At 41.9% G+C, this 68,726-nt stretch overlaps 2 protein-coding genes across 2 annotated transcripts in view; both read right to left on the reverse strand.

Moving 5' to 3' along the window:
- LOC138947750 (HCS2 neuropeptides-like) overlaps positions 1-1,427 on the reverse strand; it is a 61,569-nt gene extending 60,142 nt beyond the window's left edge. The window contains exon 1 of the mRNA XM_070319304.1: positions 887-1,427. The gene's annotated coding sequence lies outside the window, so the exon portion shown is untranslated. The remainder of the gene's footprint in view (positions 1-886) is intronic.
- A 17,966-nt stretch (positions 1,428-19,393) lies between these two features.
- LOC138947751 (protein adenylyltransferase SelO, mitochondrial-like) lies at positions 19,394-50,526 on the reverse strand. Its single transcript, XM_070319305.1, has 14 exons — positions 50,162-50,526; positions 48,872-49,086; positions 46,687-46,825; positions 43,236-43,381; positions 41,688-41,811; positions 40,000-40,118; positions 37,959-38,062; positions 37,456-37,625; positions 34,726-34,760; positions 31,125-31,325; positions 28,126-28,246; positions 27,138-27,307; positions 24,722-24,897; positions 19,394-23,538 (listed from the first exon to the last, which is right to left on the reverse strand). Exons 1-14 carry the CDS (start codon positions 50,408-50,410, stop codon positions 23,426-23,428), a joined length of 2,082 nt encoding a protein of 693 aa, XP_070175406.1. The 5' UTR covers positions 50,411-50,526; the 3' UTR covers positions 19,394-23,425.
- Positions 50,527-68,726: the final 18,200 nt, after the last annotated feature.

Genomic DNA, 68,726 nt, shown 5'->3' on the forward strand with positions numbered 1-68,726 from the left:
ACGCACAGGGCGAACATAAATTCTTTTTATTCACAAAAAAACATCAAGATATAGATAATGGGACGATAGACAGCTAGAATAGGAAAGGGGGAAAAAAATACAAAAGAAAAAGCGAAAGAGAAAACATAGTTGCTAGTCATATATTGGTTACCAGATGATTACCCGCTTCGCTGGGTACCGGCTTCGCCGGGACACCCGGCTTCGCCGGGAAGAAGTAGAGCCGAATACGGGTGAGTGGCGCACCGTACGCCGGCTTCGCCGGTGAGTGGCGCACCGTACGCGATTGACGCCACACGAAGGAAGGGAGATAAACGCGCAAAACACTGGAGAAGATAAGGAAGAGTTACTGGAATGGATGTACAGAAAAACCATAAAAACCAAAATCGGTTCAGCGCTGCGCGCTGAGAGCACGTGTTGGAAATTTTCATCGACCAGATTGTGTCCGGGGTCTACCTGAATATGGCCACCAAATTTGAAGCAGATCCATCGAGAACTTTGGCCGTGCATAGCGAACACACACAGACAGACAGACAGACAGACACACACACACACACAAGTCGTATATAGATATAGATAGATGTAGCACTTGACATGAAGAAAACAATACCCCGGCCATGCAGATTAAGATATGGATTCGTGTTCCTGTGTGTGTGTGTGTGTGTGTGTGTGTGTGTGTGTGTGTGTGTGTGTGTGTGTGTGTGTGTGAGAGTGTGTTTGTGCGCGTGTGTGTGTGTGTGTGTGTGTGTGTGTGTGTGTGTTTGTGCGCGTGGGTGTGCGTGTGTGTGTTTGTGTGTCTGCGTGCTTGCGTATCATTGTGTGTGTGTATGATCTGTCTGTCTGTCTGTTTGTACGCGTGTGTACGCACTACAGAGATTCTTCTCCTTACCTTTTACTGTTTTTCTCACAGTGATGAGAATATTGCCGAATAGTGAAGAATATTCCGTCAAAGTTCTCACAAAACCGCCTTTTCTTGTGAATCAGCACGAAGACGAAACACAATGGTAACCGTTTATTACCCGCAGGTGTCTTCAGCGTCTCCAGTAATGCACACGTGGAAGTCAATCTTCTTGCGCAAGTTGTAGATCCAAGTTTGGTGGAAGCTTTTTTTCTCTCACAAGAACGTCCGTCAAAACTTTGTTCAGAACCTTGTTTTGAAATCTCATTAACTCTTCACTAAATGAGGAAATCTTCTCTTTTTTCTTATCCCTTTCAAGATCACTTCGCAGTTGTACGCAGCATCTGATGATATATGTCAGGCACGTTTTCAAAATTATGAGGTTGAACTATCACTTTTTGTGTTGGTATATAAGGCATAAACATCAAGTCCCAGCTCCAAATAACGTCCACGCCTCGTTGACACCCCGCCACGATTCCCGGCTTCTCTTTCCGGTCGTCTGCTGCAGAACTAACCCTGTTCTCAGTCTTGGAAGCTGTGCGAAAAGAGTTCACCACGCGTTTCAAACAAGTTATATATCGGAAAGTTTTTAAGCCTTTTCTTTTTAACAACCCTCATCTCCCCCCCCCCCCCCCCCCCCCCCCCTATAGCTTCTCTTCCATACTCCTTGCACACACGCATTTATCGAATTAGAATTGTGGGTAGAAATCTCCCAGTCACGCATGCCGGGAAACACAATACGAACTTGCGTAGGCCAATCAGATTTAAGGAAGGACGAACGCCTGCAAAGGATCAGGGAAGAGATAGAGCCGCTGACGGAAGCTGAACAATCTTCCAAAGACAAGGAATAAGCCAAATAGAAATGAACAAGTGTGTGTAGTGGAGGGGGGTGGTGGTGGTGGTAAATGACGTGTGCAGGACAACGGTATAGAGAGGAGGGGGGGGGGGGGGTGGAAGTGACGATGGAAGTGAAAGTGGTCAAACATGTAGAGTGCGCCGGAGATTGTCCGATAACAATACAAATAGCAATTAGCGGATTATTGGCGTGTAAGCTTCTATCTCTCAGACCACGCTTTTAAAAGATCAAGATTCTGTAAAGGCCATAAAGCTTGTCACGTTCTTCTTTTCTTTCTTTATTTGGTGTTTAACGTCGTTTTCAACCACTCAAGGTTATATCGCGACGGGGAAAGGGGGGAGATGGAATAGAGCCACTTGTCAATTGTTTCTTGTTGTCACGATCGGGTGACAGAGACCAGGAAAGTGTCACTCGGTGGAGTGCCTGTTCTTGGTCGATTATGATAGAAAGCGCCTGTACGTGATATTGGGCTACAGCAGAGTTTGCTGACAGTGCTCAATGAGCACGGATGTTTTGTAGCGCACGAGTTTCACAGTGGGTTTTTTTTTTGCTGTCATAGGGCTGACGGTTTTTCGCTGACAGCGCGCACGGGATTTTCAGGGATTGAGTTTCTCGTGTCTTTTTTCTGCTTGGGGAGGCAGAATTGTGTATAGCTGGACTGGTTTTGTGACAAGGTCAGTCACGTGTTATTGGCTAGGTTGTCTGAGAGAGACACAGGGACGGCACACTTGACACCCAGCGGCAGAAGGGGAAGGATCTAATACACAGTTTCTAGAGTATGATGGTTTTTCACCGAATATTGTATTCGGCACTCTAGGGGAGCTTCCACCGGTTATTTTCTTCTCACTGCCACATATTTTGCTGAGGACAAGTCGTCAATATTCCTTCGTCGGCGATGGCTTTCGCATAAGGATTCGACAAGGGGTTCTGGAGGTTTTTGGTCACTGTTGACGAACAGAGGCTGTTCCAGGGAGGAGGCGGACTTTGCTTCCATTGAGAGTACAATCATAGGCTTTTGAGGTAATAAATCATTATTTAACGCTGTTGATGAGTCTGTGTTGTGGAATGAAATACTCTCTGTTGTTCTTTCCAGGTTAGCGCATAATTTACTCTCTGTGACGCTAAAATACTAATCTGTATATGGTTTTTGCAGATAGGGAGAGAAGGACGGAAAATGACTGTTTTGTTGTTGTAAAAAGTCCGTTTTGTGCAGGCCCACGTGCTCGATGAGGTATTTAAAGATGACATGTTTAAAGGTGGTGGGTGAGGGGTAGCTGACATGTTTAGTGCACCGATGCTTTCTGTTTGCAGCCTTCGTTTCGTTTCGTTTCGTTACGTTCCTGTAACATCTGCACGGCTGACTTTGGCGGGACCTGTTGAAGCTACGCTAACCAGGAGACCGGCTAACCAGGAGACCGGCTAACCAGCGGACCGGCTAACCGGCGAACCGGCTAACCAGCGGACACGCTAACCAGCGAACCGGCTAACCAGCATACCGGCTAACCAGCATACAGAAAGAAAGCTAAGTGCACCGTGTCTTACGCACCCCGTTGACCACCGTTGTCTTTTCTTATCTGTGATTTCATTGGAGTAGTGACAACGTGGGGTGTGTGACCCCTGCATGAACTAGAGCTTTTGAACAGAACATTCTCATTTGACTGTATTTACACGGGATCAGCGTGTTACTATAATTTTCTTTATACTACTGGCATTTTGTCAGTGATCACGGGTTTTTTACGTGTTGAGAACGTAAAAGGAACATATTTTGAGTGAAGGCTCGAGGGAGGTGGCGAGTTTATACATAAACAGGCGTCTGAAACTTATACTTTTGTTGACTCTATTTAATTGTATGCCTGCGAGAGTGGATCGTGGTGTGGTTAGTTAATTAGTAGTAATTAACCGGTTCATAATCACCTTAAGTGATATATTGAAACGTGACACTCACTAATCAAAAATTTGCTCCAGGTGCTTGCAACGTAGTACAATATATTACCTTACTGGGAGAATGCAAGTTTCCAGTACAAAGGACTTAACATTTCTTACATACTGCTTGACTAAAATCTGTACAATAATTGACTATATTCTATACAAGAAACACTTAAACAAGGGTAAAAGGAGAAAGAGAATCCGTTAGTCGCCTCTTACGACATGCTGGGGAGCATCAGGTAAATTCTTCCCCCTAACCCACGGGGCGTATTGTCACGTTGAGCAAATGCTCGGCCGTATTGTCTGGACCTGGCATAAAGTTAACAACGAAAATAGCAACGAACGTCTACTTTGGAGTAACAGTTACTCAGGGAGCAAACTGAAAATGTCGTTGGATGGGTTGTTAGTATAGGTTTTGCGGGTGGTCACTGATTGGTTCTTCATGTAGCCAGCAGATTTAACAATTCACACACCTACAGAAAGATCAGGAGCAACAATAACATTAATAAACAGTCAAAAATTGATTTAAAATGTAGTAAATTTGGTCACACCCCCCCGGCCCCCCACCCGCCCTCCTCCCCCCCCTCCCCCTCCTTTCATCTCTTCAAATTCTATCGTAGCTGAATCAGATGCTGTCCTATCATGTTTTATCATGACAGATTTAATTATCCATGCAAGTTAATTCATTCATCTGGGAAGCCTCAAAACCAACATATAACAACAGGCCGATATCTAACACTACGTAATGGTTGTCCAGCTTCGGTCCGGAAAAAGACATTTGCGATCTGCAGCTTATCGAAGACTGAACTCGGACTGAGTAGGCTCTGCAAGCCTATTCTGGAGGCGCAGAGTCTGGAACAAAGAGGCACTGAAAGTCTGTTGTGGTCACTGCCGGTGTAACGATATCCAGACCTGGGAACCCTTGTTTTGCACTTGGGGTATTCTCAAAGAGGCCTGGTGTATTTTTAGAACAATGAGCGTTCTCAGTCCACACAGCATTTGGACATCCATGCTTCACACGCGTCCGCGCCGCTGATACATTTAAAACAAATGCTTCTTTCCATGTTTACTGACAAAAACAGAATGTATGTGTCAAAATACTGGATTGGCTTCGGGATGCGCTTCTCAAGAAAAGTAGTCTAGGAATTTGTCTGGTCGTATCTTTTCTCCATTAACCGTAATGATCGTATTCTAGACAATCATGCGTACACAATACGGCGAAATCGTATGGGTTCCCAGTTCTGGATATCAGTTTTCGCCTGAAACCAGCTTTCGCATTCGAGACTGAAATGTTGTTTCCCTGTAACAGTTAAATTCAAAGGTACACCAATTTGAGGGAGAAAAGCATGTCAGTTTCTTGAAAGTGAAATTGAATAGACTTCACCCCAAAATTCGATTCCTTCTAAAGCGTACCCCGAGCGGTGACGTCCCTTGAATGAGAAGGGAGGGAGTTTGCGATGAATCACATGTCTAAGTTAAAATGCCTTTTTTTGTTTAACGAAAGTACCTAAGGTCAATCATCAGTACTTTAAAAGGAGGGGGAGGGGAATGGTTGGGGGGGGGGTGGGGTGGGGGGGAGTCAGTGTGGAGTTTATACGAGATCAACAAGGCAGAATGGGAAAGCTGGGCTGAGATGCACGAACCGGAAGTGGGCGCCTCCCAAACGGGAGAGAACAAACCGGCGCGGATTCTGATTCGTTGAAATCACTACACATTTCAGTTTCAACCAATCCAACACAGCGGCTGGCTCCCCTTTGGGTGGTAACTTTCTCGTGCACCACAACCCTGGTTTCAGGCGAAAACGTGTACAATCATGTATCGTTACAGCCCATTCTGATCATCGTCGCTCCACGGCTATCGCCAGTTGTCTCTCTGACCGGACGCTAAAGTCCTACGCGAATCCATCAAAACAAGAATACAGAGTTATCTCCCATATGTTGTTCGCGAGCAGTGTTCGCCCAGCCAGTTGTCTCTCTGACCGGACGCTAAAGTCCTACGCGAATCCATCAAAACAAGAATACAGAGTTATCTCCCATATGTTGTTCGCGAGCAGTGTTCGCCCAGACGAAAATGATTGCAGATTGGCCGACTTCGACAGTGATCTCCGTTCTGTTCTTCACAGTTATGATAAAGACATCGTTCTAAGGTCAAAACAAGTCGAAATTTTGGGACTGCTGCCGGAAGGAGACCGTAATATATGGTTGCATCACTGTCAGAAAAAATCGTCTGCTCCAGCGAGCGCCGAAACCAAACGGTTGATTATCACGTGACACTTTTGCCATATTTAGAGTTGTTTGCACAGTAAATACAGCCGCGAAAAATAGCTCGCTTGAAACTGTCTTACATATCAATTCCTTTGTAATTTAAAAATTACACAACACCATGAAAAATCATTATCGACGATCGCGAATCTGCTTATATCCATAACACATTACGAAAAGATCTAAATAAGTAAAAAATCGATTTCCTCGCCAGACAAGGAAAACCAGGGCATCCTGTCAGGGATAGATTGAGCCGAACTCATTTTGACCTGAGGTCAGGATGTGTTACACCCGTGTTGCGCGGTGTGTCAACTTTGTGGGTGGGACTGAAAAATGTCATGAATCCTGAAGAACCAATTCAACCTCAACCGAAAAAAAAAAAAAAAAAAAAGAGAGAGAAAAAAAGAGGCCTTACTCGAATCCGGATTTCCGGCATATACCGGAAGAATCCCACCCATGTAACTTTCTTGCAGCGACAGTTAAGTGTCTTCTTCTTCTTCTTGTTGTCGTTCGCTGTTAGATCGTCAGTCCGGACTGCAGGGCGAAACGTGCTGTCCTCTCCAAGTCCTCTTTGGGGCCGTACGTATTGCCGCGTTCTTTTGTAGCGCTGTCTCCTCTGGCCAGGTGGTGTCCCTCAGAGCACTGTGGGATGGACAAGCCTGCAGGATGTGCTCAGCTGTCTGATTCTTGCCACACGGACATAGGGGGGAGGGAACTAGCTTCAGCTTTGTGGCCATAAAATGAAATTAAGTGTCTGACAGCGGGCCTCCTCAAAGTTGGCAGAGGCTTGACGGACCATGGCTCAGCAGCGCGATCGACCTTTGGCAGCCCCCTTCCGCTCCTTTGGTTTGATGTCGACTGTTGCAGGTTAACAATATTATGGGTAATGATTAATGAAAATTCATCATTATTTCAATTTTTTTTTTTAATTGAAAATGGCAAGGATTGTTCAAGACGTGAAATAAACTTTTCTTTTCTTTCTTTATTTGGTGTTTAACGTCGTTTTCAACCACGAAGGTTATAGCCACTTGTCAATTGTTTCTTGTTCACAAAAGCACCAAACAAAAATTTGCTCCAGGGGCTTGCAACGTAGTACAATGTATTACCTTACTGGGAGAATGCAAGTTTCCAGTACAAAGGACTTAACATTTCTTACATACGTGAAATAAACACTTTCTTTAAATTAAAAAAAAGTAGCTTTTTGTGTTGACACGTGTGTTCAATTATGCCTGTGATTACAAACTTCATCACTTTGGAAAGCGTGCGAATGCTGCATGGTTATCAAAAGCCATTTCCCGCTTTAAATAGACGAGCACTCAAAGTCAATCCGCTGTCGAATACTATAATACCTTAGTTTTCTACCTTTGCAAAAGTTGCCGTGCAGTTAAGCAGTAACAATCAATGCATGACATTATCAACAGAAGACCACGTCAAGTTTTTGTATTCTTACATTTTAGGGGAAGGGCTCCTAATATGGACCGGCTCCTAATATGGACCACCTCCTGTTCTGACAAACTAACGGCGCTAGAGCGCTCAAATTTTTTTTATTGGCTGTATTCACCCTCTCTGGACAACTTGCACATGTCAAAAGAGTTGCAGAAACACAAACCTCAAAACCGTTAGGCTTTTTCTCTTTTTTTCACTTATATTTGAATTAGTCTGACTTGCACACTAAGTTGTATCATGTTATTTTGAAGTATAGGGGGCTTTTTACAGTGATTCGTGAAGGCCGCTTCACTGGTCCATATTAGGCGCCCAGGCTCCTAATATGGACCCTTTGTGATTTTTTCTGTATTTAATTTTTGCTGAATATCTATCAAAGCTATTTCACTCTAATGTTAATTAGGCCTAACGGTTAACCTAAGAGAGAAGGACCACCAAACACAAAATGAAACTTCTTCGCAAGACTGAAACAAGCAAGTTATCAGCATGAAACAAAAAGTGGTCCATATTAGTCAGGCCCGGCTTCGCCCGGATGTTTCTGATCTCCCCTCTCTCAGAAACCTCTTGAATCTATATTGTAACGTGGATAAGAAAAATGAAAGTGTGAGCTCATACATTTGGATTTGTAGGCAAGGCAAGTTTCTATTTCGTTCAACGTGTTCTTCGTGCTTTTTGGACCCCTCCTCACACGCACTTTAGTTACGGTCTGATCAAAGCCCGCATACGTCAGAGTGAGCGCGTCATACTTTATCAAAACAGGGGAGAGAAGTCTGTAAATCCGAGATCTCTGTGTAAATTCACGTGATCTCTCACTGAGGCGATCATTTCTGTCGTGTTTTTCCTTTCGTCACTCTCAGTCGCAAAGGAGACACAACGATTTGTGTAGGTTCTGTAGATTTATTAACAGCTGGAACAACGGTGACAATATCTCTCAGCACAGTGTAAGAAAGAACAAGTGCAAGACTGGTAAAGAACAACAATACGTGTGCGCAGCCCTACTTATATAGTTAATGGACATACGAGAATATTCGGGAAACATCGACACTAATCTGGTTAGATCTACACAGTTCCATCTGTCCGATGAGCGTCTACGCTTACGTCATGAGTGACTGCGCACTTAATCAAAGTAAGTTCTATAATGTTCTATATCCTTCCATTCGATTCCAGTGGTATCTAGCGATCTCCACAACACCTCCCCACCTAAACTGATGCTACTCCTCAAGCATCAACAGCAAAGTCTCTCTGTGGGTTTGCGTGTTCTCTTTGACCGTCTTAGATTGTCTGGTCCATACTCTGGAACGGATGGAGTACCTTTGGGTTTGGTCTGTCTCCGAGTTTGTGGCACAGTTTCCAAGATCTCCATGGGGTGATCAGTTACAAGTTCAGAAACAGTGTCCACTTCCTCACCAGGTTCATTGTCTTCCTCAGTGGTGTAGCGTGGCTGTAGCTGTTCCCAGTGTCGTCTCCATACTGGACCATGAGGAATGACCATGACGTTGAAGTAGCGAGTACCCAGAGACTTCTTGATGACTGCTGGTACCCATCGGGGTTGTTTGTCTCGGCGAGGTCCATGGTACAGAGCATACACAGGATCTCCGGCCTTGTACTGTCTGGTTACCTTGACGAGAGCTTTCAAGTCTGGAGTCATCTGAGACTTGGATGCCTCCTTGGATTGCTTGCCCTGAGCGATGTGGGCTGGCGAGGGCAGCAGAGTGTCGATCCTTGTCCGTAACTGCCTGGAATTCAAGAGTTCACTCGGAGAGAAACCACAGGATGTCGGCGTTCTCCGGTACTGCATCAAGAACTCTTGAAGAGCACGCTTCGGTGGCAAAGAAGATTTTCTCAGTGCTTGTTTGAATGTCTGCACCAAACGTTCGGCGGCTCCATTGGTAGCAGGATGATATGGTGCCCCTGTCAGGTGCGTGATCCCCCGTTCCTTGCACCAGCTCTGAAATTCTTCAGAAGTGAAGGTCGGCGCGTTGTCAGTGACAAGTGTGTGAGGCAATCCAAAATGAGCAAAATCTTCTTCCAGCAGGTCTAGAGTGGCTCTAGAGGACGTGGATGACGTAGGATGAATGCATGGATACTTGGAGTAAGCATCCGTGATCACCAGCCAGTCTCTACCCATGAAGTTGATTGCATGGTCCAGGTGTAAGCGGCTCCACGGCTTTTCTGGTAGCATCCATGGGTGAACTGGAGGCTTGGATGGCTTGTTCTGATGTTCACCACACGAGTCACATCGTCGAGTAGCCATCTCAATAGCAGTATCGATACCGGGCCAGTAAACAGCAGTTCTTGCCAACTGTTTCATGCGTTCCATGCCGAAGTGTCCGAGATGCAGCAGATCAAGGATCTTGGACTGCAGGCTCTGTGGAATCACCACTCTCGATCCATGGACGAGGCATCCGTGGCAGATACTGAGAGAGTCCGACAACTTCCGGAACTTGTTGACATCTTCATTGATCTCAGCGTTCTTTGGTGGCCAGCCTTCACGGACGTAGCGCATCACAGTAGATATCACTGGATCTTTTCCTGACTCTTGACGGAGGATATTGGCATCCACAGGCTGGACTTGAAGACTGAGAACCTTGATGGCACACACCATGTCCATGTCTTCACCACTTTCCTCCCTGTCGAAGTCGATGTCATCTCCGTATGGCAAGCGACTAAGGGCATCTGCATTGCCATGATCCGCTGTTTTCCGGTACTCGATGGTGTAGTTAAACTGGTTCAGCCACAGGGCCCACCGAGCTAGTCTGTTAGCTGCGAGCAGTGGGGTCCCTTTCTTCGGTCCGAACAGTGATGTCAGCGGCTTATGATCTGTCACCAGTATGAACTGACGTCCGTAGAGATACTGGTAGAACTTCCGCAAGCCAAAGATGATGGCCAGGGCTTCCTTGTGGATTTGGCTGTAGTTCCTTTCTGCAGCCGTGAGAGTCTTGGACACGTTGGCGATTGGGCGCTCGCTTCCATCTGGATAGCGATGAAATAGGACTGCTCCAATTCCAACGTTGGACGCGTCACAAGCTAGTCCCAAAGTCTTGTTTGGATCGAAGTGTACCAGAACTTGATCCGAGGAAAGCACATTTTTCAACTGTTCAAATGCTGCCTGTTCCTCATCTCCCCACTTCCAGGGGTTCGCCTTCTTCGTCAGGCGGTAGAGCGGCTCTGCCATGCTGGCCAGGTTAGGGATGAACTTCCCGTAAAACTGAACTGAGCCCAAGAAAGACTTCAAGCTTGAGACGTCCGTAGGGGCTGGCATTTTCAAAACTGCCTCGACCTTCGATCCTTTGGAGATCCCTTCGGCCGATAAGGTATGTCCAAGGTATTCCACACTGGCTTGTGCGAACTCGCACTTTTCACGACGACATCTGAGTCCTTTGTCGTTCAGACGAGTGAGCAAACGTTCCAGATTGCTCAGGTGGTCGTTGGCGTCCTTCCCGCTGACGAGTATATCATCTTGGAAGACGGCAACACCAGGTAGATCACAGGTCAGGTTTTCCATGATCTCTTGAAAGTAACCAGGTGCTGACTTTATCCCGAAAGGAAGTCGTTGCTGCAGGAGTACCCCACGGTGAGTGCTGAGGGCTAGCCTGCGTTGACTCTCTGGTGCCAGCTTGATCTGGTTGTAGGCATCAGCAAGATCGATCTTGGTGTATCCGAATCCACCTCCTAGCTTCTGCATCAGTTCCTCTGGGAGTGGCATTGGATGACGGTGATCTTCAAGCTGATCATTGATGCCCACTGAGTAGTCACCACAGATCCGTAGCTTGGGCTTCAGGGTGCCCGAGGTTTGTGCCTTACGAATTGGTACCACTGGCGTTCCGTATTCATTGAACTGGACTGGCTTCCAGACTCCTTTGGCGATGCCTTCTTCGTAGCCTTTGGCGAGGTCATCACGAAGAGCGAAAGGTACCGGACGTGCCTTGTGAAAAACCGGCTTCGCATCAGACTTGAACTTCACGTCCAGTTCGAAGTCCTTGAGACATCCCAATTCTTGTTTGAAGAGATTTGGGAATTTATCAGACAGTCTGTGACAATCTCGTTGCAGGGCAGCATAAGGCGCGTTGAAGGTCGCTGGATGCGTAGGTTTTGCACCCTCACTCTTAGCGTGACTCTCTATGCTCCTCAGTCCTAGAGCATTGTCCACAGAAATTCCCAGAGTCTGGATTGCGTTGCGTCCTAGCAGATTCAGATGAGGGATCTTGGTGACGATGTACGGAATTGAGCTTTGCTTACCAGTCACTGGATCCTTGGTTTGGCCCATGAAAGTTCCCAGCACGGGCAGGTCGTGCTTGCTGGCAGACTCGTAACGATGTGTGACGTCATCCAGCTTCGGTTTTCCTAGTTGTCTCCAGACCGGAAGAGAAACAAAATTTCCTGTAGTTGCGGTGTCCAGTTCCATGGTGAACTGTCGGTCCTGGATTGTTATGGGTACATCCAACCTAGGAGTATCTTGGGGAACTTCACCGAGGATCGCGTTGACAAGCTCTGCTTTCGTGACTCTCTTCACGGAAGCCTGGGAATGTCGTTCCCGATTCTGATGTTGCTTTTTTCTACAGACAGCTTCCAAATGTCCTGTGACGTCACAGTATCGGCATTTGGCTTCTTTGTAGGGGCAGTCTGTTGCTTTGTGGGCCTTTCCACATCGGTAGCACTTCCTGTCTGTGGAATTAGACTGCTTGTGGTTCTTTCGTGGACCCGTAGTCTTGTTCTGGTGGACCTTGTTGACTGGCATGGTCTTGGAACCGTAGACAGTTTCCTTGGCAACCTTCGCTGCGTCTTCAGTCTCAATCGCGACTTGGACAGCACGTGCGAAATCCAGCTCTGTGTCCTTGATCTTGAATAGAGCCTTTAAGACAGCCTCATTGTTGACAGAACATATGAATCTCTGTCTCAGAGCTTCGTCTTGTGGGTTTTTGATCGAAGGAAAGTCACAGGTAGCGGCGTCTTGGCGTATGCGCGCTGCTAACTCCTGGAGAGTTTCGCCTGGCTTCCGTTTCATGTCACTCCAGAACTTGAAACGTTCACGCACTAAGAAGAGTTTCGGGTCGAACTGTTCTTTCATGAATTTGACAATTTCGTCCATTGTCAAACTGTTGATGTCCTTGGGCGGATTTTGCTGAGTAGCCAGATTTGCCAGTTGTTTGTAGACCGTAGCAGTCTGATTCGTCAAGAAAACTTGAGCCTTGCGCTGCTCCGGCACGGAGTTGGCGACCACAAACGTGCAAAATCTTGACCAGTAGTCAGGCCACAGTTCCGATGTTGCATCAAACGCAACAAAAGATGGGATTGCAGCTGCCTGTGTAGTAATGGGAAAACGTAGATTCGAAGCACTCGGATCGTCGTAGCTTTCCTCCCTGGCAGAAGCTGCGGCACCACTGAACACTTTCATCATCAACTCCATCTGGTGCATGTGTTGCTCCATATCTTCCTTGTGCTGGCGTTGCTGTTGCTCCAACTGCTCCCTTAGAAGCGTTATCAGCTGCTCTGTTTCCGTCATTTTGCAGTAATAAGTCACTCCGAATAGACAAGGGAAGTAACTGTCGGCGACGCCAGTTGTCGTGTTTTTCCTTTCGTCACTCTCAGTCGCAAAGGAGACACAACGATTTGTGTAGGTTCTGTAGATTTATTAACAGCTGGAACAACGGTGACAATATCTCTCAGCACAGTGTAAGAAAGAACAAGTGCAAGACTGGTAAAGAACAACAATACGTGTGCGCAGCCCTACTTATATAGTTAATGGACATACGAGAATATTCGGGAAACATCGACACTAATCTGGTTAGATCTACACAGTTCCATCTGTCCGATGAGCGTCTACGCTTACGTCATGAGTGACTGCGCACTTAATCAAAGTAAGTTCTATAATGTTCTATATCCTTCCATTCGATTCCAGTGGTATCTAGCGATCTCCACAACAATTTCGTAAACAGTGTCTGGAAAATTCTAGAGACAGACGGTATTATGTGCGATGATTGGGAAAGGGGGGGGGGGGGGGGGGGGGGCGTGGGACCATTGGGGATGATAGCGGGTGGCTGGTTTGATAAGTGTTACGTCCCTTCCATGTGTGAGAAAGCATGACTTACCTCCCTTGCACTATTATAGACTGTGCCAATCCCTCTCTCTCTCTCTCTCTCACACACACACACACACAGATTTAAACAGATTAAAACAAATACTTGTAATGCACAGCCAAGTCTGAGGTTCATATTTTTCCTTTTACTTCTTGAACTTTTTACATTTAGTCAAGTTTTGACTAAATGTTTTAACATAGAGGGGGAATCGAGACGAGGGTCGTGGTGTATGTGTGTGTGTGTGTCTGTGCGTAGAGCGATTCAGACTAAACTACTGGACCGATCTTTATGAAATTTGACATGAGAGTTCCTGGGAATGATATCCCCGGACGTTTTTTTTTCATTTTTTCCATAAATACCTTTGATGACGTCATATCCGGCTTTTTGTAAAAGTTGAGGCGGCACTGTCACACCCTCATTTTTCAATCAAATTGATTGAAATTTTGGCAAAGCAATCTTCGACGAAGGCCGGACTTTGGTATTGCATTTCAGCTTGGTGGCTTAAAAACTAATGAATGTGTTTGGTTATTAAAAAGCGGAAACTTGTAATTAAGATTATTTTTATTTTTTTATTAAACGATCCAAAAATAATTTCATCTTATTCGTCGTCATTTTCTGATTCCAAAAACATATACATATGACCGGCACGGTTGGCCTAGTGGTAAGGCGTCCGCCCCGTGATCGGGAGGTCGTGGGTTCAAACCCCGGCCGGGTCATACCTAAGACTTTAAAATTGGCAATCTAGTGGCTGCTCCGCCTGGCGTCTGGCATTATGGGGTTAGTGCTAGGACTGGTTGGTCCGGTGTCAGAATAATGTGACAGGGTGAGACATGAAGCCTGTGCTGCGACTTCTGGCTTGTGTGTGGCGCACGTTATATGTCAAAGCAGCACCGCCCTGATATGGCTCTTCGTGGTCGGCTGGGCGTTAAGCAAACAAACAAACAAACAAACAAAAATATACATATGTTATATTTGGATTACAAACAAGCTCTGAAAATTAAAAATATGAAAATTATGATTAAAATTATTTTTCCGAAATCGATTTAAAAACAATTTCATCTTATTCCTTGTCGGTCCCTAATTCCAAAAACATATAGATATGATATGTTTGGATGGGGAGGGGATGTAGCTCAGTCGGTAGCGCGCTGGATTTGTATCCAGTTGGCCGCTATCAGCGTGAGTTCGTCCCCACGTTCGGAAAGAGATTTATTTCTCCGAGTCAACTTTGTGTGCAGACTCTCCTCGGTGTCCGAACACCCCCGTGTGTACACGCAAGCACAAGACCAAGTGCGCACGAAAAGATCCTGTAATCCATGTCAGAGTTCGGTGGGTTATAGAAACACGAAAATACCCAGCATGCTTCCTACGAAAGCGGCGTATGGTTGCCTGAATGGCGGGGTAAAAACGGTCATACACGTAAAGTTCCACTCGTGCAAAAAACACAAGTGTACGTGGGAGTTTCAGCCCACGAACGCAGAAGAAGAAGAATATGTTTGGATTAAAAACAAACTCAGTAAGCTAAAAAGAATAGACATACAGAAAAGCGTGTTATCCTGCTCAGCGCGACCACTACTGCACTATTCTGCATGGCTTGTCGATTTCACTGCCTTTGTCACGAGCGGTGGACTGACGGAAACAACGAATATGTGGTCTTGGTGAAAAAAGCAGTGCGTTCAGTTTCATTCTGTGAGTTCGACAGCTTGACTAAATGTTATTTCGCCTTACGCGACTTGTTTTTGTGTATCCCAACACAGGAATTGGGAAAACATAAATATTCACAATTTTATGCCAGAAAAACTGCTTCCATCCAAGCTGAATCTACCTGCAGTTTCCATACTTTACTTTGCAATGTAATGAGTACAAAGAAGGGAGGGGGGAGGGGGGAGGGGGGAGGGGGGAGGGGGGGGAGATGGGGGGGGGGGGCGCTAGCTCAGTGGGTAGAGCACTGCAGCGCTTGTACTTGACAAAACCATTTTTTCTGATATTGGAAATTGGAAGCTGTTTTGAACAGGTGGGAGGTTCTATGAACAAACATGAATGCAGCACGATATAAGTTTAATGAATTCTTCATTAGCAGCTCATGAAAATACACCTCCAAAAACATAAACATCAATTTTCAGCAAGAGAGCAGTGTAACTTTGATGCCTCTGGATATGAGTTCATTGAGATATTAAGTGATCAACAGTCATGATCAAGATGTTTTTACAACAAAATCCGAGGTAATATCCACTGGACTACATAATAATATATATTGGGGGGGGGGGGGGGGGGGGGGAACACACACACGAATAGAAACAGTTTAAAACACTCATAACAATGATCAATTTTAAAAATATTTTGAAAAAAGTCAGAGAAGTGTGCACAACCAGGTACATGTATTGCTATCACACACACACACACACACACACACACACACACCCTCTCTGTCTTTCTCTCATGCAATATGCGCATTAACAAGCCTTATACTTTACACACAACAAATTAACTCACATGTTTTCCCTGTGCGGTGCATTTTATGTACATTTATAATATGGGTTCATACTTCCTTCAATTTATCTGAAAACACTTAGTTGTTTCCTTTGTCTGTTTATTATTTAGCCATTGTAGATTAGTCCTTTTTAAGGGCGAGAAACAGATGTAAAATATCAAATCACTGCATGCTTATTCTATATTTACACTCGTTAAATAAAGATTTGTCATTGTCAATATAACTAGAGTGCAAGTAAAATGGCAGGACAGCAAGAATTGTATGAGCATCCTGTCTCTCTGGCTACAGTAGTATATATAGGTCTTCAGTTGACCAAACACAAACAATACTTTGACATATAACACATACAATTCTTTTTTTACAGAGTTTGATTTCAAATATCTTAGCTATTAACTACATAGGCTGTAGTGGGGCTCGTATGTTGCAGACGCACTCATAAATTATTCACATCTTGCAACAAACATCATACTTTGTGGTATTGTTCCTTATAATTATTTAAGGGATTTCAGATACAGAGCCACTTCAGAAATCGTTTTTTTTGTCTTTGATAGGGAATAAAAGGCTGCATTTACAGCAGACGAAATTCGTACCAAAAGCGCTCAGCAGTAAATATTCCCAACTCAGCAAATGTAAAATTCAATGGTTTACCATGCACCAGAAGTTGTCTGCTGATAACACATGCATGACATAAATACTCTTATGGGTATTTTTGTGTTCTGGTATTTAATTTGATCGTTTTTAGAATTTTATATATCCGCAGCATGAAAATTCAAGATGGCGGCCTCCGCAACATTGCGTGTTTTGATTTGAGCGAAAACAACGTTTCTGAAGGTAAGTTTTCAAGAATACGCATCCATTCACCAATGTCACATCATTTTACTGTTTAATTCTCCCCTGGGGTCTGTTATTCATCGGGTGAAGCGCTGAAATGCAGAGTAATCTTGCAATAGCTCATCAAGCTGGATTGTGATGCTGATAGATCTAGATCTATCTGTTGATTACAAGTAAGGAAATCATGATCGCCACGCTGGTGATTTTAAACAGATTAAACGAACTTTGAATAAAAGGCGAGGAGAAAGAGATTGTTCATGGTATGATAAATGATTAGTCCTGCCTACGTTAAGGACTTAATTCTCTTAATTAAGTGGTTTTGAAAAATGAAGAGGTACCGCTCTTTGAGCGCCACTAATAGTCAGAACGTTGACCGTGGGCGTTAAATGGAAGAAGAAGAAGAAGACTTCCATAAGGTGGGGAGGGGTAGAGTCAAAAACTGAGTGAGGGTAGGCCAGATAGTAGGATGACCAGCTGGAGATAAAAACACTCCACTCCCCATGTCTTTACAGTGTTGTGATCAAACTTTCAAAGACGGTAGGTAACAGACAAAAGCATACAGTGTATGCTAATCAAATGAGATAAGTGGTTTTGAAAAATGAAGAGGTACCGCTCTTTGAGTTTTACAATTTTGGTTTGTTGCTTGTTTCTCATCCTTTTGCTTATTTTAAGTTGACCGTGCATTGGTGTGAATTTTATTTTTACAGGATATATATACAAGAGTTACACCACATGCCGGTTCCTGGGAACAAGCGTTCTGCATTTATTCCGGTGCCACAGAAGGGAGCCGATTTCACTAGTACTACTGTATCAAGGTTTGTTACCTAATACATCTTAACAGTAAGATTTTTTTATTTGTATTAATTGGAACATGTTTGCACATCATTTGTAAGCGACCTCTGTGAATTTGATGGGTTTAACGTACGAACCCTCACTATGGTCAACATTCTGTTAGCGACTGTTTGAAGCGAATAAATGTAGCGGTCAGAAAGATTCCAGAATCAGTTGGGTCACTGGAAACTGTGTTTGTTTGTTTTTTAACATGAAACAGTAAGAATTATACGAATTCATGAAATACAATTTTCTTTCATTTTGGTCTGTTGTGTGAAGACTTGCTAACCCGGCTTTGACCGACTCTCTGAGATAGTAAACATTATTCAAATACATTCAAATAAAAATGTCACTTTTCATCTTTTGTGTGAAGGGTACCACAGGCTGATTTCCTGCACCATGGATGTAGAGGAGGCCAGACAGTCTGTTTCTCATTCCAGCTGTGTTGCGTTTTTTTCTGCTCGTGAAGTGTATCGCCACATTGCCAAAGCCATTGGCCAAGAGAAGTCACCCTGTCTGCCCATTTTGCATAGCCTTACAGGCTGTGACACTATGTCGTTCTTCAATGGTATTGGGGAATCAGAAGGCTTGGGAAGTATGGCAAGCATTTGAAGACGTCACTCAAACTTTCTTCAGGTTGTCTGCTCCTCTTTGTAAGCTGAGTACCACTGACAGGGCAGCACAAGAGCTTTTTGGTGTACATTTGTAGGACAAAACCAGCAACGTACTGGGTGTAAACAGTGCTAGACGGTACCTCTTCAGTAAAAAGAGCTGCCAAATTGACCATAATCCCCTTACAAGTGAGGTGCTGCTGCAGGACATGAGATTGAGAAGAGCCATCTACCTATTAGACTTCCAAACTCTGTGGGCTGGCAGTTCAAGGCTGGAAAGTGGGAGTCATTCTGGACGAGCTTTCAAGAGGTATCCAGCGTGTGCCGAGAACTCATGAGGTGTGCCTGCAAGAAGAGCTGTACAACAAAACGCTGCTAAGAAGGACTGCAGAGCACAGCTCTCTGCAAATGTGCTTGCATGCCTGTGAAAACTGTCAGCATCTAAACTGTGCAAAAATATTATTGCACCCATTTTCATACCCCAACTCAAACTTTTATTCCTGTGTCATTTTATTCAAACTGTCTATGCCATTAAAGGCTCGCATCTTCGCTATCTGGCACATTTTTTTAACATCATCATTTACGCCGTCAAAATAAGGATACCCTTGACGTGACAAAGAGATGTGACAAAAACTTCGGGTACCTTTTAAAAAGCCGACGACAATTCCTGAGGCACAACTGGGTCACTGTTGTATACGAAGAGAAAGTCAACTTGATTATCCATCCAGAACAGGTTGTTTTATTTCGCCATCTTGCATATTTCTAGTGTTGTGCCATTGTACCTACTGATGTATGTGTCGATCTCACGGATGAGATTTTTATGTGTCAAATTTGAGGGATACCCAAGTCAACTAAAATCCATGTATTTTAGCAATGACCAAGTGGGTTGCGTTGAAACTTTCAGGAATGTGTGTCTACGCACGAGGCGTAGTTCAACCGTTTGAGTACACTTTCAAATCTTCACGAAATAATATTTTAAAAACTGCCACAGGTTTGTTGACTTACATCCCACATATTTTTGACTTCGCATGTATATATGACAGATGGTTGTTTCAAGTACTGCCAAAGTTTCTTTTGAGTATAGACACTTGCCGGAATGTGCTAGTTGTGTAAACACATGAGAACAAACAACGTTTTCGAAATACAGCGATTATGAATTTTAGTCGACTTTTGAGTTGATACATTACATTTTTATCAGTTTTATTTTGGGGGTACCCTTATTTGGGCGGCGGTCAAATAACCCATGTAAAGGCCACCTTTTATCTTAAAAGTGTTCCAGTTAGCCAAGTTGAGTGCCCTCAATAGCATACATTGAATATAACAGCACAGGAATGAATGTTTTTTTGTTTTGGTATGAAAATTGGTGCAATATATTTATTTTTGCACAGTTTAGGTAATCCACAAATTCTTCAACCCTGCCACCCACACCGTCCAATCATTCTCTGCACCAACAATACATGTATTGTTTTGTTTAAAAATGTGTTTGTGTTAGTTTCTATTGCAAGAGAATGTCTTGTAGCATCAAAAATGCCTAAATACCCTTTTATTGGCGGCCATTTTGAAAATTGTAAAAAAACTACTGATTTCTTAATTTTTTCACGGTGGCTCTGTATCAGGTTTTGTTAAGCAAAAGCAAATGTCCATTTACGCCAAATTTGCTGTTAATCACATGAAGTGAAATATGCCTAACATACCCAACCGTTTACACTGGCGGCCATTTTGAAAAATAGTTTAAAAACTACCCATTTTTTATTTTTCGCGATGGCTCTGTATCAGGTTTTGTTAAGCACATAAAACTCTTCATATTTGCTTAATTTGGTGTTTGTTGCATGATTTGAATGATTTTGCAACATAGGAGCCCCACTACTGGGTTAGTTGTCTCAGACTCAAGTGTTGATGCAAATGCATTTACACTGTCACAGCCATAGGACTCGCATGAGCTAATAATAAAATACAAATAAAATAGATCAACATGAAATGAGCCAGAGCGTTGTTTAGAGATCAAATAAGCAAAGGGAAGTAAGCGCTCTAATGTGCATACGACATGTGTAATAGAGTAAGCGAGAGTTATACGGAACGTTTCTCCTGGCACCTGAGAGAATAACGCATTGAAATGAACAAGCGACTTTCATCCTCAAAAAAAGCATTACTTTTTCTTCCAAATGTTTTGACAAAACCAAGTAAGTCCACTTGCTTAGATCTGTCAAATTTTTTTAGATCTGATATAATGGAAAAAAGTCACAAAACCAAGTAAGTCCACAAAATGCCCAACAAAACAAAAACCATCCATCAGATCATTATCAAACTCGGGTTGTAAACGTACATTAATGCTATTTATCTTATTATCTCTGTAGGTTGATCAAGCTAATCGTCACTTTTGAGAAATGTAATAAAACAGAAAAAGTCGTTTATCTCAGAACTTGCTTCAGTGGACTTACTCGGTTTTGTCAGCACACGGTTCTTCACATCAAATCAATCAAGATTACACATTCAAAACAGCAAACCACTGAGAAATTCTAAAACAAAAAAAGTAAAATTCATAAGCTTGGCCAATACTGTGACATTCAACAAAAGTCTGTCTTCTTCTCAAAAAAAAAAAAATCTGTTTTAACTCAGTCTACTCTAATAACAGCTACAGAAAACACTCACCACCTTATCCCTAGAACCTGATATTACTTGGGTGAAGTCGACTGCGTGAAGTCTACTTCAGGAATCTTGCTTCACAAAGCTTTGGCAATGAATTTCGATAAAAAGACTTTGCAAGTCAGCTTCAAGCTCAACTAAGGCAGGCCCGACGGTCTTCTCTCTTTAATTCATTTACATCCACATAATGCCAAACTATTTTTCAACTCACATAAAACAGTTACATTATGAATCAACAAAATAATCATTGTACACCGCTTCAGCATTTTCTCATACACAACAACAAGAGATAACATGCAGCGCTATTTACACAATAAACAGATTCTCTTTTTAATGCGTAACCACATCCGCATCATGCCAAACTATTTTTCAACTCACTGGAAACAGTTACATTATGAATCAACAAAATCATTGTACATCAGTTCAGCTTTTTCTCATACACTACAACAAGAGATAACATGCAGCGCTAATTACACAAATATCTGTACATTGTAGACTAAATTTACACAAGTCTTCTTGCCAATAAAAAAAATGCTGTGGAGCGCATTGCTTGATGAAAGATGCCATGTGGAGAAAAAAGACTTTGAAATGCGAACAATTATGGCCCAAAACTGCGTCATGTTCTTGCGAGAATCACAGTTCCGACTTTTGTGGCTCCTGGAGAGTTTACACAAAGTCTTCATAAAAATGTTAAAGGCTGAATGATGAACAAAATTGTGCATGTACACAAACACACACACACACACACACACACATGCATGAAATATCAACACATGGATACAGTCAACCCGCACACACACATGCACTAATACACAACCCCCCCCCCCACCACACACACACACCAACACACTGTGCCAGTACATGTATCAGTCGATCTTATCACAAAAAAAACATTGCTTGTTGCTCATCATTCGGAATTAAAAGACAAGAATGGTAGATAATTGGAACGATTATTATTGACACAACAAAACGTTACATTTGCTTGTACGTCGACCCACAGGTCTCTGAAGCAGACAGACAGGCAAACACTTATGATTCACAGATAAAGAAAATTCACTCTCTATTGTTTTGTCAATAAATAACGTTCCAATGACCTGCCATTCTTGTTTTTTTTATTCTGAATTTTGGAACATTAGCAGTCCATCTGGGTTTTTTTGGGGTTTTTTTACTCATCATTCAGCCTTTGCACATAAGTGAAACTCACAAGAAACATTGTGCAGTCAACAAACAAAACATTGTCAGTGATTATCAGAATCCAGCCCTTCATCTTACAGTGTGGACATCCACTTGTTCTGTCAAGGTCCTCAGGATGATAAAGATGAGAAATGGAAAGCATGGAAAATAGGTAGAGGACAAAATAGATCCCTGCGCCTTGAGTCCGAGTCTGGAGATACGCGCGCGATATAAGACTTCATATAATAAAAAGAAAGAGCAGGAAAGTTCAAAAAGAGTTCAAAAGTGAGTTTTTGAGAAATGAAAGGGAAGGGGGAGGGAGTATAGTAGTAGGAGAGAGAGAGAGAGAGAGACAGAGACAGAGACAGAGAGACAGACAGAGACAGAGAGAGACAGAGACAGAGAGAGAGACAGAGAGAGAGAGAGAGTGAGACAGAGAGAGAAACAGAGAGAGACAGAGAGAGAGACAGAGAGAGACAGACAGAGAGAGACAGACAGACAGAGACAGAGAGAGGGTGGGGGGGAGAAAGAGAGGGGGGGAGGGGGAGAAAGAGACAGAGAGAGACAGAGAGAGAGAGAGAGACACAGAGAGAGAGTAAAAGGGGCAGACAGACAGAAAGTCAGCCGATAAGAGACCAGACCAGACCAGACCAGACCAGACCAGACCAGACCAGACCAGACCAGAACAGAAGAAAAGAGAAGACAAGAGAAGACAAATAAGATACGGTGAAACTTATTTACGAGAGGTACGACATAAGTATGAGAGGGTCTTGGTTCGCCGTTTCCGATTATCTGTGGTCTCTATCTTTGCAAATGCATTTTTTGGGGCAAAGAAAATGAAGCGAGAGAGAGAGAGAGAGAGAGAGAGAGACAGAGAGAGAGACAGAGATCGATAAATAGACAATGTTCGAAAATAACTATCAGGTTTGTATTGGTTATAAAAACGTTAATACTCTTGCTTTTATTAAGTCAAACTACCCCATGTGATATTATAGGCCAGTCGCTTGCGAGGGGTGTTTCTGAAACACGTGGACAAGAAGCACATGTGAAAAGCTTGCCTCACTTTTTCACAACCCAAAACAAACACAACAGTTATTTCCAGAAACCGTCTATTGAGAGAGTGTTTAAACAAGAGAAGAAAAAAAAACAGAGAGAGAGAGAGACAGAGACAGAGACAGAGACAGAGACAGAGAAAGAGAGAGGTGGAAACAAAGACAGACAGGCAAATAGGTAGCAGGTAAAGTGTCAACCAGAAAGATTATATATATTACGAGGCACTAAAAGTAACCATTTCAGGACTGCTATTAGACAAGAACAGAGGACTAATTCACATCACTGCAGAAATGGTGAGCTGACTGCTGAATGCATACACTGACAATGTTTACGAGGATCAGGTAACTCGTAAATCCATTGACCATTCCGGTGGCTTGCCGTCATAAGACTCAGTTCTGCTGCTGTGAGAAGGCTTGGCGGAGTTGCTTCCCTTGGAACTTGAGGCTGAGGCTGAAACAAGGTTTTAATAATTCACTGGCTTCAAACAGTCCTATACAGTGCCTCTTTAACTTTCCCCCTCTCTCTCTTTTCTAGATCATTCTTTTTTATGCATGTTGTATGTATGTATGTGGCGATGTGAACTGTGATGTAATGTATCATGTGTTGTAAAAAAAATTACAAAAAACCGGAGAAAAAAAATATTAAAAAAAAAAAAAAAAAGAATTCACTGGCTGATTTTGTCATTGATTATTTTTCTTTTTAATAGTTTTTGTCTCTCTCTCTCTCACTTTCTCTCTCTCTCTCTCTCTCTCTCTGTCTGTCTCTTTTTCTCTCTCTCTTTGAGGTATACATTGAGCTTCATTGACAGGTATGCTTCGTGGAGACACAAACTATTAACCTAGAGAGAGAAGGCATGACTCTTGCACTGCTGTAGTTCAATACCATAAAATTCAATCAAAACTTGACTAAATGTAAAAAGCAAAAACATCAGCAAAGATAGCAGAACGTTTTCAGCTGAATTTATTGATCAACTTTGAAATCCTGAAAATGTTATTTGACCCTTCAATGCTATCCTCATTCTGCCCCTCCCTCCTCAAAGTTCACACATATTTCTCTAGCTTCACACACACACACACACACACACACACATGCACACACACATTATCCTTATTCTGCTTCTTCCTCTTCAAAGTTCACAGATCAAAGTTCGCTAATCTAGCTTCAGATACAGAGATAATTAAATTAACACACACACATATAATTACAGATAGACAGACAGATAGACAGACACAGACAGACAGACAGACACAAACACACCATTTCCTCACAGTTCAAAGATAACTACACACAAACACAGAAAAGAAATCTACACTTTTCCGATATTCAGCTATGCAGTGACTGCAACCAGTTTCCACTGATCTGAAAATGATGGATAGCACACAGCCAATGAAACAGCGTAACCAGAGTGCCGCCATCTTACTGCACCGTACCACACTGACAAATAGGTCAAAGGGAAATAATCGTAGTTTCGAGAGTTGACAAATGTCTTCTTTCGCTGTATCGAACGGTGTCCCAAGATGGCGGATCCGGTGGCGTCAATGTTTTGATAGCCAATAAGAAGGGACGCGCTATCCATATATTTTTAGATCAGTGCCAGTTTCAGACAGAAGGGAGATCATCCCACCCGCCTTACCTGCAGCTTCATCATTGACAGCAGCCTTTGTCTCCCCTGAAGACACAATGTCTTTTCCAGGAACGGCCTCATCGAATGGTCGCTCTAGAACTTTCAGCACATGCTGTGCCTCAGAGTAATCTCCCTTCTCAGCCGCTTCTATGGCATTCTGGGCAATGTAGTTTCGTAACACAACCCTGCAAGAAATTGTAAATGCGTTTCAGTTTATTTAAGGGCAGGAGCTACCATAAAATACACTGGTGTGTTTTTTTCAAGTCATTTGACCACAACATTCATGAAGCAGAACTGTTTGTGTTAAAATGTGGTGTGCATTTGCTTTAATGTATATAGAATAATAGTATAATCTCCCCCAAAAATCTGCTTATAGATTGCCTTTAGGAAAAAATATTACATGAAACATAAGCAAAGTATTTAATCGTAACAACAAACTCCTAAAACCTGGTTAATCAAAACTCGTAACTCAAGACGGGTCGATCTGGTCTCGGCGAAGCATACCAACATGACCTAATTTGCATAAACAGATGCGAGTATGCAAATTTGGTACTACATGTGCGTTCGCATGCTTCACCGAGATGAGCGCAATCTGTCGTGTCCTTTTGGTTGGAGTTAGCCATGCCAACTTCTGTGAGTCTCGGCGATGACTGGTTTTCAGTGTTCGTGTCCTATTGGTTGGAGTTAGCCATGCCAACTTCTGTGAATCTCGGCGATGACTGGTTTTCAGTGTTCGTGTCCTATTGGTTGGAGTTAGCCATGCCAACTTCTGTGAATCTCGGTGATGGCTGGTTTTCAGTGTTCGTGTCCTTTTGGTTGGAGTTAGCCATGCCAACTTCTGTGAGTCTCGGTGATGACTGGTTTTCAGTGTTCGTGTCCTTTTGGTTGGAGTTAGCCATGCCAACTTCTGTGAGTCTCGGTGATGACTGGTTTTCAGTGTTCGTGTCCTTTTGGTTGGAGTTAGCCATGCCAACTTCTGTGAGTCTCGGTGATGACTGGTTTTCAGTGTTCGTGTCCTTTTGGTTGGAGTTAGCAGAGATCTGTTAGCCATGCCAACTTCTGTGAGTCTCGGTGATGACTGGTTTTCAGTGTTCGTGTCCTTTTGGTTGGAGTTAGCCATGCCAACTTCTGTGAGTCTCGGTGATGACTGGTTTTCAGTGTTCGTGTCCTTTTGGTTGGAGTTAGCAGAGATCTGTTAGCCATGCCAACTTGTGTGAGTCTCGGTGATGACTGGTTTTCAGTGTTCGTGTCCTTTTGGTTGGAGTTAGCCATGCCAACTTCTGTGAATCTCGGTGATGACTGGTTTTCAGTGTTCGTGTCCTTTTGGTTGGAGTTAGCCATGCCAACTTGTGTGAGTCTCGGTGATGACTGGTTTTCAGTGTTCGTGTCCTTTTGGTTGGAGTTAGCCATGCCAACTTCTGTGAGTCTCGGTGATGACTGGTTTTCAGTGTTCATGTCCTTTTGGTTGGAGTTAGCCATGCCAACTTCTGTGAGTCTTGGTGATGACTGGTTTTCAGTGTTCATGTCCTATTGGTTGGAGTTAGCCATGCCAACTTCTGTGAGTCTCGGTGATGACTGGTTTTCAGTGTTCGTGTCCTTTTGGTTGGAGTTAGCAGAGATCTGTTAGCCATGCCAACTTCTGTGAGTCTCGGTGATGACTGGTTTTCAGTGTTCGTGTCCTTTTGGTTGGAGTTAGCCATGCCAACTTCTGTGAGTCTCGGTGATGACTGGTTTTCAGTGTTCGTGTCCTTTTGGTTGGAGTTAGCAGAGATCTGTTAGCCATGCCAACTTCTGTGAGTCTCGGTGATGACTGGTTTTCAGTGTTCGTGTCCTTTTGGTTGGAGTTAGCCATGCCAACTTCTGTGAGTCTCGGTGATGACTGGTTTTCAGTGTTCGTGTCCTTTTGGTTGGAGTTAGCAGAGATCTGTTAGCCATGCCAACTTGTGTGAGTCTCGGTGATGACTGGTTTTCAGTGTTCGTGTCCTTTTGGTTGGAGTTAGCCATGCCAACTTCTGTGAATCTCGGTGATGACTGGTTTTCAGTGTTCGTGTCCTTTTGGTTGGAGTTAGCCATGCCAACTTGTGTGAGTCTCGGTGATGACTGGTTTTCAGTGTTCGTGTCCTTTTGGTTGGAGTTAGCCATGCCAACTTCTGTGAGTCTCGGTGATGACTGGTTTTCAGTGTTCATGTCCTTTTGGTTGGAGTTAGCCATGCCAACTTCTGTGAGTCTTGGTGATGACTGGTTTTCAGTGTTTATTTATTTAGTTTCCGGCTGTCAGATGGACTAAATGTTTTGATATCGCTTCACACGACCTGTTTTATGCTCTCTTTCTTCTTTCTCTTTTAATTATCTCTGTGGGAGGGAATTCAAAAGGTGAGGGAGCATTGAACCTTCACACACAATTCTACATCAGTTCTAGTTTTACCTGGGGTTGCAAGCGTTCATTGCAGACACTCGTTCCTGATTGGCTGCTTCTATCGATACCGTCTTCTCATTGGCTGCCTCTGCTTCCAGTTTCAGCCGGTCGGTGTATTTCAGGAGCCATTCGTTCCACTTCTCCTTGTCTCGCCCAGCCTTAGCGACTTCCGTCTCACTCTGAAAAATTCCCGAAGTCAAAAAATGTATCTCACTGCAGAGTAGGAAGAAGTTTGGGCTGCTGCCTGCAACAAATTGAGAAGGCTGAAAATCTCGCCTGTAACTATTGCTGTGAAAGTTGATCTTCAAGTGTATTTATGTACGATTATGCTTTTGATTGTTGTCTTATGTGTTAGGAGTAATGCGGTGTGGTGCCAACAAATATATTATATGTCCATGTTTATGTACAATGAAAATGGACATTAAAGTATTCTTATTTTATCTTAATAAAATAAATGTCTAAATTTCCATTCCGTAGAAGTGACCCCTCTATTTTGATCCCTGACAAGAGAAGGTCAGAAAAGACAGGGAGCCTTACAACACAGGTTGATTATATACAGACTGTATCTATTTCTGCTGAGCTTTAAGTTCCAAATAATTATACTATCTGTATAAGCTAGTTCCTGTGAAGAAGTACTTAGAAAACATGGGGAGTTGGAGAATAGAGGAAAATAAACAGACATCATTGGTTCGTGAATAAAACGTCTAAGAGAAAAGGTCTTAACATCAGAGATCCCTTTACTGCATTTTCTCCTTGACATATAGTGGAACCCCCCTTTCAAGACTTAAATAAATATGAGAAAATCAAGTCTTAAAATAGAGGTAAACTTAAAAGAGGTTCTGAACAGAACATCAGAAATATTAAGGTCTTAAAAAGCGGGCTCCACTGTACCAAATATTCACACCTCAGAGGAAATGGTGGCGTAAATGCTTTTCTCCTTCTTGAATCAAACACAAAAACACAAAAACACAGACTATCCAAACACCAGCACAAATACCTCCAGCTCTTTGAGTTTCTCCATGCGTTCCAGCTCCCCGGCCAAAGCAGTGAAGCCTCTGCCCAGAGCGGGAAGCAAGCCTGGGTTGCTCTGTATCATCAGCATCATCATCTGCAGCTGTCTGTAACCATCAACAGATCAACTGTGTCAATACCACTATCATCTGTATCATCATCTGTATCACCATCTGTATTATCATCAGTATATCTGCAGCTGTCTGTAACCATCAACAGATCAACTGTGTCAATATCACTATCATCTGTATCATCATCTGTATCATCAGCATCATCATCTGCAGCTGTCTGTAACCATCAACAGATCAACTGTGTCAATACCACCATCATCTGTATCATCATCTGTATTATCATCAGCATCATCATCTGCAGATGTCTGTAACCATCAACAGATCAACTGTGTCAATACCACTATCATCTGTATCATCATCTGTATTATCATCAGCATCATCATCTGCAGCTGTCTGTAACCATCAACAGATCAACTGTGTCAATATCACTATCATCAGCATCATCATCTGCAGCTGTCTGTAACCATCAACAGATCAACGGTGTCAATACCACTATCATCTGTATCATCATCTGTATTATCATCAGCATCATCATCTGCAGCTGTCTGTAACCATCAACAGATCAACTGTGTCAATATCACTATCATCAGCATCATCATCTGCAGCTGTCTGTAACCATCAACAGATCAACTGTGTCAATATCACTATTATCTCTATCATCATCTGCAGCTGTCTGTAACCATCAACAGATCAACTGTGTCAAACATCACCTCACCAATATCATTGTCATCATCATTATCATCAAGTCTTTACTAGTAACCATAGTTGCCTTTAATTAATCTCATTTTTACCACAAGCCTAGCCAGAAATGCAACTACCAGAATCACTGCTGCACTCTCATGACAAATCTAAAAGGTAAAGGTAAAGCAGTCCCATCACCACACAAGGGACCCGGGCAGCTCAGGTGGTAGAGCACTGGACTTGTGATCGAAAGGTCGCTGGTTCGAATCCGGGCCGGGCCGGACACGGGTCAACTTTATGTGCAGACCCAGAGACGGTATCCATCTCCCACCCCCGTGTCACCACAGTGGCACGTAAAAGACTTCGGTCATTCTGCCGTAAGTGCAGATGGCTGATACCACCTAAACACGCATACACTTGTGTATCTCATCTAAAGTCGGGTTAAAACTCGGGAACATGCCCCTCATGGCTTTGCCGTGAGGGCGTAAAACTTGAATTTCTCTAGTCCCATCACTAAGTTTGGTTATAGGGAAGCGAGATCTCTAGGGCAATCTTTATGAAGGCGGCGCCCATCTCCTCTCCCTCTCTGCCTTCACCTTCCCCGGCCCTAAATAGGGTCAAGTAACCACTTCCAGCTTTTTGGACTGAAGAGCGCTAAAAATGATTGGGTATTTGTATTTGCCTTGAGTGGGGGTCGATCCACAACCACCATCATGAGAGGAAGGCACACTAACCACTCGGCCACTCCAGCTCAATGTATGGATACGGCCACTCCAGCTCAATGTATGGAATACGGCCACTCCAGCTCAATGTATGGAATACGGCCACTCCAGCTCAATGTATGGAATACGGCCACTCCAGCTCAATGTATGGAATACGGCCACTCCAGCTCAATGTATGGAATACGGCCACTCCAGCTCAATGTATGGAATACGGCCACTCCAGCTCAATGTATGGAATACGGCCACTCCAGCTCAATGTATGGAATACGGCCACTCCAGCTCAATGTATGGAATACGGCCACTCCAGCTCAATGTATGGATACGGCCACTCCAGCTCAATGTATGGAATACGGCCACTCCAGCTCAATGTATGGAATACGGCCACTCCAGCTCAATGTATGGAATACGGCCACTCCAGCTCAATGTATGGAATACGGCCACTCCAGCTCAATGTATGGAATACGGCCACTCCAGCTCAATGTATGGAATACGGCCACTCCAGCTCAATGTATGGATACGGCCACTCCAGCTCAATGTATGGAATACGGCCAACAGAAGTGTCCTTTCCTGGGAGGCTTCCACTGACCACAGGAACCTCACAGGCAAGAAGATAGTTCAGTGGGTTCAACCCCCACGTTCGGCATGGGATTTATTTTCCAGGGTCAACTTCGTGCAGACTCTACTCGGTGTCGTAACCCCCCTGTGTGCACGCATGCGCACGATAAAGATCCCAAGCTCACAGTGAAAATCTCAGGGCTTGGAAACATACGCGCATGCAGGAAAAAGAAAACAATTGGGAAAAGCTGGACTTTATGGCAGCTTGCTTTCCCCTATAAGAAAGCAGCCCAAGTGTCCATGAGGGTAACCTCACAGTATGGTATGGTACCAATACTTATTCTAATACAATCGAACTTCCCTTTTTAGAACCCCCCCCCCCCCCAATTTAAGACTTCCTCCTTTTTCTTCTTCTTCTTCTGCGTTCGTGGGCTGAAACTCCCATGTACACTACGTGTTATTTGCACGAGTGGAATTTTACGTGTATGACCGTTTTTACCCCGTCATTTAGGCAGCCATACGCCGCTTTCGGGGGGAGCATGCTGGGTATTATCGTGTTTCTATAACCCACCGAACTCTGACATGGATTACAGGATCTTTTTCGTGCGCACTTGGTCTTGTGCTTGCGTGTACACACGGGGGTGTTCGGACACCGAGGAGAGTCTGCACACAAAGTTGACTCTGAGAAATAAATCTCTCGCCGAACGTGGGGACGAACTCACGCTGACAGCGGCCAACTGGATACAAATCCAGCGCACTACCGACTGAGCTATATCCCTCCCCCCTCCTTTTTAAGACCTAGCTTTTTAAGATTTTCTGTTCATGAGCTCGGTAAATTTACTCCCATTGTAAGACTCCCTCCTTTGTAAGACCGTATTTTCTCAGATTTTTGGAGGTCTTAAAAGGGGGGTTCCACTGTACCCATACATTACTTGTTCTACTGCAGACCTACAAACCTTGGGTCCATGCGGGGGCTGCAGGCTTTCTTCATCTCCTCCACAGTGGAGCACTGGGTCACCAGGTAGTCCAGGACCCCACTCCGCTTGGATTCGAACTCTGCAACTCCTGGCAAAGGCATGCGGCTGAGGCAGCGGAAAGTGTTAGTGAAATCTGACCCCGTCTCTTCCATCGTCTTCAGTAGGCTGTCCACCATCTCCCTGCACAGTGAAAGAGAGGACTGAAAGACGTTCATTTTGATGACACACAATCATTTCCACCTTTTGAATTTCTTTGCTTTTGTTTTTTTTATGTGTACCTAAATTGTGTGTCTACATGCCGTGGACATGTGTGTGTATCACTGTATGCATGCGACAATGTGTGTGTGTGTGTGTGTGTGTGTGTGTGTGTGTGTGTGTGTGTGTGTGTGTGTGTGTGTGTGTGTGCGCGCATGTGTGTGGGTGTATGTGTGCCAGTGCTATGCACATCTCTGCATGAGAACTCACATGTCGGTCTGTGTACAATATAACCCCACCCCCCCTTTTAAGACCTCAACAAAAACAGGATCAAGTTTTAAAATGGAGGTAAATTTACAGAGGGTTATGAACAAAAATCTGATAAAGCAAGGTAGGGACAAATTAAAAATTAATAATTTTTGGATGATTAATGAGATGAGGATGATTATAATGATGCTAGGGATTTCCAATTTGGTTTAAGACTACATGACAGGGCAGCACTCCACGCTTACTGTCATAATACAGTGGAGTCCGGGTACAACGAATCTCAAGGGAGATACATTTTAGTTCGTTATATCAGTAATTTGCTGTAAAGTTTTCAACCCTAAATGGCCTCAAGACAAGTTTTCCCAATCACCTTCAAATGATCGTCCCATCGATCTTTCCTTGGAGAGTACAATCTCTGCATGTTTTCAACAGCTTCATAATATAATCCATAGAGGGAGGCAAACTAACAGCAGGAGGTGCATGAAAAGCGTCAGTTTTCACGATTAAACTTTGACTCGCTCATTCACGGGACATAACTGCACTCCAGACTGTCCACAGTGTTGAGCAATTTAGGAGACTTCACTGCCTGAGGAGAGTATTGATTCAAACGAACGCGTGGTTCTATATCGCGTCACTCGGTCACGGATCAGAGAAAACAAAAAACAGTTCCAGATTTCGAAACTATGTTCGTCAGCCATTGTTTTTAGCAAGACAGACCACATGTGCACATCTTCGCTGACGTACATCCCAAAATGTCATGACGTCACCACAACTTTCGGTTTTGGTTTGATCTGTTCCGTGCACCTCCCGCTGTTCGCTCATCACGCGATGTGCACTTGTGTTTGTGTATTTTTGTCTTTGGAGACAATTATTGACATCAGTTCGTTGTAGCCTTGTGACTTTTAGAGACAAAACGGCTCTGGGGCGATGAAAACGTGTTTGTTAAAAGAGGAGTTCGTTATGCAAATGAGTTCAAAAGGTTTGATGTAGCCGGAAAGTAACAAGTAAGAAATAGAAGGCTGTCTGCCGGGAAATCAATGGCAGTTTGTTAAAAGAGGGATTTCGTTATACCCAGGTTCGTTATAGCTGGACTCCACTGTATATCCTGGTGTCAACCAGGCCAGAGAACTGCCGCACCTGCTCATTAATCATTCAACATTTTTAATTTGTCCCTACCTTGCTTTTTAAAAATAATTGGCTGCCGGTGTAACCAGATTCTTACTGGTTCCAATGACCAGCCTACCTTTTTTTTCTGGATAGTTTTTATCATAAAAGTTTGTGTACCAGTTTGAACAAATATTAACGCCATCATTGTAACTAGACTATGCATCCTTCCACTTGGTCACATATCAAAAATGAACAATCAATCAATCAATCAATATGAGGCTTATATCGCGCGTATTCTGTGGGTACAGTTCTAAGCGCAGGGATTTTTTATTTTTTTAAATTTTTTTTAATGCAATTTGTATCGCGCACATATTCAAGGTGCAGGGATTTATTTATGCCGTGTGAGATGGAATTTTTTTTACACAATACATCACGCATTCACATCGGCCAGCAGATCGCAGCCATTTCGGCGCATATCCTACTTTTCACGGCCTATTATTCCAAGTCACACGGGTATTTTGGTGGACATTTTTATCTATGCCTATACAATTTTGCCAGGAAAGACCCTTTTGTCAATTGTGGGATCTTTAACGTGCACACCCCAATGTAGCCTGGGTGATGCTCTCTGTGCACAGTGAAAGTGGGGATTTGTCGGTGAATTAATCTTGTAAAAGCAACTTACAGCTTTTTAAGAAATTCTTCTTCTTCTTCTGCGTTCACAGGCTGAAACTCCCACGTACACTCGTGTTATTGCACAAGTGGGTTTTTACGTGTATGACCGTTTTTACCCCGCCATTTAGGCAGCTATACCCCGCTTTCGGAGGAAGCATGCTGGGTATTTTCATGTTTCTATAACCCACCAAACTCTGACATGGATTACAGGATCTTTTCCGTGCACACTTTCTTAGTCTTGTGCTTGCGTGTACACACGAAGGGGGATAAGGCACTAGCAGGTCTGCACATAAGTTGACCTGGGAGATCGGAAAAATCTCCACCTTAGCCCACCAGGTGTGGCCGGGATTTTTTTAAGAAATCAATTCATCAACAAATTCCATCTCACCACAGCAAGCAGTCAGGATGTTTTTTTGTTGCTGTGTGAACGGTTGGAGGGATGGTTTTATCCTTTTTTTTTTTTTTTTTAAATTTTTTTTTTTTTTATATATTCAAAAGCATTTTATTTATATTGCATGAAATAGAAAACCGTGATATGTGTCATTTTTCAATGATTTGTTATCCTTTGTAAAGTAAGGTTTTATCCTATTTCAAGGGGTGTTGCAGGTAGCTCTGTCTCCTCCTTGGGGATGAAGCTACCAGGGGAAGGGATTGTGCTGGAGGTGCGGGTAGAGGGGTAGCCCTCCCGGTGCTCCCCCTTGGACCTCCCTAGTCTAGGACCCTGGGTCTTCGCGAGGTGGCCTTTGTGGCGTAATCCCTCCGGACTAGCATAACGTTTCTCTATCCCAAGACCGACCGTGCGTGGTCTATGACCACATCCTCTACGAGGTGACCCTATCAACTAGGCAGCGCAAGCCCCTAGGCGAAACACGGCGGATCTAGAAGAGAGAACCTCGATAAAAAACCTGAGCTGCCATGAAGACGGAGCATGTTGGCTGAGGACAGCGGGCAGACCTCCTGTGCCGACACCCATCTACAGGAGAAAACCAGGCATGCACGCATCAAACCCAACATGGCCATCCTATTTCAAAACCTGGTCAGATCTAAAGACGGTGGGGCGGACTGTTTAGACGAGAAGGAGTGTGCCTTTAACCCCTTCACTGCCACAGTATAACAGCATTATCCCAACGGTCTATGGGAAAGAAATGTGTTTAGAACCCCTACAAGTACTTGGACAGTGGTTACCTCCCAATTAGTTTTCAGAAATGTCCTGAAATGTTGTTGACACAAATCCCACGTATGAGATACGGTTATGGGCGTAGGACAAACCGAAAATGACCATGTATTACATACAGGGTAGGCAGTGAAGGGGTTAAACTACACATTGCTGTCCACTTACTTGTCTTCAGGGAATGCTTTCTGTCGTAAACCAAGCTGCAACAACAAAAATGCATCATGTAAAAAAATTATGTAGTTTTTGTTGTACATGTGTGTGTATCTACTTGTGTTCAAGACTGTGTAAACAACGTGTGTGTGCGCTCAATATAAGTCCATCATGTTGTGTTTATTTTGGTTATCTTTTCTCTTTCATTTTGGTCTGAAATGACACTGCACTGATCTCAATGAGAGCACATTGTTTTGATTAGGCCAACAACAAACAAGAAGGGCAAAGCCCATACGACTCACATGCTTGACCTTTACATGACCTTGACCTTCAGCTAAACCTAGCAATGACATCATACACTAAGAACTGCTTTACACATTTTTCCTACCAAAATACATGTGACCTTGACCCAAGGTCAAGGTCATCCAAGGTCATGCAACACAAAGCTGTTAATTCAAGACATAGGAAGTACAATGGTGCTTATTGGCTCTTTCTACCATGAGATATGGTCACTTTTAGTGGTTCACTACCTCATTTTGGTCACATTTCATAAGGGTCAAAGTGACCTTGACCTTGATCATATGTGACCAAATGTGTCTCATGATGAAAGCATAACATGTGCCCCACATAATTTTTAAGTTTGAAACAGTTATCTTCCATAGTTCAGGGTCAAGGTCACTTCAAAATATGTATACAATCCAACTTTGAAGAGCTCCTGTGACCTTGACCTTGAAGCAAGGTAAACCAAACTGGTATCAAAAGATGGGGCTTACTTTGCTCTATATATCATATATAGGTGAGGTATTAAATCTCAAAAACTTCAGAGAAAATGGGAAAAATGTGAAAAATAGCTGTTTTTTAGACAACATTTATGGCCCCTGCGACCTTGACCTTGAAGCAAGGTCAAGATGCTATGTATGTTTTTTGGGACCTTATCATCATACATCATCTATTTTTTCGCACGACCCTAGACTTTTTTTTGGCATTGGGGGGGGGGAAGTCTGTTTTTTTTGCAAAATAAATTAAAAATATGTTTTTTTGGAGAAAAAAACACACAAAAAAACGACCTACCAACCCTATTATTTTTTGCCTATGTTACCGTAAACAGACTTTTTTTGGGGGGGGGGCTTTTCTAACATAACACAGCAAACACGCCATGCAAAAAGAAAAACCAATCACAGCTAGCATACGTCATTTGTATTTTTTTTAATCAAAATATGACCGAGGTCAAGGCATTGTTCTCCGAGACTGCAAGCAGTCAAGGAAGATAAACAATGCCTGTCAAGATCAGTTTAAAATGTCATATTGTGGTCAAAAATACAAACAACATTTATGTAATGATCAATTTTAGTTAGAAATAGAATTCTTATCATTTTTACATTTAGTCAAGTTATGACTAAATGTTTTAACATCGAGGGGGGAATCGAGACGAGGGTCGTGGTGTATGTGTGTGTGTCTGTGCGTGTGTGTGTGTGTGTGTGTGTGTGTGTGTGTGTGTGTGTGTAGAGCGATTCAGACTAAACTACTGGACCGATCTTTATGAAATTTGACATGAGAGTTCCTGGGTATGATATCCCCGGACGTTTTTTTCTTTTTTTCGATAAATGTCTTTGATGACGTCATATCCGGCTTTTCGTGAAAGTTGAGGCGGCACTGTCACGCTCTCATTTTTCAACCAAATTGGTTGAAATTTTGGTCAAGTAATCTCCGACGAAGCCCAGACTTCGGTATTGCATTTCAGCTTGGTGGCTTAAAAATTAATTAATGACTTTGGTCATTCAAATTCTGAAAATTGTAAAAAAAAAATTTTTTTTATAAAACGGTCCAAATTTACGTTCATCTTATTCCCCATCATTTTCTGATTCCAAAAACATATACATATGTTATATTTGGTTAAAAAACAAGCTCTGAAAATTAAAAATATAAAAATTATTATCAAAATTAAATTGTCCAAATCAATTTAAAAACACTTTCATCTTATTCCTTGTCGGTTCCTGATTCCAAAAACATATAGATATGATATGTTTGGATTAAAAACACGCTCAGAAAGTTAAAACGAAGAGTGGTACAGAAAAGCGTGCTATCCTTCTCAGCGCAAGTACTACCCCGCTCTTCTTGTCAATTTCACTGCCTTTGCCGTGCGCGGTGGACTGACGATGCTACGAGTATACGGTCTTGCTGCGTTGCATTGCGTTCAGTTTCATTCTGTGAGTTCGACAGCTACTTGACTAAATGTTGTATTTTCGCCTTACGCGACTTGTTTATTATTGAATGCACACAAAATAATGCACTCTTTTGTAGTCTCGGCCAGCTGCCTCATACTGAGTTTTAGTCGGCCTCTGATGTCAAATGGCTCAAAGAAGGGAAATCCAGAGTTAAATCAATATAGATGACCGATTTCACGGAATTGACGAATTTGCCGAATCGGCAACAATTTTGCCCATTTCGCGTAATCGGCAAAACGCTGTCCATTACGTGAAATCGGCAGCGTTTTGCCAAAAACGCGTAAAGACAACTAAAATTTGCCCATTTTGCGAAATTTTAGAAGCCTTTACACCTTTTTCGGCAAAACGCTGCCGATTTCGCGTAATTGGCAGCGTTTTGCCAATTACGCGAAATGGGCAAAAATGTTGCCGATTCCGCGAATTAGGCACTCCGTGATTTCGACATGTCACAGATACTTTTCTCTTTTAAGCAAAAAGAGGACACAACAGGAAATCCAGTGTTCAATCAATATGCAGATACCTTTTTCCTCATTTTAGTGGTGTAGTGCTTGCTGAACTCTTCATCAAAGATGTCCAACTCCGCTTTTGTTTTCTCCAGAGGAACAGCATCCTGTATGGCCTCTGCAAGCTTCCCACAATTCCACTTGCAGATTTCGGGCTGACTCTCGTAGGTGTAACGCCCTCCGTCATCTGTCGGTGTCAGTAGGAAAACAATATCATAGAACACACATCGTTTCATGAACAAAATGTTGGCAACCAAGTCGCAAGGCTCTTCGCTACAGTTTGTAAGAAAGCACAAACTGATCAACCACATTTCCAAGCTACAAGGAGATACCTTTTATACTATACTAACAACAAGCAAAACAGAAATGCGAACCACACCACTCACTCAAGGCAGCTGTTAAAAACTAAAATCAAGACCAAATTATCACACACACACAAAAACATAAGACTCAATAAATTCAGACAACAAAGTTATGTATCGTTAAAATTCATAACGTGCATAGAAGATATTCTTCAAACCTGAACCGTTGCAGATGAACTTTGGGTCGTACTTGTCCATGAAGCCAAAAGGCCCGTAGTCAATAGTGACACCAATGATGCTCATGTTGTCTGTGTTCAGCACCCTGGAGAAATGAAAAATTGAAATATTAACTCTTAACGTCCTGTAAGGTTTTTTGCATGTCCCAGTGCAAATCCTATAAGGATTTGGGAAAAAGAGACAAAATTTGGGTGTGTTCAATAAAAAAAATCATATTTTTATTGTTTATGGATGGATTTACTTGATATTTTTTTTGACCATAGATCACTCTGTCCACTATCATCATCACCACCATCGAAGTCATTCTCCACATTTCTTACCTCAAACCCGTGAAAAGACGTGTCACTATCACTATCACTCGTCTCCATGTTGAATTTTGAAAGCTAACACAAAAAATCCGAACAAAATCCATCCACAAAAATCGAAATCACATTCAAAAGTCCTGAGAAAAAACGACCGGCATGTGCATCGAAGGACTAAAGCTGTTTTCCAATGCAGGAGAGCATCGCAAGGCTGGTAACTCTTGTTGAATGACACTAGCAGAGAACGCGCGGTACCGCGCGGTTCAGGACTACAGCCCACGAGCGGAACCGCGCGGTATAGGACGTTAAGAGTTAAGATACAGTGGAACCTCCCATAACAACCCCTCTTCAAACAACAACCCCCTCCGTTTGCCGACCGAATTTTTGGGCATGGATGCATTTTACACTGCAACTATTATCTCCGAATGGCGACACCCTCCTTTTTCAGAGGACCGACCTACTAACTAACGGTCAATACGACTTTCACCTTAGTACCAGTGAGTGCCAAAGCTACCTCCCATAACGACGCCTCCTAAAAAGGACCCCCTCCTTTTTATGACCGATTTTTCTGGACAATTTCAAGGTCGTTAGTGGGAGGTTTTACTGTAATATCATATATTTTTTATAATCTTATCGTTGGTCTCCAGTTACCTCTAGATGAGGTAGAAGAGACCATACATTTCAAAAGAAGAAGAAGAAGAAAACTTGAAGGAGAGACTGAGTGTTAAACCATCAAGGCCATCGACATGAGTGTGCCTCATGCTCACATTAAGGGTTCAGAAATAGCCAATTGGCTCAACCCCAAGTTGCCACTGAAAGATGGGCAGAAGGCCTGAAAACTGTTGCCTGGTTCAATCATTACCTCAGAAGTTGTATTCTTAAACTGTATTCTGCATTTTCTTCAGTCACTTCCTCGTGACAGTTTTGTTGATAGACCAGCAGAAATTGTATTGATGTCATGTGGGAAAGTTTGACTCGATAAACAAAAGTATCTCCACCCTTAATAACCCACTAGGAGCGACAGGGATTTGAACCCACAACCTTCCGCTTGGGAGTCTGGTGTCTTATCCACTACGCCATTGCGCCCGTCAGTGGGTTTCAAATAGCCTAGCCTAACACTGCCAGTACACAAACATACCCATGACACCATCCCACAAACTGCCACTCAGCCACCAGGCCAGTGGGTTTCAAATAGCCTAGCCTAACACTGTCATTACACAAACATACCATGGATGACACCAGCCCACAAACTGCCACTCAGCCACCAGGCCAGTGGGTTTTAAATAGTCTAGCTTATAACACTGTCTTTACACAAACATACCCATGACACCAGCCCACAAACTGCCACTAAGCCACCAGGCCAGTGGGTTTCAAATAGCCTAGCTTAACACTGTCATTACACAAACATACCCATGACACCAGCCTACAAACTGCCACTCAGCCACCAGGCCATTACACCATCACACACTGCCATTCTGCCAGTGCCACCAGGCCAGTGGGTGTCAAATAGCCTAGCCTAACACTGTCAGTACACAAACATACCCATGGCACCATCCCACACACTGCCATTCTGCCACCAGGCCAGTGGGTGTCAAATAGCCTAGCCTAACACTGTCAGTACACAAACATACCCATGGCACCATCCCACACACTGCCATTCTGCCACCAGGCCAGTGGGTGTCAAATAGCCTAGCCTAACACTGTCAGTACACAAACATACCCATGGCACCAGCCCACACACTGCCACTCAGCCACCAGGCGTGCGGTGCGGCGAACTACCTCACGGAACATGGCAAGGTACATCTCTTGTCTGTCACCGTCCTTGTGATCTTCCCAGATCTGCACAGCAAAGTTAGGCCATCATAAAAAGCTAAGCAAACAATGTCAAGGAGAAAAAAACATTATTTTGTTGGCACAGTTATAACCTTCATCGATGACTGGAACAATTAAGGTTGACGCATGCACACACACACACACACACACACACACACACACACACACACACACACACACACACACTCACACACACACACACACACACACACACACACACACACACACACACACACACACTCACACACACACACACACACACACACACACACACACACACTCACACACACACACACACACACACACACACACACACACACACACACACACGCATGTACGCACACTGACACACTGTGGCAAACACATTCATTTATCTATGTAAACTCTGTGCTGCCTGGCCTGCCCTCTTGTGTTAGACATGGGTGCAACTGCTGGAAAATGAAAAAACTGAAAAGGTTGTGGTCCAGGGGCAGGGGCCGTGAAGGCCCTGGCGGGGTGCAGGGGCAGCGTCCTTGCTGGGGGGTCCAGGGGGGCCAAAAACAAATTTTTGCATTTCAGGGAGGATTTGAATGGCCTCTTTTGACTCTAAATCTATTTCAGAACAAACAGGCTTTGCGGATATGCATAATATGAACAATCTTGTAAACCTGAAGGTATTTGTAACCACCCAGCCGAAAATGAATTTTAGCATTTTAAGAGGGGCTATTTGAGCCTCTCCTGGTTTTAAAACTGAAAACAGCAATAACAACAACAACAAAATTTTTGGGGGGTGGGGGGAGGAGGATGCACAACATGAAAAACCTCTATACTTGAAGGTGTTTGGTTGCATCACTCTTGCTAGAGGGTCTACACAAAACAAGGTCAACATATTTGAAGAAGGGTTTTAGAAGCCTCTCCTTGCTAACAAACTTAAAATTGGAGATGCCCAAATTAAAAATCTTGTAAACTTGAAGGTGATTGATTTTATCACCTAGTTTTGTCTTTGATTTAAAAAAATGTTTACTGAATTAAAGGAAAATTACCATGCTAACAAAAAGTTTTTACAAACACAGGAAATTACAGTCACCTCCCTTGTATTACAACTTCTTTACTTGAAGCTTATGAAGGAGGTAAATTCTCAAATAATTGTTGAACCATAGCTTCAACAAAATGAGAAACAAGTTTCAAGTCACTGAGTTTGTTTCAATTGAATACTTTCAAAAGGGCTAACTGCTCAGGTTAAAAAGAAGAAGGTTTAGACAAAAACAGAAACCTCCAGAGTTATATCCCTTGCCATGCACTCTTCTGATGCTGCTTTTTCATTTTAGGAGTTAAATTTGCAAATGATTGTTGAATCATAGCTTGAATTAAAAGAGAAATAAGTTTTAATTTCTCCACGGCAAGGGGATTTTTTTTTTTTTTTTCAAAATCGCCTATCATGCAATTTTTACATGTGCCAGCGTTGTGCCGCCCTACCTCTGTAAAATTACCTCCATTTTAAGACTCCCTCCTTTTTAAGACTCCCTCCATTTTAAGATCTGATTTCCTCAGATATTTGGAGGTCTTAAAAGTGGGGTTCCACTGTAAAAGACATACCTGAGGGTAGAAAGTGGAGACGGTATAATCCAGAAGCTTCTTCAAGATGTCTGTACGGCCGATGCTTGGCCCCTGCCTTCCTGTATCTTCGTCTGCTGGCTTGAAAATCTCAAATGACCCAAACCTGCACACACACAAATGCAGATCAAAACTTACAGACCCAACGAGGTGTAGAAGTTAAAGAGGCAGAATAATATGTGTGTGCGAAATACTGTTGACTTTGTACGTCCACACACTTTCTGTTCATTTTTCATTCTCTTCAAAACAAAAGCATCCACGTGAATGCGAACTATACATAACCTGCATTCACTAATTCCTCTCGCTGCTACTACATGATCTTCAAACACATCTAAACAGCCTTAAAGGTGGTCGTCTACATTTTTGCTTTTTTTCAATAATCTTATGGTTAGATTTCGCTAAAAAGTTATGTCAGATGATGAATGAACCATGGGGAAAAAAGTTATAGAAAAAAAATATATATAAAAAAAGATTTTATTTTTGGGTAGCGTGACTCATGCTTCCAATATTTTGTTTTCTGTTTGCTGAGAACATGTGCTTTGCCTAAAAATACGGACCAATCAAATTCATGTCACTATGCTTATAGCCACGCCCAAACAAGTGCAGCAACAGTTTGACACTGGAGCGCTGTCCACGCTTTTTTTTAAGCGCACGAAATGCACGGGATTTAAGAGGAGTTTTGCGCTTGGCATTTTCCAAATAAGGATATCCTACTATGAGTATTACGCTGGAATACTACAATGAATTTTCAAACGGCTACACTGGCTTCGTCTTTCCTGATCGAAAGGGGGTGTATTGTTGATATTTGTAGATAATAGTCTCTGAATTTTAATGGTCAAATGGCGATATCGGTATAAAAATGTAGACAAGGACCTTTAAAGTGAATATAAACTGGCAAACTGTATGCAGAACAATTCAAACCTGAAAGAAATGCTGTCTGAAACACGAGGTCTTAGAATGAAGCCTAGTCTTGAAAATGAAGCCCTCACTCTCCTAAAACTGATGGCCCTAAAATACAGCTCTCTCTCTCCTCTTCCTCTCCCCCCCCCCCCCCCCCCCCCCGAATCCAAAAACAATTTCATCTTATTCTTCGTCATTTTCTGATTCCAAAAACATATACATATGTTATATTTGGATTGCAAACAAGCTCTGAAAATTAAAAATATGAAAATTATGATTAAAATTAATTTTTCGAAATCGATTTAAAAACAATTTCATCTTATTCCTTGTCGGTCCCTGATTCTAAAAACATATAGATATATGTTTGGATTAAAAACAAACTCAGTAAGCTAAAAAGAATAGACATTCACTACAGAAAAGCGTGTTATCCTGCTCAGCGCGACCACTACCGCACTATTCTGCATGGCTTGTCGATTTCACTGCCTTTAATGCCACGAGCGGTGGACTGACGAAACTACGAGTATGTGGTCTTGGTGAAAAAAGCAGTGCATTCAGTTTCATTCTGTGAGTTCGACAGCTTGACTAAATGTTGTTATTTCGCCTTACGCGACTAGTTTTCTTTAATCACACCTGAGAAAAGTCTGCGCAATGCGCAGGATGATGGTGCAGCGTTCTTCCTTGGGGTCGCCACTGTAGAAGATGTCCCGTATCACCTTTGAGTCGGACGTCACACAGGTGCCAGCTCTTGTTGTGGGGATCCCTAGGTGATGAATTGCCTGTCAACACATTACGTACCAGTTTAAAATAAAACTGTCTGCCTGCATCCCTTTCAGCTTGATATCAATTGGGCAGTCAACTGCGCAAAGTCGCTATTGCGAAGCTCACTGCATACAGATATAGCACTGGGATTTTTGAAAAGTCAGCTTTTGACTCAAAGGACGTTTTTTCGGAAATAACTGTGACAGGATTTTTAAGCGGTGTGGTCAAGTAAGAGTCCCTTTTAACCCCTTCACTGCCACAGTGGTAGTGACTTATCCGAACGGTCTATGGGAAAGAACTGTGTTTAGAACCCCTACAAGTACTTGGACAGTGGTTACCTCCCATTTAGTTTTCAGAAATGTCCTGAAATGTTGTTGACACAAATCCCACGTATGAGATACGGTTATGGGCGTACGATAAACAGAAAATGACCACGTATTACATACGGGGTGGGCAGTGAAGGGGTTAAAGGACAAGCTTTTTAAACAAGGCAAAGCAAGTACCATTGCTTCCAATCAGCTTTACCCTGCGAATCGTGACAAACAACCAATTCTGTTGTGTATGTTATGCAAAGTGCGCTAAATATGATACTCTTTTTTTCCAAAGATATGCACATCGGAGCCACGCTTCGCCGCCGATCGCTTGTCGACCACTGGAAGACTGTTATATAGCTAAGCACATGTTTTTCTAAACTCACGTAACCTCAAGCCAAACCTACGTGACCTCAATCAAAACACATTGTGAGCGACCACTGCAGGACAGCAATCATTGCCGCAACAAATCGTAAACTATGATGAACTCGTGAATGCTGAATTTTCTAAAGAAAAGGGTATCATAGTGTGCGCAAGCTGCATTACATACACATCAGAGTTAACTGTTCGTTCAGATCACAGGATAAATCCGATCGGAAGCGTGGCACGTGCTTCGCCTCATTTTTGAAAAGCTTGTCCTTGTAAAAGGGGCTCTTACTCTATCAGACCGCTGAAAATCCTGACAGAGTTATTTCCGAACAATGTCTATTAAGGACAGCCTTTAGAGATATTGTTCTATTCTTTAGATCTGTCAAAGCTTTTATTGTATAAGCAATCCTTCCAGTGTTAAATTTAGGTGATCTGAAAATATGGGTTCCAATGAATATCATTATCAGAGACCTGCAGGTAAAAATATACTGAGCTCAAACAAAGCCTGAGAACTGCAGCTGCTATTAAAACAGCATCCATGATGCTTCAGTTAACATCTAAAAAAATAACACTAAAAGGGTTTTGTTTTGTTGGTCTGTTCTGTGTAGAAAACATTGTCACCAAGAAATACTGTCAGAAATTATAATGATCATCCACACAGGGCAATTCCAGATTAAAATCTCTCCAAAATGGCATTTTCAGTGCATTTTGTGCAGAAAAAAGGAAAGAGAGAATGCTTTATGTCCTACAGCCTAAATATTTCGCCTCTTAAGGACAAGATATGGATTATATGATTCGAGTTTTACGCCCTCACGGCTTTTGGCGAGATACACAAGTGTATGCGTGTTTAGGTGGTATCAGCCATCTGCACTTATGGCAGAATGACCAAGATCTTTTACGTGCCATTGTGGTGACACGGGGGTGGGGGACATGGCTTCCGTCTCTGGGTCTGCACATAAAGTTGACCCGTGTCCGTCCCGAATTCGAACCTGCGACCTTTCGATCAGAAGTCCAGTGCTCTATCAACTGAGCCTCTGTCACCCTTTTAGTGCCAGAAAAATAGTATCATTTACCAGCTATACTTTGTGTTTCCTTTTTTTTAATTATCTCTTTTCCGCTTCTTCTTAACCCACTTCCATCTCCATAAACCATCATGAGTACAGGTGGGTGGGTTTTTTACCATTGTTGGTGGGGTTTTTTCAACAGAGATTTATCTTTCTAAAAGCAATCTCATTCCTTCAAATATATTCAGAAATAACCAGAGAAAGCAAGAAAGAATAAGTAGATGGACAGAGGAAACCAGTCAGTTACAAAATTCGGTCAGTAGACAGTGTCAAGTTTTATTAGCGGTTTTTTTGTTTTTAAAAATCAGTTCTCAGTTAAAAGTTATATGGTATACCAGTCTGAAGACCATGTGTACCACTTTAATTAAATGCTTGGGTCATGTTGCTGAAAGTCGAGCTGTGCTGACACCCTATGTTCAACGAAGGAACAATAAGTGCTTCAAAGTCTAAAAATCTAATAACACATTTACTGTAACCCGACTCATACTTAAGGCACTGCCAATTATACAGCACAACCGTAGAGATAGGGGGGGACATGAATATCTTTTCCGAGTCATCACATATCAAGCTGACCCATATAAGCATTGGCCTATATTTGAGCCTGTAACCAAAGGATCACAAGTCCAGCTGTACCAACTGAGCTACCAGGCACCACTGTACATGATTTTTGGGATGACAATCAAATGTAAATGATGAGAGTGTGAATGCGAGGAACGATGAACATCTCACAGTTTGGTGCTTCTGCTTTCTTATTTGTTATGGTTAGATGTGGCTGTAATATCCACATTTCTCTGAGTCACGCTGTTGAGAAAAGAAGAATCATATCAGATCGAGGCGCAAGAAGAAGCTTTTGACTAAATTGTGTCAAGGGGAAATATCTTGCGCGCTCCGATATTTCTGAAGTGACATCTGTAACGGATGAATGGCATTTCCTGTGCGATATCACCTAGTCTACGACGACTTACTGCGCAATATCAATTGATATAGTGTGCATGACTGACCAATGGCTGGTTTCCTGTAAATCATGTGACCCATAAAAACACAATAAGGACTGGGTGGCCGAGTGGTAACGCACTTGCGCTCGGAAGCGAGAGGTTGCGAGTTCGACCCTGGGTCAGGGCGTTAGCAATTTTCTCCCCCCTTTCCTAACCTAGGTGGTGGGTTCAAGTGCTAGTCTTTCGGATGAGACGAAAAACCGAGGTCCCTTCGTGTACACTACATTGGGGTGTGCACGTTAAAGATCCCACGATTGACAAAAGGGTCTTTCCTGGCAAAATTGTATAGGCATAGATAAAAATGTCCACCAAAATACCCGTGTGACTTGGAATAATAGGCCGTGAAAAGTAGGATATGCGCCGAAATGGCTGCGATCTCATCCGAAAGACTAGCACTTGAACCCACCACCTAGGTTAGGAAAGGGGGAAGAAAATTGCTAACGCCCTGACCCAGGGTCGAACTCGCAACCTCTCCGAGCGCAAGTGCGTGACCACTCGGCCACCCAGCCCATAATAGGGGGGGGGGGGGGGGGGGGGTTCTGAAATGTGAACCCACTGTAGCACGGAGTTCCAATCACTGTACCTCGCTACAGAGAAACTCTCGCATACTGCTGCGAAGGACCTTGCGCCCGTCAGCTGTTCGCGAGTAAGGTGTGAGTCCGGCGCCCTTGAACTGTATCTCCCAGCGCTCGCCTGCCTTGTTCACCACTTCCCCCAAATACCTGTAACACAGCGTCAGACAAGAGACGATTCTGCAGTACAGTGAAATCTCTCTTGTAAAGCTTAGTTAAAGAGATCTGAGATCATATTTATTCATTTATGGTCTCACAAATAAAGAAAGGCTTCTTAAAATGACAGCAGACCTGTTTACCCCCCCCCCCAAATGAAAATCAGGAATGCAGCTGGTACTTTTCCGTAATTTGAGGCATCTTTGAGTAATCTTTTTTTATCAACCATAAACCAGCTCGAAAACGATTAAACGACACGTTTATTCGCGCGCTACCATGCAAAACAAGTACAAAATTGATAACCATGTTTAACAGTATTGTACTACACACACAGAAGCTCGATGACACACACAAACAAACACACGACACCTGATAGATAAATATGCAAGTTAACTAAGACAAGTTTACTTTATCTAAAAAAACAAAACCCCACAGTAGGAGCAAGAGAGCTAGAGGGGGGGGGGGGGGGGTACAACCTGGGGTCCAGGGGTTGGGGGGGTCTGGCTGAAGAATTTTAGCTATTTTATTAACAATTTGTACCAGCTTGTCCTTGATTTTAAACATGATAAATTGGTGTCAGCAGCCACTCATTATTTCTTTTAAAGTTAGTATTAAATAATGGCAATTTATCTTCATTGATATCTGCTCCCGACAACAACAATTTCACAGACAGAAAATGTCTTTAGTTTTTTTTCCCACAGACTGAATTTTGTTTTGTTATTTTGCTTTTTTGACAGCAAGGGGGGGGGGGGGGGTCCGGAACCCCTGTAACATCCCCCACCCCCACCCCTCCGCCCTTGGACTAGTTACAGTCACTTGAAGATGCATGACTGTGAACAAAACCACCTTACATTCTGTCACATCAGACATCCTGCATTAAAACCAGTCATGATAACTCTCTCCAGAAGCTAGAGGACCGATTCGTTTATTTCATTTAAACATTATTTTTGTTGTAAGTTTTTCGATTTAAAGAACTGTGATCTTTGCTATATTGGAGAAATATTAATGGAGATCAGTTTTAGGCTCAGAAAGACTTGAATTTCGGCAACAGCCAAGTAACTGATGAGCGCGACCATAGACTCCTACATCTACGCCTCTGGCGCGACTGACCGTAGTGAGAGATCGGTTCGCAGGTCTGGGAGATTCTGTGGAAGTAGAGACCTAGGTCAAATAAAGTCGATGCGAAGCAGGCTCATGTTTTGCCAAACATAATTTCGTGTTTTTGTTTGTTTCCATGTTCATTATTTTGTGTACTGCATTTTGTTAAAACAGTGCTGCGTCTACGTGCCGCGACGTGACTCGTATCTGACTGGCTTTGTTGTTGCAGTCATCTCAAGTTGATCACCAAAATGAATGTGGTTCGCTCTTCTTAAACTTCACCAGACACCGCCACTTGACTTAATAGTTTTGCCGATATTTCTGTACAACTTTCGCTTTTTTGGTTGGCATTTCGTCACCACAGAGATCGGTCTTTTAGTCTATTACCCTTCGGACCAATGTCGATCTCAAATCCGCGGAATCCGACAAATACCTTGCTATGCACATGCGCAGAAAAGGCTGTTTCGGTCAGCCTTGAAATCACAGTCCTGGTGACTACCACAATTTCGACTTCGAATTTTCACGCACGAAAAAGGTTCTCTCGACCGGAATTTCCGAAATTTTTGGTAGTATTCCGTAATACCAGAATTTAGACCCCAAATCCGTAATAATTCCGGACAATCCGGGAGGGTAAACAGGTCTGTGACAGACACAGTTATTATTGATAAATAATCCTTCAAATCTACTATTTTGAGATTATTTTAAATTTTAAATTTTGATTCACTTACTTTTCCCCAAAACCTTTAAACAAAAAAAAAGAAAACAAAAAGAGATTCAGGGCAGTTGGGTTATTATCAGCACAGGCTTGTCACGCCTTCATTATGATTCTTTTGAACATTTGTGATTTTGCAACACCTAGACTTGCAGCAGAACTTAATGAAATGTGACAAAAATATCTGTTCTGTAGCTGCTAGCAATATCACCCAAAAGATTAATGCTTACATAGTGGCCCCATCTCCCAGCTGCCCAGCAAACGACCCAAACTGATGCCCACAGTAGCAGTGGGCGGCTGGATCGGATCCTGGCAGCAGCTTGTTGCCTGCAAAGTATTCGGCAAAGTCCTTCCTCTCCACCTCAGCAGGAGTCAGATCCAGGAGTTGCAGAGCCGGCAACGAAACGGCAACCACCTGAGGATTCTTCACTGGTGTTGGTTTCACCTGGCAAGAAGACAATTCAAAGTCCAATTTCAATGTATTTTTTATACTACAGGGTGGTCCAAAAAATGTAGACAGTTTTGCGTGCCTGTCATTTCTGCTACAGGGCTCCCACCTATTCTTTTTCACCTGGAATGTCTCACACAAGCATGAAAGTTTAGTAAGGCACAGGTTTTTCTTCTTTGCAACATCATTTCTGGCCGTAGTTCAATAGTTCATCACATTCTCAATCCAAGCACCTCGTCCCCAGATCTTTCTCCTCCAGATTTCTTCCTCTGGGGGTACTTGAAGGAAAGGGTTTACCACAACAATCCACAGACAATACAAGCGCTAAAGGAGAACATTCTTCGTGAAATCAGGAGGATTCCACTCGAGACCTTGGACAGAGTTATCAACAACTTCAATGTCCGTGTCGCAGCCGTAATCCAGAGACGAGGTGCTTGGATTGAGAATGTGATGAACTATTGAACTACGCCCAGAAATGAAGCGAGTTTGCCATTCGACGCCACTTTGCGATAGGAACGCAGAGCAGTTGATTATAAGAAACGAAAACAATCTGATGCTGCACGGTCTTTGTTGTAACGTAGATTACATTTTCGACACTGCACCGCATCAACACTCAGAGCATCATTTGACGCCATTTTGCGAAGGTACGCTTCACTTTCGATTCATGGTATCAGAGTACGCTGGGAACAAACACAGACAAAAACAAACACACACACGAATCTGATGCAATTCATGGCAGTTTATTGTCAGAGTTTGGAACACACTTTGAGTGTGTGTCGACCTAGAAACAGTTGTATACTTTGTGAATGTACATTATTTGCCAACCCTCGAAACTCCGAAAAAGAGATAGCGGAAGTCCATACGTCAGACTGATTTTTCATTGGCTACTTCCTAACGACTTAATTTGTTAGGGGGCATTTCATTGGCTACAGATTTGTAACAGAGTTTTTCATTGCCGGAGTGTATACAGACTTATCGATCCTGTATACACTCGGAGTGCTTTTGCCACAATATATCGCAAAGGTCAAGTGTAAACTTGTGTAAGCATTAAATCTGCTGCGTCATCGTTTACCTTCGAAAAACATGCCCCAGGAACCTGTTTTTGTCGATTGTCTGGATTTGGATCAACCGGCAGATCCCTCAAGGCCTTGTTGTCAAAGTTGAGCGTTTCGAGCGTCGCCATACCGCGAAGCTGGCGGGATATGGGTGCAAGTGCACACCAAAGAACTCGCGAAATCTGCCGTCTTGGTGATCCACTAGCGCCCTTCCTGTGGTTCGTGTCGTGATGACAAGCAACAAATCTAGGAAATCTCCTGAACATTCGAGAAGCTGTAGATCAATTAATCTGACTCCGAAGCCCAACTTGCATGCTTAGCTCGGTCATAAGCTCTAACCATTGGACGCAGTGTTTCTGTTGCCTTGTTTCGCAACCATTTTTGGAAGGGACACAACTGATAATGTTTTTTGAGAGTTGTCCCACTGCAACGTCTTTTTACATGAAAATACACAGAAATGGTGCAACAATTGAAATTGAATAACTGGGATTTGTGTGTTCTTTTCCTCCCCCTTCACGAAACGCACAGTGAAATAACCGACGACGTTTAAGTTATTCCAATTCTTATTTAAAATTCATGAAATGTGCATTGAAAACGTTGTAAATTGTATTAGTTTCTTTCGATGTTTATCATTACTGATTTGATTTTGAATTGTGTACAGAATAATTTATTAATGTATGTTTTTGTGAGGCGCTTAGAACTGTATTAGGACTTGCGCCATATAAATATCCTCATTATTATTTAAGTTATTGAGACATCCCAGTGGACTAAGGGATTTACTGATAGAGCAAATCGAGAAAATTCATTATTGAACGAAGCGCATGGCGCTGAGTTCAATAATTATTTTCGAGATTTGCTCTATAAATCCCTTAGTGCACTGGGATTGTTTCAATAACGATGTTGTCAGTACCGCCAGAGAAAAAAGAAGATTCAAAACGCACATTTTGCAACGCGCAGTTTGGATAGGCGTAACTGTGTGGTCAGGTTTGTATGGCATATTCCATTTGTCAAATAATTATTTGGATACTTTTTCATGTTTTTTTCACCAGTTTTAGCTAAATAATCATTATTTAGAAGCTCATGTGCTAAATAAGTAATTGTTTATAAACAATGTAAAACAATTCTAAATAATGTTTTGTTTACGTAAACCATTCATTATTTACCTAAACAATACAGTCATTGTTTATGTAAATAATTCATTGTTTACGTAAATAATGATTTATTTAGCAACATTGCTGATTGTTTACAAACAATGTAAAATACGTCTAAATAATATATTGTTTACGTAAACAATATATTATTTAGACTTATATTACATTGTTTATAAACAATCAGCAATGTTGTTAAATAAATCATTATTTACGTACAATGAATTGTTTAGCCAACACATTTTCCATTATTTAGGGGTTTCTAGGATTCGCTTCTGAACTAAGATTTATGTCTTTCAGTGATTACTATAATTGAATACAAGGTCTCTCCATACACTCTTATCTTAAAATACCTGTTGTTTGGATATTATTTTGTTTATTTTACAAGCCGAAATTGCTGTACGAAAATAACTGATCTCAAACACAGTCAAAGGTCAAGGTCAATTAAGGTTTTTCCCTGCCGGGAGTGTTTTGTGTTTGCATTTTCTTGATTGAAGTTGTTGAAACACAGTTTTTTCCCCTTATGTTTTCTGTAACTTACAGATAAAAAAAAAGTTTAATCATGCAGTAAGAGATGATGATGATGATGATGATGATGGAACTTTATTTTTCAAGGATAGAAAATGGAAAGAGAAAGTTTTTGTTGAGACAGAACAGAAAACTTAGGACGGAAAACTTTTTTTCAACAACTTCAAGGGAGAGAATGCAAACACTAAACACTCCTGGTCATGACCTTGACCTTTTGTTTGTTTTCGCATTCAGTTCTTTTCGTACGGCAATTTCAGCTTGTAAAATAAACAAATTTACGAACATTTTCTGATAAATAATGTTTGGAGATACCTTGTATTGAATTATAGTATATACAAAAAGAAAAACAAGTTGCGTAAGGCGAAAATACAACATTTAGTCAAGCTGTCGAACTCACAGAATGAAACTGAACGCAATGCAATTTTTCAGCAAGACTGTATACTCGTAGCATCGTCAGTCCACCGCTCGTGGCAAAGGCAGTGAAATTGACAAGAAGAGCGGGGTAGTAGTTGCGCTGAGAAGGATAGCACGCTTTTCTGTACCTCTCTTCGTTTGAACTTTCTGAGCGTGTTTTTAATCCAAACATATCATATCTATATATTTTTGGAATCAGGAACCGACAAGGAATAAGATGAAAGTGTTTTTAAATTGATTTCGAAAAGTTTTATTTTGATCATAATTTTTATATTTTTAATTTTCAGAGCTTGTTTTTAATCCAAATATAACATATTTATATGTTTTTAGAATCAGAAAATGATGAAGAATAAGATGAACGTAAATTTGGATCGTTTTATAATTTTTTTTTTTTTTACAATTTTCAGATTTTTAATGACCAAAGTCATTAATTAATTTTTAAGCCACCAAGCTGAAATGCAATACCGAAGTCCGGCCTTCGTCGAAGATTGCTTGGCCAAAATTTCAATCAATTTGATTGAAAAATGAGGGTGTGACAGTGCCGCCTCAGCTTTTACAAAAAGCCGGATATGACGTCATCAAAGGTATTTATCGAAAAAAAGAAAAAAACTTCCGGGGATATCATTCCCAGGAACTCTCATGTCAAATTTCATAAAGATCGGTCCAGTAGTTTGGTCGTCTGAATCGCTCTACACACACACACGCACAGACACACACACACACACACACACACACACACACACACACACACACACACACACACACACACACATACACAACGACCCTCGTCTCGATTCCCCCTCTATGTTAAAACATTTAGTCAAAACTTGACTAAATGTAAAAATGAAGCTTAGAAGTCAATTCTTGATTCCCCTAAATAATGAAAACTGCTTTCCTTAAACAATTCATTGTTTAGGGAAAGCAGTTTTCATTATTTAGTGAATCTGCTAAATAATGCATTATGTAGGTAAACAATGATTTTATTTAGCAACTGCTCACTTTATCCACCCAAAAAATATTATTTTGTGAAATAAGTGATTATTTGTGTAAACAATACATTATTTACGTAAACAATGAATTATTTACGTAAACAATGAATTGTTTAGGTAAACAATGAATGGTTTACGTAAACAAAAAATTATTTAGAATTTTTTTACATTGTTTATAAACAATTACTTATTTAGCACATGAGCTTCTAAATAATGATTATTTAGCTAAAACTGGTGAAAAAAACATGAAAAAGTATCCAAATAATTATTTGACAAACGGAATGCCATAGGTTTGTGTCAGATCTACTTTTGTGTGGGCTGTCTCAAGTGTGTCGTGCTTTCGTCACACGCAAACTCTTGTTTTAATTTCTGTTGGTAAATTCCAGTGTAGCGTTAAGCTAAAAAGTGATGATCTTTCATAGAGACCTCATTTAAACTCGGAGAAAACCCTGTCAGACCCCGAACGGGGCCTTCCCATGTACCCCACAAGGGGTCTACCCCCTCGACCCCAGGTTGTAACCCCCCCCCCTCCCCCCCCCTCTGGCTTAACTGCTCCGCCCCTGCCTATATCATTAAATCAACCCCAACTGCTTTATCTGACTTTAAAAAGAGCCTGTTATGGTCCTTTAAATGAAAAATATGTCTGTTTCAGGTAACATCGCCGAAAAAAATAGGGTCGGTCGGTCGTTTTTTTTAATTATTTTTTTTATTTTTTTTTACGTTTTGTTAACGTCTTTTTACGTGGGTTTTTTTAAACGCTTCCTTAGTTTACTTACAATTATTTAGCACATGTATTTGACCTAGATATATTGAAACTAAATAAAGTATACTTGACTTCATTATTTTTATTTTATTTTATTTTATTTTATTTTATTTTAATTTTTTTTTTGTGCGAAAAGCAAAAAAAAACCTTTAGGGTCGGCGCCTAAAAATAGGGTCGGTCGGGTTACCGGAAACAGACATATTTTTCTTTTTGGCCTTATGTCTCGGAGGATAGTTTGCCTCACTAAAAGCAAGAGCATTCATGTATGGGTGGTGACAGAGAGAATCATTCTCTCTTTCACCACCCACACAAACCCGACAGAGTTATTTCAATTTTCCACAAAGATGACTACATAATATATCGTTAATGCAAGCACCCGGCCTTCTCCGGCTGTCTTCAGGCCGTAGCTCCTTTTCAGAGCCCGTAAATGCAACTGAGTTTTACAGAAATGAGAATAGTATGACTTTGGTAGCACAGTGGCTTGTGTGCGTGTGTGTGTGTGTGTGTGTGTGTGTGTGTGTGTGTGTGTGTGTGTATGTGTGTGTGTGTGTGTGTGTGAAAACAAATTATTTCCTCCTCACCCCCCCCCCCCCTTCTCTATCTCTCTCTCTCTCTCTCTCTCTCTCTCTCTCTGAAACAATATCACAAACGAACATTACAAACCCTGACAATATCGGTTACTGCAAACAGAGCTCTTTTGGGTACGTTTCAGGGCTCAGGTGTTGTACGGGCATAATTGTTATTTTCGCAAATGAAAGCGAAATCTAACTCTTTCGCTTGTTCATCCATAAAGCTACTCTTACGCTGTGCCGAATTGCCCTTGCGAATATCATTTTCCAATAATTCACAATGATCGGGACATGGTCGCAAGACTTTCGTAAATGTTCTAAACTATTCCTTACAACTCGTCTCTTGTTTTGAACACAGCACCTTGCTCCTAATATTCGCAAGGAAGTCATATTGCAATTTTTTTATTTTGACGATGACGATGACGATCATCATCATCATCATCATCATCATCATCATCATCATCATCATCATCATCATCATCATCATCATCATCATCATCATCATCATCATCCACGCAAAGCAATGATGTGAGTGACCCATCCTCAACTCGGGCGGTAAGACTGGCATCATTTCATAGAGAATTCACGGTTACTTTTCCTGCAAATGCGCGTGTGCAAGATGAGGGATGTTGTGTAAGAATGTTGTTGTTGTTGTCAAAGTTGCAAAACCGGCTATGAAAGTTGCGGCTATTTTTGGCAGTTGTTGGCAGTCTTTGAGGTCGCACTCAACAAGGAAAGCTAAGTGATATAACACCCATTCCAGATGTGCAACTTATTTTCTTTAGTTGTTCTTCGTCTTTGTTTCCCTTTCTTTCTTCCTTCCGTCCCCTTTTCATCTGATATGAGTCTAAGACCTCATTGAATCTAAGGCCAAAAAAAAAAATAGGTCTATTTACGGTAACCCGACCGACCCTATTTTTTTCGCGCGACCCTAGACTTTTTTTTGGCATTTGGGAAAAAAAAAAAAAAAAAAATCTTTTGTTTTTTTTTGCAAAAATGTAAAAATATGGTTTTTTTGAAAAAAAAAAAAAAAAAAAAATCCCGACCTACTGACCCTATTTTTTTGGCCTATGTTACCGTAAACAGACCTTTTTTTTGTGCCTAACATTGCAATTAGTGTGTGTACATGAGTATGATATACGTCCGATTTGATACACAACGCTGTACGTGGGCGAGAATGAAACTCGATCGAATCACGCGTTGGTTCGTGACGGTTTGCGTTGATCAAATTTGTGGGCGACTTGTCGAACAGGATCTATTATAATTACCTGTCCCTCGTATTGAATGTGTTTTTATCCGTCATATCCACTTTGCCATTATGTAACTTCTGTGCATTGCATGACAAAATGTAAAATTGCCTGAATAAAACATTTTTGAAGAAAAACATTTGTGGGCGAGTGCAAATAAGTGTTTTTTTAAACTGCATTTACCCCCTCCACCCCTCCTCATCTTTCCCTTCGACAGCGCATTCTGTAGCCCACTGCGACAAAACATACTATGCACTAGACACACGGAGAGACGTGTGTGCGTGTGCGTGTGTGTGTATGGACACGTGCATGTCGAATAAATTCAGACAAAATTACATTTCCAAATACGGTGTTACAAAACAACAAAATTATACGGTTTAGTCTTTTCCAAGAGTTTATGCGGGTTCGTAAAATCGTACCTACAGACAAACAAGATTAATAAGACTCAAGTGTCTACGGAAGAAATACGAGAAGATAATGTGCGTGTGTGAGTGTCAGTCTAGAACTTGTTTATTGCAAATTCGAGCGTTGTATAGAGTTCTCATTTCTGGAAAGTGATACAAGTATGGACAAGGCTACAAAAAATAACTAAAGGCACAGTAAGCCACCCGTAAACCATCACAGATACTGTTAGACTTTTACACACAGTTCAAACACCCTTTCATTTAAACACTCACCGCTTGAGAACATCCTAGGTGCCCTTCGTAAAGAGCGAGCAATTTTCAAAGATTTTTTTTTTTTGCGTGGTTCATCTTACCCCTGAGCCATCGTGAACCCGTGTGATCCAGTTTCCCTTTTTCACAATGTTGTCGTCAGTTTGTAATTCGCTGTGAGCTTATCTGCAATAGCACGTTATTATGTACCTCTGACTATCCACAAAACAAACGGCTGTGGTTCACAAGAACTCTAGCGATGGCTTTTGACTGTTCAGAGGAACTGGCAATAGGCATAAACCGTCGTCTGCTACGAGAACCACGTCCTTGCGTGACCCTGCTTCCGGGCTTTTCTTTCAAAACTTCGAATTGTACTAATCTTGTCTTGATGAAAAAAGAATTCTTTTATGATTTAAGAATGTTTGTGTAACAAGCTATCAATTTATTATTTAGATTTTAAAAGTTAGGTCTAGCGCCAAAACGCACCACAGTCCGATTGTGATGGAGACAATCCGAAAACTTAATTCTTTGAAAATTGCTCGCTCTTTACGTAGGGCACCTAGGATATTCCCGTTCGGTGAGCGTTCAAATGGAAGGGTGTTTGTACTGTGTGTAAAAGCCTGACAGTATCTGTCATGGTTTACGGGAGGCTTACTGTGCCTTTAACCGTTTCATTTGCAAAGAAATGCAGGCTGCTCTTTAAAAGGGAATGCGAAATTGATAGCATCTTCCTTCCCGTGAACTCAATACTATCAGACCTGTCTTGGTTTCACACGGAATAGCAGTATCCTTCCAAAAGGACACATACACAAAAATGGACACAGGACAAATATAATATATTACTGGCTTATGTATCCATGTGCCTGGTCGGGTTCTGAGGCAAAATGGCATGGAAGAGAGAGAGAGAGAGAGAGAGAGAGAGAGAGAGAGAGAGAGAGAGAGAGAGAGAGAGAGAGAGAGAGAGAGAGAGTGAGAGATAGAGAGAGAGAGAGAAAGAGAGAGAGAAAGTGTGTGTGTGTGTGTGTGTGTGTGTGTGTGTGTGTGTGTGTGTGTGTGTGTGTGAGTTCGCGTGTGTGTGCGTGCGTGCGTACATTTATACTGTATTTGAACGTGTGTTTTTTATTCGCACAAGGAGTTTCGATTGCAACTTTTTGTTATTCGTACATTCATAATGAATCTGAATTATTTATTTTTTATTCGCACCAAGAGTTAATAATGAAACAATTGTTGTTGTACATTCATAGTGAATTTGAATATGTGTGTGCGTGTGTGTGCGTGTGTCTACGTGTGTGTGTATAAATATGGCGTTTTCAAGGAGTGGTGACAGTTTTGCTAAATTAATTGACGCAGGTGTCAGTTGCAAATTCAAATCAGCAAAAACATGTCCCGTCTTTACTCAGTGCAGCCAATCAGACGATACCTGATATGTACCTACAATCCGAAAGTGATAGACTGCTGACGATCCAAAATCCAATTCGGCTAAAATTCTCTTCTTTATCTCTATTTATTTATATCCCATGACCTCCCTTCTTTGTCTCTGTTACTTCAGTATGGGTATATATGTTGTATTTCTATAGCTCAATAAATACATCATGGACTCCAAAAAATATATGATAGTGCAGATTCCGATTTGGGCAAAGAACTACTTTCCTCCCGACCTTTGACCTCGCGCCGAACAATGTGACACATTTGTATGAAGTTCCACAATAGTATCTCACGGATCAGAAAACCATATCAGTTGCACGCAAAAATGAATCTCGGAACTGATCTGATGTATGGGATGCAATAAACAAACGTTTCTTTCATTATGAAAGCAATGCAGGTCGAAAAAAACGAACATTCAACTTACAAGATACACAGATGCTAGCGAACGATCGAACCTATTCATTCTGTTTGCTATCCGTGTGTCGACAAGCATCGCTACCATAGGAATAATCCAAAAAAGAATATGCAACACAACAGAAAGAAAATGTGCTCCCTCAATACTGTTTCGAACGTTTTCTCCGTGTCCAGACCGGTTTACAAGAACATACTCTGTTACATAGTTACACTGCCATAAAAACCAAAACAAAAGAGTAGTCTCCCTTGGCCTTGCATCGTAGCAGACGACTGTTCGAGTGTCGGTGTGGGAACTGACAGAAGCTAGGGAGCACAGATAATAGAAGCCCTGTTACATAGACTAATCACACAATCAATACACATTTGGCTCATGTTTTAAATGACAGTTTCGAGTTTGTTAGTCAAGCTCAAAGCAACAACACTGGTCTGGTGACATGCGTAGCGGAACCGAGAAGCGTCCTTAGCTGGTTTGCCACGGCTTCGCTTCGTTATCAAACATCGGCTGTTTCACGTATTTTGCGAGCAAGTCTACTCTTTTGCCTGGCTCTGCAGTAAGTCCACATTGGCGATGAAGGTATCCAAGAACTTAACATGTGTGTATTTTTCCGTAATCCAGTCATATTCCTTCAAAATGCAATCAATCGGCGGTGACAGACTTGGTGTCAGCAATTCGCGACTTCACCAACTTGGTCCCGTTTTCCTCACACCCATACCAGTTTAGGTTCATCCATGCAAACACACTCGCAAAACAGTTTATCACGTAGATACATTTCAAATAGGGAGCAAATGGTTAAATCTAAACCTACATATTTGTTCCCTAAAATTTGCTTCTCTGTCAATAAGCCTAATTGTATAATAATACGTTCCAGAAAAACAACGTGGAATCGATTCTGAATCGAGTAAGCCAAATGGGTGCCAAACCGGTTTCGCCCGTTCTGCCGACCTGAAACGCAAAACAAAAGAATTGTGCGCTTCAACTAAATTGATTTCTATACGACTTCATTACTTTCTTGCAACTTATGAACCTTTACTTAAAGCTTTTAAATGGTCTGAAAGTAGTGTTACCGCGTACTTATCGATGCACTCATTCGTTTTATTTTTTCAGCGACGGTCACTTAGTTTAAGGTTGCAAAAGGGCCAAGTCTCGCTGGCACCACTGTTTTTACAATCCACAGATCGCAACAGTGCCGCTGGTAGTCTACACTTTGTGTTTGATGGTAGAATGGGATATACAGGTTACAACACTCGTGGTTTTTTATATGGCTTGTATTTCAGTCAAGACCCAGCGGGAATATCAATCGAGATCCACTCGCCAGAGGCTCGTGTCTCTCGATGATATTCATCCGCTGGGTCTTGACTGAAATACAAGCCATATAAAAAAAACACTCGTGTTGTAACCTATACATATATGTCTAGTATATATATATATGAATGGATGTAAGTCTCTCTGTCTGTCTGTCTGTCTGTATGGCTGGCTGGCTGTGGTCGCCATACCTCAGAGATAGCAAGAGGCAGGAAAAAGAAAGTGTGCATGCACACTGCCTAGGAGCCGCAGATTTTAGATTTGGGTTTCAGGTTCTTGGTTAATTGTTTCTTTCTCAGATAATGAACCTCCCCCCTTTAATGAATAGCGCCTACTTTTCATCTGTAGCAAGCACATAATACCAGTGATATGAAAGGTTTCAAGGTTTTATTAAAGCTCATCACAGGGGGCCCTCTTGGGACCTGGGGATAAGGAATATGATTTACAAATACATAGCAATTGCAACAACAACAACAAAGGCATAACAATTATTTTTCCATCAAAATAGAAATATATTACATCTTCAAACTAACTTCATACACACAAAAATGACATTAAAGATAGCGGAGTTACACACACAGACAAACATAGCTGGACAAGCGCACATGGACGCACACACAAACTAGGCGTCATGCAAACAAGTAAAAAATAAAATAAAATACAAATTAAAAATAATTCTTATGAAGAAACACAATAAAAACATGCATTATTGAATCAACCACACATTTTCCTAATCTTAAAAGTAAAATGACCTTACTTTAACAATTTCTTTCTTCTCTTCATCAAAAATAATTCCTGAAATTTCATAACATTTGGTCTTCTACAAAAATATGCTGAAACGCACTTTTCTCGTGTTTCTTTTAAATTTAAACAACATAACAATACAAGAAAGTCGTCACCTACATCACCTGAGTTACAAAAACAAAATAACCTGTTTAATCTAGGAATTCCCTCAAAACGAAATTGATTAACAGGCAACTTATTATTTGTTGTTCGAAACTGACAAATCCGGATGGCAACAACAGCAGGCAATACTAATAGAAATGTATAATTCTCCAAACAGAAGGAGGATTTATACATTGTATAATTCAAACACACCTCATCTGAATGTAATTTGGCATACCAATTTTAAATATAAGCCTAAACGTCCCACAAACGTTAACACCTTTGAACTTTTTTTGTAAACCATATAAGCCTATCATAAGATCTCAACCATTCCTGTTCAATCCAAAATCCACTCATATCAAGTTCCTCTAATGTTGTTTTAATACACTTAATATATACGAAGATTCGTACTTACTACACACAAATAACTTCAACAAAATTCGATACACAATGCTCAATAATTTATCATCTTGCATATTACATAATTTCAAATAAATAATTTAACATTTAACAAGGACTTCCAAATGACATGTTTGGTTTGTCTATATATCAACGTCAATAAAGTAACCTTCCTTGTGGTTGTTCTTTTGTACGCATCTGGTAAACAGATAATCGTATCTGAAAGTTAAAACAAAAGCCTGAACGGATCCACGGTTAAAGATCTTTAATTTTTGACATATTTGACACAGCACCGTTTTGGTTGAAAACTATGTGGGTTTGCACAAAAACAGACAACAAAGAAACACACGAAGAATACAAATAAAAAAATAAACGGTTTCAAATAGTCGTGCGTATTTGGGTCATTTTCCAAAGTGTGTCCTTGTGGGCACGGTACTACGCGATTGACATTTATATGTTTAACACTTTCTACCCCACCTATGTTGTCCAACAATTAGAAGTACATAACTTGTGTAATATGGTTACCAGAGTATGGGACATGGATATAAACACAAACAATAATTTGAACACACATAAACATAAGTTTAAAAAAAATCCTTATTATTAATTAACATGATTCTATAAATAAATCCAAAAACAAAGAGACTGCCAACGTTCCAAAATTCAGAATAAAAAAAAATTAACATGATTATAAATAACAACAAGAGGCGATGCCTTCAAGGCTCCCGTAAGAAATCGACAAACAGTAACACAAACTCAATCACTCCGTCACACATACACACACACAGTAAGCATAGGTGACACTAGATCTAGATCTGTCTGTCTGTAGCCTACTTACGGGGACACGACTGCCAGATGGCCAGATCGACACTGCGCTTTCGAAAGCGCTTCCTCGCGCAGTCACTGGAAACACGCTGTGCAGATTAACCTGTAGGAAATCTCCTTTGGTATCTTCTTTATCTATTTTTCTGGAGCTACGAAACCGAACAATGTGAAATCGTCTTCTCCGAATCGGCGAACTGCAGCTCGGTGATAACTGTATCTATACCACAATCCTTCACGCGATCTGACCTAACCTTGACCCCTGACCTGGTCTACATACCACACACGACACAAACCAGTCAGCTGTTTTTACCCCCCCAAAACCCCCCACCACCCGTTTTCTTTGGATACACACTTTAACTACATACGTGCCGACGAAATGTTGATCATTGCTTCAATACTTTGAAGCTGTTGCTTGGATAATAACCAGGTAAAATTAGTATTTCGGTGTTCAGTCAAATGTTAAAGTTTCTATCACATACACACACACACACATACATACGCACAGACAGACAAAAGTTAGCATCGCATAGGCTACACTTACGTGAGCCAAAAATCAAGAGAATACGTTCTATTTACCACTTGACATTTGGTATTAGCATTAAATGAATGTATCAAATAACCAAAGGGAAGTAATCGCTCTTAATGCATACGACATGTGTAATAGAGTAAGCGAGAGTTGTACGGAACCTTTTCTCCTGGCACCTGAGAGAATAACAAGCATTGAAATGAACAAGCGACTTTCATCCTCAAAAAAGGATGATCACCGCAAGCTCATATGCTCATCATTCTCCAATGGGCAAGGCACTCCAACTAACACCTACGTACACAGTCATATACAAGAACCAGCTTTTATTCTCGACCGGACTTAGTCCTTAGATCAAGACTGGTTTAAACAGAACAAACACACAAACACACACACATTGTTACAGCGTCGCCTCGAAAGTATCAGTTAGAAAGTATCTATTAAATGAATGGGCAAACATGTTATGTAAAAAACACACAAAAAAACCCATTATGCACACCCACAATTTAACAAAAAACAAGCTCAGCTGACGAGACTGAATCGTATTTTTATATCGACATGTTACTGCAGCTAAGAGGTCAATAGTGAATTATGTGTATTCTTCGATATATGATCTGCAGAACATTACAAAACTAAATTGAAGACGGATAAAGTATTCATTCCACCCTCTGCTACTTTCCATCTGTAAACTAGACGGGGTCTTTATTTATGATCATCACCCAACAACCCCAGGTTATTCACCCAAAAACCAGCCTGAATCCTTGATAGCTCATGGGTGCACGGTCACAGTTTGTCAGGACTACTTTCCAGCGATTTAAAACGCTCAAATGTACATACTATTAATCTCTGTTGCAGACAACACACTCAAGCGCCAATTCTCAGTCATGATGTGCAGTTCTCATCGCTTTGGGTTATTTTTAAAACATGAATAATGTTCAATTATGATGTACACTGCGACTTTTGACAGTAAACACTGAGCTGGGACCTCCGAGTCATAAGAACACAACAATCTTGCCATTATTGCCTTAAAACTATACAAACGTTACTGTCGCAAGTCATGTAACGGTCTCACTCGTTTATCATCGACACATACGGCTGACTTTGTCATGAACAAAACTATTGAACATGAAAGGAAAGGCAGACAACAATTTCAAGCAATAGAAACAAACTTTAAGTCGATGAATTTGGGGATACTGCTTAGAATGGGTGATAACGCATTTATATAAACAACTACACGCTTGATCACAGGCAAATAAGCACATGTATAAAATCCACGAGTTTGGGTTTTATGATGGCAGATTTCAACTATGACTGACGGGCGCAGTGGCGTGTTGGTAAGACACGTCGGCCTCCTAATCGGCAGGTCGTGAGTTCGAATCCCGGTCGCTGCCGCCTGGTGGGTTAGAGTGGAGATTTTTCCGATCTCCCAGGTCAACTTATGTGCAGACCTGCTAGTGCTAGTGACCCGCGCGATATAAGACTTCATATAACTGTAAACCCCTTCGTGTATACACGCAAGCACAAGACCAAGTGCGCACGGAAAATATCCTGTAACCCTTGTCAGAGTTCGGTGGGTTATAGAAACACGAACATACCCAGCATGCCTCCCCCGAAATCGGCGTATGCTCCCTGAATGGCGGAGTATATAAAAACGGTCATACACGTAAAAATCCACTCGTGCTAAAAACATGAGTGAACGTGGGAGTCTAAGCCCATGAACGAAGAAGAAGAAGAAGAATTATGACTATTTCGACCGTCTTGGAGTAGAGATATCTGTACGCGTATTTAATGTTTCGCTCACCTGTTTGTTTTAGTCGCAAAGGTTTAGGAAGGGAGAAGAAGCCAGCTTGCCTGGGTTTTTGCCATTCGAAGCACAATATTCTACGTAGGTTGACCGCGACTGGAACGAAAGCTTCAACCAAGACACAAGTTGTGCTTCATACACTTGGGTCTAGATTGGTTTGTAAATTATTATGAAGTCTTATATCGCGCGCGTATCTCCAGACTCGGACTCAAGGCGCAGGGATCTATTTATGCCGTGTGAGATGGAATTTTTTACACAATACATCACGCATTCACATCGACCAGCAGATCGCAGCCATTTCGGCGCATATCCTACTTTTCACGGCCTATTATTTCAAGTCACACGGGTATTTTGGTGGACATTTTTTATCTATGCCTATACAATTTTGCCAGGAAAGACCCTTTTGCCCATCGTGGGATCTTTAACGTGCACACCCCAATGTAGTGTACACGAAGGGACCTCGGTTTTTCGTCTCATCCGAAAGACTAGCACTTGAACCCACCACCTAGGTTAGGAAAGGGGGGAGAAAATTGCTAACGCCCTCACCCAGGGTCGAACTCGCAACCTCTCGCAAGTGTCTTACCACTCGGCCACCCAGTCACTAAATGAGGTTTAAACCTGTATTACAAATCACAATTCTTCTTCTTCTTCTTCAGCGTTCCAGAAATGTCTGGTTACGTGTGAGCTCGTTTGCCCATTTGGGTCCCCCACTCTATACTCTGAGAGCATAGTCAGCTTCACTCCGCTTTCGTTGAGTAGGCATGCTGGGTATTTTCGTGTTTCCATAACCCACCGAACTCTGACATGGATTACAGGATCTTTTCCGTGAGCACTTGGTCTTGTGCTTGCGTGTACACACGAAGGGGGTCTGCACATAAGTTGACCTGGGAGATCAGAAAAATCTCCACTCTTAACCCACCAGGCGGCAGCGACCAGGATTCAAACTCACGACCTCCCGATTAGGAGGCCGACGTCTTACCACCACGCCACTGCGCCCGTCAGATCACAATTCAAAACTGGCCATAGATTTTTTTGAGTGGTAAATGTTGAAGGATGAAAGAAAATATATTGTGAGTGGACGGATGCATGTTATTCATTCAGTAACAGCCCCACAATGATGTGCTTGGCAAAAAAAAAAAAAAAAACAAGTCGCGTAAGGCGAAAATACAACATTTAGTCAAGTAGCTGTCGAACTCACAGAATGAAACTGAACGCAACGCAACGCATCAAGACCGTATACTCGTAGCATCGTCACTCCACCGCCCGTGGCAAAGGCAGTGCCAGTGAAATTGACAAGAACACACCGTATAGAGTAGGCTAGGGCAAAATCTGTCAAGATTCACTTCCGGGAGCACGCACGGGCAGACGCTTGGTAAGTTTTTTCCTGTTTTCTCAAAGTAAACCCCGTTTTACACCCTGTGCTGCACCCGAGCGTTTGTAGACAGATGTCAGGTAACGTCTGCTATAATTTTATGATGGCTGATGCTGTATTTGTGGCAAAAACTTGCAATGAAACCGTCAGTCGGGAGCTAAAGTCCGGATGCGGACCAGATTTGGATGGCTACGGTCAAGATTGTTTACTTTTTAGGACCATTTTCGTCTGTTTTCTCGTTATATTTTGCACTCTGGCATATTCACGCATCAAACCCAACACTCTTCTCGCTTTTTGCATATAAATTGAACCAAAAAGATGTGCGTTAGTATATATAAAAAAACAAATTCGTGTTTACCGTTGGAAAGTATTTTTACTAGGCAGTTACAGATAAGAAGCATTTTTGTGTGAGTGTTCGAAGAACAAAACGTTAAAAAAGTTAGCTTGCTGTTCTCGATAAGTTGTATTTAATTCATTGTATGAGATATTGTTAATTGTTGTTATTTATGTGAATAAAATTGTTTGAAAAAAAAAAAAAAAAAAAAAAAAAAAAAGATGAACGCAAATTTGGATCGTTTTATAAAAAAAATATTTTTTTTACAATTTTCAGATTTTTAATGACCAAGTCATTAATTAATTTTTAAGCCACCAAGCTGAAATGCAATACCGAAGTCCGGGCTTCGTCGAAGATTACTTGACCAAAATTTCAACCAATTTGGTTGAAAAATGAGGGCGTGACAGTGCCGCCTCAACTTTCACGAAAAACCGGATATGACGTCATCAAAGACATTTATCAAAAAAAGGAAAAAAACGTGTGAGGATACCATACCCAGGAACTCTCTTGTCAAATTTCATAAAGATCGGTCCAGTAGTTTAGTCTGAACCGCTCTACACACACACACACACACACACACACACACATACACCATGACCCTCGTCTCGATTCCCCCCTCTACGTTAAAACATTTAGTCAAAACTTGACTAAATGTAAAAACTGGCCATGTTTGGTGTCAAAATTGTGAGAAATATTGTAGAATTCCGTTGTACCTGCATCATGACGACGAGACACTCAAGCAATGTTTAACATTGATACCAATGGTATTAGTATGGTTAATATAACTTCAAATTCCCGGTTTTTCTTTAGTGACTTACTTTTTATAATACGCTCAGTTTTATTATTGATTAAAACAGTAGCGTTTCCACACAACTCTCGATTTGTCATTGCTGCGCTACTATTGCAAGAACACGAAAATGGCTCCAGTCCAACAGGCCAATTCTCGATGACATGAACAAATAACACGTTTTTGCATGTAATGTTATAATTTTGCGTTTGAGATTTAGAACAAAGATTAAAATATGAATGTACAACTTTAAAAAAAACAAGTCGCGTAAGGCGAAAATACAACATTTAGTCAAGTAGCTGTCGAACTCACAGAATGAAAGTGAACGCAATGCAACGCAGCAAGACCGTATATACTCGTAGCATCGTCAGTCCAGCGCTCACGGCATAGGCAGTGAAATTGACAAGAAGAGCGGTTTAGTAGTTGCGCTGAGAAGGATAGCACGCTTTTCTGTACCTCTCTTCGTTTTAACTTTCTGAGCGTGTTTTTAATCCAAACATATCATATCTATATGTTTTTGGAATCAGGAACCGACAAGAAATAAGATGAAAGTGTTTTTAAAATGATTTCGACAAATTAATTTTGATAATAATTTTTATATATTTAATTTTCAGAGCTTGTTTTTAATCCAAATATAACATATTTATATGTTTTTGGAATCAGCAAATAATGGAAAATAAGATGAATGTAAATTCGGATCGTTTTATAAAAACAATAATTTTTTTACAATTTTCAGATTTTTAATGACCAAAGTCATTGATTAATTTTTAAGCCACCAACCTGAAATGCAATACCGAAGTCCGGGCTTTGTCGAAGATTACTTGACCAAAATTTCAACCAATTTGGTTAAAAAATGAGGGCGTGACAGTGCCGCCTCAATTTTCACGAAAAGCCGGATATGACGTCATCAAAGACATTTATCAAAAAACTGAAAAAAACGTATGGGGATATCATACCCAGGAACTCTCATGTTAAATTTCACAAAGATTGGTCCAGTAGTTTAGTCTGAATCGCTCTACACACACACAGACAGACACACACACACACACACACACACACACACACACAGACACACATACACCACGACCCTCGTCTCGATTCCCCCCTCTACGTTAAAACATTTAGTCAAAACTTGACTAAATGTAAAAAGGACCTATTTGCTTATGAGATCAGGTAAACATGTCCGTCTCTTTGTCTGTGTCTGTGTCCCTGTCTGTGTCTCTGTCTGTCTCTCTCTGTCTCTCTCTGTCTCTGTCTCTCTGTCTCTGTCTCTGTCTCTCTCTCTCTCTCTCTCTCTCTCTCTCTCTCTGTCTCTCTGTCTCTCTGTCTCTGTCTCTCTGTCTCTCTCTCTCTCTCTCTCTCTCTCTCTCTCTCTCTCTCTCTCTCTCTTTCTCTCTCCTCGTTAACAACGAATTATCTTATTTCATATTTATTTTTATATCTTATTTTATTTGTATCTTATTTTCTCTCTCTCTCTCTCTCTCTCTCTCTCTCTCTCTCTCTCTCTCTCTCTCTCTCTCTCTCTCTCTCTGCCGCTTTCTGTGTTTGTCTCCCTTTCTCTGTCTGTCTGTCTCCCTGTCTCTTGCTCTCTCTCTCTCTCATTTTGTTCATTCCCCAATTCGTATTAAAATTATTCTTGTATTTTCCTTCTTCCCGTTCTTCGTACTTTATTCTTCCTGCTCTTCTCTCCTTCGCCAGCCTGGCATCCTCTCCCCGCACCAACCCCATCCGGGTACCCTTATGATGTACGTCATTCGGCGATACTCTCCCAGTCTGTGTAACACCCCCCCCCCCCCCCCCCACATCGTGTCTACGTAGCATGTTTTTCAATGAGACAGAATACAATCATGAAAATCCAGAAACGAATGACAATTTGAACACAAAAAAAACAAGTTGTGATTCATTACTAGTAGCCCACGAGCCGTTCCTAGGAATGATGTGACACGTACCAGAAAGCCAGGTGACCATTCCACTGCGCACGCGCAGTCAACGCCAACGTATTGTTCCTCACGCACTAAAGAGCGCCGCAAACGGCGATAACTGCCTCTTCGTCTTTCGACCTTTTCAAGCTCGGGAAGATCTGTTCACACTCTTTCGTCGTCTTTTTCGTGTCTCTTAGAAAAAAAAGACAAAAGCTGAACAGATAGATATTTGGTGACAGTTATACTTTTTACTCTCCAGAAGAGGCAAGAAAAGCACA

The sequence above is a fragment of the Littorina saxatilis genome, linkage group LG14 (assembly GCF_037325665.1).
Source record: "Littorina saxatilis isolate snail1 linkage group LG14, US_GU_Lsax_2.0, whole genome shotgun sequence".
NCBI classification, from domain to species: domain Eukaryota; kingdom Metazoa; phylum Mollusca; class Gastropoda; order Littorinimorpha; family Littorinidae; genus Littorina; species Littorina saxatilis.

What these genes read in the sequence shown, in the direction of transcription:
- LOC138947751 (XM_070319305.1), bottom strand. Translation starts at nt 50,410, where the DNA reads ATGTTCAGGAGATTTCCTAGATTTGTTGCTTGTCATCACGACACGAAC. An exon ending in CTGGGAGATGGGGCCACTAT is followed by an intron (nt 46,826 to 48,871) that starts GTAAGCATTAAT and finishes GCTGTGTTACAG; the next exon opens with GTATTTGGGGGAAGTGGTGA. An exon ending in GTTCATCTGCAACGGTTCAG is followed by an intron (nt 37,626 to 37,958) that starts GTTTGAAGAATA and finishes TGACACCGACAG; the next exon opens with ATGACGGAGGGCGTTACACC.